Source organism: Adiantum capillus-veneris, unplaced genomic scaffold (genome assembly GCF_014529385.1).
Source record: "Adiantum capillus-veneris isolate H3 unplaced genomic scaffold, ASM1452938v2 Hic_scaffold_325, whole genome shotgun sequence".
Lineage (NCBI taxonomy): Eukaryota > Viridiplantae > Streptophyta > Polypodiopsida > Polypodiales > Pteridaceae > Adiantum > Adiantum capillus-veneris.
The window spans coordinates 5,983,309-6,045,496 of NW_028221436.1; the positions used below are offsets into that span (position 1 = coordinate 5,983,309).

Below are 62,188 nucleotides of genomic sequence, written 5' to 3' on the forward strand. Positions count from 1 at the left end.
ACATAATATCCAATTGTGTCCCATACAAATAATGCTACCATGTCTTTAAAGAAGACACTATTGCATAAAGTTCTATTTTAAAAATAGAACAATTCTGTTGAGCTAAATGAAGCTTATTGATTTTGAATGCAATTGGTCATCCCTCCTATAGAAGTATTGCCTCGATAGCATAATTATTGGCATTTGTTTCTAAAAAAAATGGATTCAATAGATCCACAATAGCTAAAATAAGAGTTGTAGCTAATGCATCCTTGAGAGCATGAAAAATTTGTTGTTGACATATACCCACTAAAATGTTTTGGCATTGGCCTTCATTTGTTCTATCATTGAAACTGCAATATGAGCATCATTTTTCATGATCCATTGATAAAAGCCTGTAAATCACAAGAAAATTTGAAGTTCTTTGAGATTTTTGGAAGAGAGCCACCTTCTAATGGCATCCATTTTTTATTGATCCATGTGTAACAAATCAGCTGGAATAACATGGACTAAATAGTGAATCTCCTCCTTCCAAAAAATCACACGTTGATTCAAGTTTGGTGTATAGCTTATGTTCTCGTGACACTTCAAACACATGCTTTAGATGTTGTAAATTCTCTTCTTCAAAGGCACTATACACAAGAATGTTATCGAGGAAAAAAATGACAAACTTGCCCAAATATGGTCTCAAGACATTGAAAGTAGTTGGGGCATTGATCAACCTGAAGGGCATAACCAGAAACTCATAGTGTCATACCATGTTTGGACTGCAATTTTGGATGATATATGCAAGCCCAATGCATACTTGATGATACCTTGATCGTAAATCAATTCTTGCATTAGGAGAAATTTGGACTCAGTTTTTGGGCCCTATAGAAAACGCCACCTCAACATAGAGAGAGGTAATTTAAAAAAATATAAAAGTAAATTTTTGGAATTTTATTTCTCATAGTTCATATGCAAAAGATTGATCGATCCCTTGAATGCATGCTTGTACGAAATGCTTTTCGAGAGCCCAACTTAATGTGCATATAAATCCATGTCCATGAATCTTAATGAGTGATGTGATGTGCGATGAGAGAAAACACATTTGAGATGTTTTCAAACTACAAAAAGAATACCACAAATGCATCCAAAACATCAAAAAACCTTAGGATAGCACTTTAAAACACTCAAATATGACGTCTCTAGCTTAAGATATAGCCTTTTAAAGTGCAGGGCCTTAGGAGGTCAGAACTAAGTGAATAGAGGCCCAAGAGACCCCTCATGGACCTCATGGTCACATATCTCATATTTTCATAATCTTGTGGTTGCTCCATATACAAAGTTTCCTCCAAGTCTCCATTCAGAAATGCATTATTTACATTTATTTGTTTCAACACTCGTTTTAACGCAACAGGCATTGCAATAAACACATGAATGATAGCCATCTTGGTTACAAGGCTGAATATCTCCCTATAATAAATCCCAAGAGTCTATGCATAACCTTTGGCCATAAGTATAGCCTTGTACCCTCTCAAAATGCCATCAGCATTATGCTTTATTTTGTAGATCCACTTACATTCATTTGCGTTCTTTTCCTTTGGTAATGACACCGATTCCCATGTTCCATTTGTATCAAGTGCAACCATCTATTCATCCATAGCTTGCCACGAGTTTTCATCCTCAAAACATGTGGGTTCTATCATAAAAAATAATATCTAATTCTCCCAAAAGATTTTCTCATGTGAAACTGATCATTTAATATGGGGAAGTACCAAGGGAGTAAAAGCTAGAATATTGGTAAGACTGCCAGACCAGTATCTGTACGGTGTCGAGAAATTTGCGGTCTTGCCAAGAAAGCACCGGGCTTATGGCTATGAGAATTTGTGAGAGAACTCAACAAAAACTAAATGAAGGAGTTAAACCATAGATGCCATGAAGACTAGGGTTTGGAAAGAAGTGCAATCAAAGAAGACTCACTCTTTCTCTCTTGCATTCACACACACAAAGAAAGAACGCAAAAGAGAATGTCAAAACAATACGAAGATGAAAACATCAAGGCTATGGTCATATCGTATCATGGGTAATATGAAAGGGTTAATAGATGAGTTAATGGCATCCAATCTTGACTGACCAAATAGGCTACGAATTGTTCTTTGGAATTGTAGTTTTGTGCTTACCATAATATATATATTTTGTCTAGTGATTGGGATTGATTGTGTGTACAAATCCTCTTGGTTCATAGCAAGATAACTACGCTTACGTCAAAAGAAAAGTTATAGTCTATGAGAGGTAGTATGATGGGATCCGGTGATAGAAGTATTTCATTAAGCCTTTCTGGGCCAAAGAGAAACACTATACGTTGTTGAAAGTGTATTTTTTGGCTAATCCATACATTAATTCTAATAGATCGTATAGAGTGAAAGCAATAGAAATGATCATCATGTGGGTTATTCATCTAGGATAGTATGTGAGAAATGTAGATATGAGAGAAGTGAAGAGATGAGAAGTTTCCCTCCCAAGCCCTATTCTTGCATGTGGGCAATAAGGATACTGCGGGGAGAGATGTACCTATAGCAAAAAGAACATAGAGAGGATGAATTAGTAAGAATGAGAGAGATAGGTTTGGTTAAGGAGATGAGATTAGATACATATATATATATGTTGGATTAGAGATGAAAATGAAAACAACAAGAAATCAAGAAAACATCAATGTAGAACACATCTTACTTGAAACCCTTCAGCACCATTATTGATGGGAGAGAGAAGAAGAGGGGAGAATTTAATGTTGATTGATACGCCAAGTACAACACCTTCTTTGATTAGAGTTGATCTTCCAAGGATAGCGTACAAGAATGGCTAGTCTTCCTCTAGGAGAAAGTGTAGGCTTGGGCTTATGTTAATGGGGCTAAGTACAATTAGGCATTACTACTCACTCCCTCAAGAATTCCTCTCATCAATGGCTTGAATGCTTGAGTTCCTTTTCAAGGAAGAAGAGGTCCCCTTTTATAGGTGAAGGGAGCCCCCAAAGGTTTACACAAGAAGAGAGGAGCCAGTGTGAATAGAAACTGGAAAAGTTGTCCCTGCAATATGTGGGAAGACCGGGTACAGTATTCTGGTCATAACTCCTCAACCGTGGCTCCAAATAAAAAAGTAAAAATATGGGCAAAAACTGCAGCTCATTATCTACGAGTTTCATTTTAAAATCGTTTTCCAATTCGGATTGGAACCTTGTGTAAAAAATTCATCAAAATAGGGTCCATTTATGGCAGCAAAAGTCTTCATGTGGTCTCCTTAGCTTAGACTTTCATTTAATTCCAAAGGACACCTCATGCCATATGAAAGCATGACATTGCTCCTTGACAAAGTTTTGTAATCATGCTTGCAATAATGCATTAAAATAAGTGTATCTTTGAAATCATGCCACCTAGTGTCCCACTAGGATTTGATTCTCTCCTTGTAGCTATTTAAAAAGAAATATAAGAAAAGTATAAAAAATACATAGAATATATATATATTGGAGTTTACCCTAGATATAGGATCTAGCTAGGGTGTGAGATGATAATGAAATAGTAGAAATAAAGATGCTTTTTGCCCCAAGTTAAAGAGGCGGAGCTATTGATGCTTTTCCCATAGTATTTTCTGATGGTAAAGTAAGGATATGTTACCCTTGAGAAAAATAATAGGATGAGATAGAAGGCTTATTATTATACTTAAATATGCATATGTACACTATAGGAAATATAATTATGTATCTAAAAAAATACAAGATAGATCTTGTAGCATGCGTTCCCACTATGTACGTGTCACAGCACGACATCCACCCCCTCTAAACCTGCACATCCTCCGGTATGTGCAACATTGTCTCTTTGTAAGATTAGACCTCTTGTACATCTTCCTTGTCTTCTTCTTCACTGGATGATTCCAGAGTTTCATGTTCACTTTGATCTTCACCTGTGTTTTTCTCTTCTTCCTCATCGATATCTTCTAGATCATTGTCTCCTCTTCTCTTAAACATTTTAATCCTTTTTCCTGCAATGGAATCTTTGCTTCTGTACCATCTAGTTCAGACAAGCTATAAGTAGCATTTTCATGCACATTCTTTACAACATACGGTCCAAACCATCTTTTTGAGAACTTACGCATGACTGTGTGCTAGTTATCAAGGCTACTATCATACACTAAAACCCAGTCACCTTTGTCAATTGCTTTGCTCCTGAGTCGATGTCGCTTATCAAAATAGTCCTTGTTTTTCAACCTTGCATTTTTGAGTCGTTCTTTTGCAGCTTCAATGTCTCCAGGTCTTCTCTCTAGCTGCCTTATACGCAGTGCAAGGAGATCTTCCCTACTAAGCCCCTCTTGCCAAGGTAGTATATTCCATGTGGGAATTGTATCCTCAATCGGCATCACTGGCTTTTGACCATGCATTAGCTCCGCAGGCATGTAGCCAGTTACTGAGCTATGTGTTGTACGATCAGCCCATAAAGCATATGGTAACAATTTTGGCCACTCACCAACTCTTCCTTCGCAAGCCTTGGCCAAAGCTTTGATGATAGGAGGATACCCTCTTTCACTCTTTCCATTGCCTTCAGGGTTGTAAGCTGTAGTAAGAGAAATCTTGATCCCTAATCTAGAAAAGAACTCCCTTGCTTCTTTGGCATCCAGCTCACCTCGATCTGTAGTGATTTTTCCCACACAACCATAACGGCAAATCACCTCATCAAGAAGGAATTTGCACATAGCTTTTGTGGTCTTATCTCTTAATGCTCTTCCTTCAACCTGGTTAGTTAGGTCCTCTCGTGCAAGAACCAAGTATCTCATCTGCCAGAGTCCTAAAGGCATCATGACTAGATCCACAACCCATTTATAGTGCATGGCTAGTGGATATGTAGGGTGCAATCCATCACGATGTCGAACATTTGAATACATTTGACAAGTTACACATGACTCTACAAACTGAGATACATCTTTATACATACCCTTCCACCAGTATTTTTCTTTCAACTTGGAGAAGGTTGCCCACACACCCCTGTGTCCAGCCCATAGACTCTCATGAAACTCTTGCATGAGCTTTACTTGAGTCTCTTTTTTACATATAACCCGTTGTGGTGTAGCACCCTTTTGTTTAGGATGCTTCCACAAGTAACCATCCCTTAAAAAGTACCCATATGATTTTCTGCGTATCCTCTTGAATTCTTGTTCAGACCAATCATCCTGTTTTGTTAGAGTACTCAAGTACCTTCCAATAGAAAGCCAATCACCTTCATAAAGATCTTTCAAGAACAATTCAAGTGAATTAGTCATGCAGACATTGTTACCTTTGACATGAGAGATAGAATAGAATTTTGTGCCTACATCATCTCCCTCATCAATCATTTGTGACACATCTTCATACCTTGCCCTTGATAGCATATCTGCCACTGTATTGTCTTTACCTGCAATGTGCTTAAACTCGGGATTTAAGGACCTAATGTAGGCAATCCACCGCAACATAGCAATGTCTGGTGTTGAGCAGCTTGTAACACTACAAGAGGTTGTGTGCTCTTGTGACGCTGTTAGTGACGAAAATACACTGGGTTTTTATAACCCCGGCGTCGCTAAAACCGTCGCTAATAGCGTCGCTACGAGAGCGTTGCTATATGCATCGCTATAACCGTCGCTATATAGAGACGCTCATAGCGAAGCTCATAGCGATGGTTATAGCGACGTTTACACAGAAGTCTATAGCGACGCTACAGAACCATAAATAGCGACGGTTATAGCGACGCTCGAGAGAAATGTTTTTTGGTGACAGGGCATTGAATGCCCTGCCACCCATCAACCATATTGTACTTGATTCACTTTTTAGAAAAAGTGCAAGGGTAGATAATAGACCCAAAATAGTCACCCACAAGACGCATTTTTTGCAAAATTGACAAGCGTAAAATTGACAATTGTACACATCATAGGCAAAATGAATTGATTGGAAAATGTAATAATGACAATTGTACAACATCATAGGCATAAAGAATTGATTGGCAAAATGAACTTCGGTGACAAATGTAATAATATACATGGTTCAAAAAGACGTATAAAATCCGTCTCATGATACATAAGCTATGAGAAACCCTAAACTAATGCTATCTAGCTACGGCTAAAATGACGTCATCTAGTCAGACGTCTCATCGCGTCCAAGCGGCGTATCTGTCGGATTCTGCAAAAAAAGACAATAAGACAGCTTTCAGTAAGTATAAACATATAACGACATTTATAAAACAATACAAAAAATAGAAAAGAGTAAACCCTAATACTAACCATGCCGCCACGAGAACTGAGAATGTCCATCGGGGCGTTTAACCCTTCCTGCCTGCGTACTCGTGCTCGTACGGTGTGGGATCACGTCCTGTCATCGACCACTGTCAAAACATACAAAGAATTCATTATGTTAGAATTAAAAAACTCATAAACCCTAAACTATCGAACATAAAGAGCAATGCGAAAACACTTACAAAATCGGCCTCAAATGATGCCCATCCACCGCTCCCCAAGTGGTGCGAGCTCCCTGCCTCTACTCGCGCTCTGGCTGCATCCTTTTGTTGCTTCCACTTGTCGGGATTCTCGCACGCTGCTTTCTTCGCATTCTTCCAATCTTCTTTGGCCAGCCAATCTGGCCTATTCCACCCATGCTTGATTGCTTTTTGCACTTCGGAACGCTTGTGTTTGCAGTATTCGCGCATTCAAATCTTCATCAGGTCTTCATTGAAGCGTTGATCCCGTGTTGGAACGGGAAACTCATCATGAAGTATGCTGATGACTCTGTTTTTTAAATCACTTGGTACTTCACTCCATTTGTTTAGTATGTAGTGTCTAAACAGCTGAGAGCAAAGACCACGCATGCGCGAGATCACCTTCTTGCCGTCATCATCCATGATGATGCCATCGCTGAAGTGGACGGAGTAAGGCAAGCCCTCTGGCCGGTGATGCGTGAACCTGGGTGTCCCGGCAGGGTTCTCTTGCGGCGTGTCGATGGGGGTACGGACGTCAGGTGTCTCCACCAGCGTCTGGGCCCCGAAGCGAGGAGTGTCGAGTGGGGTGGCTCCTGGCGGAGTAGGTAGAGGTGTGTAGCTTCTAGGAACAGTCAGCCGTGCAAAACCTGACGTAGATGGCGATGTTGTGGCTGGTGTGGGGGCGGGCAAAGAAGGGGAGGGTAAAGAGCCTCGTCGAACACGAGGCGGTGTGGAGGCATCGGTGGCGGAATCCCCACAACAACTGCCACCGCCACCACTAGAGCGCCGGTGTCTAGACAAGTGTGAAGCTCGTCTCGTCGACGCCGAAGCTTCGGAGCGCGCCGAATGCTCCGAAATAGAGGGAGATGCGGATGGAGTAGGAACGCGCGATGATGCGCCAGAGCGATGACGCTCCACGTACCACTGTCTCTGCTGCGGTGACAAAGAAGAAAGAAACTCCTCATCATCCATACCTGCATTAAACACACGAATATTTAAACTTAATATTGAATGAATAGAGTAGACAATGACGCAAAGACCATTAAATACAATGACGTAATGACGCATATAAATACAATGACGCAATGAATTGAGTGATAGAAGAGGCAAGTCGAAAACTCAGAATTTTCAATCAAAAGATGCGAGCGCGAGTAGAAAAGAGCGTTATACACCATGGACGGTACTTAGAGAGCCAGAGCTTTTACAACACGGAGCAAAATTGTTCAAATACAATATTTGTGGCTTTAAGAGATCTCTCTGTCATCCTCGCATAACTCAGCATAACTTTCTATATCTATATAGAGCTCTCCGTTTAAACACATATCCTCTGTTTCATTTTGTAGCTCCTCTGCATGCACCCCATATAGAGTAGTAGCATCTTGATGCTCGTCTGGCACCACCGCAGCGGCTTCTGATTGAGCATCTTCTCTGATCTCCTCCATTGATGCCGTTGTGATTGGCACATGGTAGCCTTTGTACGTCCTTGCACTACGAGGGGCTACCTCTATGACGTACCACCAGTTTGATGTAGACTTTGTAGGATGAAATATTACCTACCAGAGCCACATAACTTACATGAGAGCTTTCAAGCACATAACTTGTAAAAGGGGGATGTTAACTATTTACATACTTACTTGTTCACAATGCTCGGGTAGTACGAAAGTGTCTCTTAGTTCAGTCCATTTCTTAGTAGAATCCACCTCAAGAAAACCAGACTCTCCTCTACGCACAGTAGCGTTGCGACCCTCCATGATTATCTTGAACCATTGCACGTCGATCCTCAAAATCTCTTGCAGCGTGCCGAAGTAAGTGAGTTCCGCCACCACAGGATCTGCATCAGAGGAACGTCGTCGACTAGACTGTTCAAATTTTGCCATGATTCCACAATCTTGAGTAAAACGCTTTTTGTCGATTCGTTCCACCCTAAAATGTCCACCTTTACACCATGCTGCTGTGTATGACTTATACTACAACGAACAAAGATTATGAGTGGCCGTTCAAACGTTTAGAAATAAAGTCACTAGCTAGTCGTACATTGCAAACTTACCTTGGTCGCGCAACCCCAAGAGTACTCCCACTCTTCCTCAGTCACTTCGTCACCGCATTGTTGTGCGCTTTTCAATTGGTTGTGCAACCATCTTAAGCTCATGAAGGTTGGTAGGCTCTCCAGAACCGTCGGATAGTGCATCGGTGGTCGTCTTCCCTGTCTCCACTCGATTCGTGCCCTTTGTCGCTCTTGCTTTGCATCCTCATATTGTGAAATCCACTTTTGCATCACTAGATTGTGAAGCATGCAAAATCGGTTGATTTTAGCTCTAGATCTTCGTCATCTTCTTCTCGACACCGAGATTGCACATGACAATCCCAGATATGCGCTCATCATCTATGGTTCGCCATAGCGTGTCCCGGGCTTTATCAAATCCATCTAGCCACTCTCCAATGTACACTAGGGACTCTGATACCAACCAACCTTCTGCCATGCTACCCTCCGGACGTGCCTTTTGACGCACATATCCCTTAAGCGTTTTCATGAAACGTTCTAAGAAGAACATCCATCTGGAATGAACTGTGCCAGCTATTTCCACCTCATCAACTATGTGAACAAGAAGATGCACCTGAATGGTTAGCATGGTAGTAGGAAAATGTTTCTCAAACATGCACACAAGCTCCGCAGCATTTAGTTTGGCGAATGGTATGGAGTCTACGTTGATCTCCTTTTGTGAGATCCATTGCACCAGCTTTGCAAGTTTGTAGATTGTGTTACGGATGTCGAAAGACAAACATCCCTCAATGGCAACCGGTAAAATAAACTGTAAAGTATGTGCAACAATGATATTAAAGTCCACATTTTATGCAATGATATTAAAGTCCACTATGAACGTACCTGACACATTTTATGCCAATTGTGTGACTTCAAACCGGTAAGCTTTCCTTCTTTAGTAAAACACGTTCCGAGCGAGTGCATTACGCAAGTGGGGGTCCGCAAAGATCGAATGGTCTCTTTTACTTTGCGTTCTTGGGCTCCTGTGAAAATCCATGGTGCTTTAGGGAGTTTTATCGATCCATCAGACGGTGTTTGCGGCCAATATTGCTCCATACGATCCACATTTCTAAGGTCAAATCTGGCTCCCAAAGTATCTTTCTTACCGGTCAGATGGTCCCATAGTAGATTACCCACATTCTTGAATATGTGCATTGGATCGAGCAAGTGATTGATCATGAGTCGGGGCCAGTATGGTAACTCGTACCATAGAGATAGTCTCTTCATCCCTGGAGGCAATCCGTCATCGCACATCTCCTTCTGCTCTAACCATGCTTGTGCAGACATCCTTGGTGGCTCTCTTTCCAAAAAGCCGTCGCGTAACACATGATTCTTGGAAGATACGCTTGATGACCTTCGTAGATTTGCTTCTTCAGTGAGGGCGCCCTACGTGCATTCAGTCTAGGTCCACATGTGACACATGCTCTGTATCCGCTTGTTTGAAGCCCTGCATGTATACACATGATAATAGATCAACTATGGGAAAAAACAAGATTTACAGTGTCTGAGTGAGGAGTGTCAATAGATCACTTGAGCATTCTGTTAGCCCGGGATAGTCATGCATGGTCCACATTAGAATGCCTCTGATCAAAGCATTCCGTCGTCCTGTGTGTCGGCTCATATCCACCACCTCTATGCCAATCCACAATTGTTGTAGCTCTTCCAATAGTGGACGAAGATACACATCCATATTCCTCACTTTATATCGCCCTGGCACAATCAAGCTTAGCCATAGGTGCCCCTTCTTCGTAGTCAACCACGGGGGAATGTTGTAGTTGACGATGACAACGGGCCATACACTGTAAGATGTTGATCTTTGACCAAATGGATTTACGCCATCCATAGCCAAGCCTAAGCGCAAATTTCGAGCTTCCCTGGCAAAATCCGACCATGTTCCATCTATATGTTTCCAGGCTGCGCAATCTGCAGGAATTCGTAGCACACCATCCGAAGATTTATTCTCCTCATACCATGATGCTAGGGCGGCCATGGACTTACATTCGAAGAAATGCTTGATGCGAGGAATCAGAGGAAAATGTCGCAAAACCTGTTGTGGAATTTTTGTCCCGTGGAGATCTACTCGATATCTTTCGGAATCACATTTCAGACACTTCTCCATGTCTATGTATTCCCCTCTGAAAAGAATGCAGTCATTAGGACAAGCGTGGATAGAATTGTAATCCATCCCCAAGTTTCGCAAATCTTTCTTGCTTCATCTCGGGAATCTGGCATCAGCTGGTAGTATGTGCTCTTTAAGCAATCTACACAACATAAAAATACGATACAGTCGTGTAAAAATCTATCAGATCATTATACATTTAGAGTTTTATTAAAGTAAACTAATTGTAATAGATCACCTGAAAAGCGTTGTGACGCTAGTGTCACTCCATCCAAACTTTGCCTGCATGTTGAGAAGAACCAGGAGTGCTTTCAATCTAGACATACGTGCTCCATTATACAATGGCGTATCGGCTTCACTTTTCATATCATCATAGATAAGCCTTTCTGAATCCATGATCGTCTCGATCATTTCATCAATCTCGGGCTCAAACATTGCCTCGTTGGGAATGTGCTCTGCATGATCATCCCCCGAGCTGTCAGAGGCTACATCTTGTGGCCTCACATATGCTGCTTGACCAAAGCGCCTGCGAACACATCTATTGGGTTGCAAGATTGCTGCTTGTTGGCAAGCGTCAGAGTCCGACGAGTTATAATTGGCAACAACTCGATCTATAATAGATGGATCGAACTCGCCAAATTCACGAACGTGCTGCAAAGAAACATGTCTTGTCCGTCGCACAGCATGCTTGCATTGATTACAAGGACATAAGACCCTCGTTGAGAGATAGGTGTTTCGGTTGGACGGTCCCACATCCTCGTCACTACTCATAATGAGGATAAAAATCTTATAACCTGGACAACAAATTTAATATTCTATTGGCATTCTTCGTCTTATCTCTCTCTCTCTCTCTCTCTCTCTCTCTCTCTCTCTCTCTCTCTCTCTCTCTCTCTCTCTCTCTCTCTCTCTCTCTCTCTCTCTCTCTCTGTTTACCTCACATTCTCTAGTCATGTCCAATCCCCGCACACCTCGGTCTAGAGGTGCACGGAGATCAGAACCACCGGGTTATAATCTCGTCTTTATTGGTCAATACCTATATTTGTGGGTACAAGAAATCTACAGACCCACGTCTACATGATACTGCATGTAGTGGACAAAACCCCTTTGCCTCTTCTCTAGCTGTAGCACTTCACAGCATCTTAACATCTTTTCACAGTAGATCTTTTCACTGTTCGTCTAACTCTAAACCCTAAACCGTAAGTAATTCTTGCGTGGACTCGATCTAACGTAAATAAGCATAAATCTAAATAAAGGTAAATCTAACTAAAAATAAACCTAAATCTAATTTAACGTAAGTCTACATCTAACCTAATCTTTAACGTCTTTTGGGATAGTTTCCTACGACGTTAAAACTCTCTTCTTCTTGTGTGTGTGTGTGTGTGTGTGTGTGTGTGTGTGTGTGTGTGTGTGTGTGTGTGTGTGTGTGTGTGTGTGTGTGTGTGTGTGAACCTAAATAAACCTAATAAACCTAAGTTTAATCTAATATAACATAAATCTAAATCTAACGTAAATTATGTTATATTAAAAAAAAAGAACTAAACTAACAGGGATTATAAGAACCTTAAAACTGATTTAACACATAATTTTTCACATAACTCGGCAAGAGTTGGCATTCTCATCACTAAAGATGTGAGAGTTAACTTCCGGCGGTGACGCTGCCTCATCTCCATCCACATCTGACGACAGCAATTGGCCCTTTAGACCGTTCTTGCTCTTGTTACTAACTTTGAAGTTGCTGTTGAATGACTAGAGGTTGTCTAGATGGTCATTGTGTCGGGGATGTAGTGACTCTTGCCGCCCTGAAGATCCACCTTCTTCCCTATCTTCTGAAGACATTTCACCAGTACTTTTGGATCGACGGAGCCCACCATGAGTGAAGGCAACAATACCCTATATTCCATTGAGGGCTTTCTTCACCCGCTTCATGCAGGCATCGCAGTCTATGGAGACCTAAATCTAATCTAATATAACGTAAATCTAAATCTAGCGTAAATAAACATAAATCTAATTAAAAATAAACCTAAATCTAATCTAATTTAACTTAAATAAACCTAAATCTAATTTAACGTAAGTCTACATCTAACCTAATCTTTAACGTCTTTTAGGATAGTTTCCTACGATGTTATAACTCTCTTCTTCTTGTGTGTGTGCGCGTGTGTGGATGTGTGTGCCAATAAAAAGAGATAAATGGTATAACCTTTCTATCACCCATGCCAAGTATGATAGATTGGTTATGCCATTTCCCTCTTGAATAATAGGTCTTGAGTTCAACTCCTCGTCGGCTAGATCTTTAGGTCTTTTAATTTTAATTAGTTTCCTACGACGTTAAATTAGTTTCTCTCTCTTTCTCTCTCAATGTGTGTGTGTTTTTTTGTTTATGCATGTTTTCTCTCTCTTTTCCTCTCTCAATGTGTGCGTTTTTTGTTTATGCATGTTCTCTCTCTCTTTTCCTCTCTCAATGTGTGCGTTTTTTGTTTATGCATGCTCTCTCTCTCTTTTCCTCTCTCAATGTGTGTGTGAATTCTTTGTTTATGTATGTGTGTGTGCGTTTTTGTTTATGTTTGTACTCTCTCTCTCTCTCTCTCTCTCTCTCTCTCTCTCTCTCTCTCTCTCTCTCAAAAACACTATGTGTGTGTGTGTATGTGTGTGTGAGAGAGAGAGAGAGAGGGAGAGAGAAAGAGGGGAAGGGAACATGAGAGTGAGGAGAGGGAAGGAGCATACCTGGCTCTCCTTCCTCTCCTCGTGTGTGTGTGTGTGTGTGTGTGTGTGTGTGTGTGTGTGTGTGTGTGTGTGTGTGTGTGTGTGTGTGTGTGTGTGTGTGTGTGTGTGGAAGAAAGAGAGAGAGAGAGAGAGAGAGAGAGAGAGTGTTTCCTGCTCCTTGCTTGAGGGCGCCGAAAAACTCAGATCTGAGATCTGAGTTTTTGGGCGCTCTCTGTTATTTTTTTAGCCCAGTCGGCGTCGCTATGAGCGTCGCAAATTTCTTTGTAAATTTGCGACGCTCATAGCGACACCGGGAAATCACCTGCTCTAAACGTATGCAATCACCTGCTTCATGTAGAATCTCTTTTGTAAGCTTTCCCTTTTTAGCTAATTGCATGACATTTGGCCAAATTTGACCATGATGGTCACTCACCTCTTCATCACAAAAATGTTCAATTTTTACTCCATAAGTAGCTGCCTCAACTAAAGAGGTGGCATGCTTGGTTGCCATATCTTCAACTAAGGTTTGCATTCCCCCTTCCCAAAGTTAGTTCTCAAGGGTAGACCTGTCTCTCTTAAGTGGATTTTACCATCCTTAAAAAAGACAACATCTTTTGACAAAGCATCACTAAAATCATCACAATCCCTTCTTACATGGTCTGTACTATCACACCAAATACATCTACTAACAAACCCTTCTTTGGGCTGTTGTCTTTGCCTAGGAAGTGGCCCTGATGGTTGGCCTTTTTCTTCAAGCTTTGCAAGCTTCACCTTCAAGTCACGCATTCCCTTCACAAGCTCATCTAGCATGGACTCATCAAACTTAGGAGCGATAAAAGTAGGCTTTACCATTTTGTCAGGAGTTGAGGTGGAAGGACTTGTAGTGTTTAGTACCATCTTGTCCCTTCTTCTTTGTCGTTTGGCAAGCGTTGAGACAGCACCTTCAACCTCATTCCAGTCGGTCTTTAGTCCTTGCTCAACATCTTTATCTTCAAGAAGAAGCTCCAAATTTTCTTGAAACTCTTTACCTGCAGCATGTAAGAAAAGATCTGTCTTCTCTGTATCTAGTTTGGCCCTTTCAGTCCTTGTGAGTTGTGCATAGCGCCGCTCAATTTCCCTAAGTAGTTCTGTTATTGATAGTCCTTGCTTTGGCTTGACTACCCATTCTAAGAATGTCCTTTTGGTCACTCTCTCAAAGTCCTCCATGAAATATTCCTCCTTTAAAGCTACTTTGAGTTCTTCCCAATTTCTCCCATGCCCATCTTTAATTGCCCTAACATGCTCCCTAATTTATGGAGCAACAACTAGCTCAAAGCTTTGAATCATCTCACCTTCTGACATGCGATGCATCTCCATCTCCTTCACATACTCGCGTAAGTACTTGGCTACATCTTTTCCATTGAATTGATCCATTCTGTTGACGACCGCTTGTATGGCCTTCGTTGCTGAAATCTCCCTTCTTTCAGTGGCATGTTGTTGTTGCATGAACATTGCAAATGCTTGAAACATTTGCATTGTTGTTGGGTCAAAATGCATACTTTGTTGCTCAACATGATCACCCATGGTTACCCACAAACTCTCACCCTAGCAGATTCGCGTCGGGTTCACCAAAAATATGTCGAGAAATTTGCGGTCTTGCCAAGACAGCACCGGGCTTATGGCTGTGAGAGTTTGTGAGAGAACTCAACAAAAACTATATGAAGGAGTTAAACCATAGATGCCATGAAGACTAGGGTTTGGAAAGAAGTGCAATCAAAGAAGACTCACTCTTTCTCTCTTGCATTCACACACACAAAGAAAGAACGCAAAAGAGAATGTCAAAACAATACGAAGATGAAAACATCAAGGCTATGGTCATATTGTATCATGGGTAATATGAAAGGGTTAATAGATGATTTAATGGCATCCAATCTTGACTGACCAAATAGGCTACGAATTGTTCTTTGGAATTGTAGTTTTGTGCTTACCATAATATATATATTTTGTCTAGTGATTGGGATTGATTGTGTGTACAAATCCTCTTGGTTCATAGCAAGATAACTACGCTTACGTCAAAAGAAAAGTTATAGTCTATGAGAGGTAGTATGATGGGATCCGGTGATAGAAGTATTTCATTAACCCTTTCTGGGCCAAAGAGAAACACTATACGTTGTTGAAAGTGTATTTTTCGGCTAATCCATACGTTAATTCTAATAGATCGTACAGAGTGAAAGCGATAGAAATGATCATCATGTGGGTTATTCATCTAGGATAGTATGTGAGAAATGTAGATATGAGAGAAGTGAAGAGATGAGAAGTTTCCCTCCCAAGCCCTATTCTTGCACGTAGGCAATAAGGATACTGCGAGGAGAGATGTACCTGTAGCAAAGAGAACCTAGAGAGGATGAATTACTAAGAATGAGACAGATAGGTTTGGTTAAGGAGATGAGATTAGATACATATATATATGTTGGATTAGAGATGAAAATGAAAACAACAAGAAATCAAGAAAACATCAATGTAGAACACATCTTACTTGAAACCCTTCGGCACCATTATTGATGGGAGAGAGAAGAAGAGGGGAGAATTCAATGTTGATTGATACGCCAAGTACAACATCTTCTTTGATTAGAGTTGATCTTCCAAGGATAGCGTACAAGAATGGCTAGTCTTCCTCTAGGAGAAAGTGTAGGCTTGGGCTTATGTTAATGGGGCTAAGTACAATTAAGCATTACTACTCACTCCCTCAAGAATTCCTCTCATCAATGGATTGAATGCTTGAGTTCCTTTTCAAGGAATAAGAGGTCCCCGTTTATAGGTGAAGGGAGCCCCCAAAGGTTTACATAAGAAGAGAGGAGCCAGTGTGAATAGAAACTGGAAAAGTTGGAAATGAGCTGTCCGTGCATGATGTTGGCAGACTGGGGTCCAGTATTCTGATCATAACTCCTCAACCGTGGCTTCAAATAAAAAAGTAAAAATATGGGCAGAAACTTCAGCTCATTAGCTACGATTTTCATTTTAAAATCGTTTTCCAATTCAGATTGGAACCTTGTGTAAAAAATTCATCAAAATAGGGTCCATTTATGGCAGCAAAAGTCTTCATGTGGTCTCCTTAGCCTAGACTTTCATTTAATTCCAAAGGACACCTCATGCCATATGAAAGCATGACATTGCTCCTTGACAAAGTTTTGTAATCATGCTTGCAATAATGCATTAAATAAGTGTATCTTTGAAATCATGCCACCTAGTGTCCTAGTAGGATTTGATTCTCTCCTTGTAGCTATTTAAAAAGAAATATAAGAAAAGTATAAAAAATACATAGAATATATATATATTGGAGTTTACCCTAGATATAGGATCTAGCTAGGGTGTGAGATGATAATGAAATAGTAGAAATAAAGAATCAATGCTTTTTGTCCCAAGTTAAAGAGGCGGAGCTATTGATGCTTTTCCCATAGTATTTTCTGATGGTAAAGTAAGGATATGTTACCCTTGAGAAAAATAATAGGATGAGATAGAAGGCTTATTATTATACTTAAATATGCATATGTACACTATAGGAAATATAATTATGTATCTTAAAAAATACAAGATAGATCTTGTAGCATGCGTTCCCACTATGCACGTGTCACAGCACGACAACGGATCCAAAGGAGGAAAAATAGGGATCCAAAGTGGGACAATCTGCAAAAGAGCAATGTGCTTCAATGGGGCTTAAAAGACCTAAGGTTCAGCTCCATTAATACTTCCATAGGCTAAGGTTCCTAATTTTATTACAATTGTCCAAAGGCCAATGTAGGGTAAAATTGGATGGTCAAGGACAGACTAAAAAGTCTTCCCACATCCCTATCAAGGAGGGGTCAAGCCATGAGAGTAGGGGATGAGAGAGAAACACACACACACACACACACTCCAAGGCTTCCCCTTTATAGAAAGGGAATACTGGACACATGTCAAGCTCCTAGGCCAGTTGTCCCCAACCTCCCCTCAAATCCTATTGGATGGCCGTAGAGGTGGACCACTGAGAATTAGGCTAGAGTAAATTTAGTATAATCAATTTTAAAATGCTTGATAAAAGAACCAGTATAAAATAAGCTCCCTAGAAGACTATTGGACAGTCTACCAAGGGGTCCAATGAGCATCCAACAGCCCAATGGATTGCCTGATTCTTATTGGCCAAAAGACTAAGAGGACCAATGAGAGTTTAATAGATTTATTTAATTACCTAACGCTCTCACAAAAGGGGAAAGGGGGACACATGTCTCAAGGCTATTAACTATGCTGCTAATTTGTGATTGGCTAAGCTTTACAGGGATGCCAGCATGAGAAAATAGCAAGAGCGGTCGACTAAGATAAGAGGGAAGGCTGCATTTTACTCCAACACATCGCTACACACACACAACTCATGTGTGCAAGAAGAACTCCATCTCCTTCTCCAAGCTTTGAGAAGTAGAGGCCTACACCAACAACTCTTGGCTATGGAATGCAAATCCAACCAAGAGCCAAGCTTCAATGGCATGTGTTAACTAAGTGAACGTCAGTTAACAGAAGCTGCTAAAGACCGAAGACGTACGAATGCACATCGAAGATCAAAGTGAAGAAGCAGTAAAGATTGGAGCTACACATTTTCCACGCTTTCTGAAAATAGTCACGTATTGTAAAATTTTGAATTATTTCAAGCCATTGTAATATTTTAATGTGTTACGGGCTCAATGGGAGTTCCAAGTTGTAAAGAATAGGTCACTTACTGTGCCTAGGTTTCAGATTCAGTAAGTGGTGAGCCCTAAAGGCCTTGGGCAGCCGGACATGGCATATTTTTAACCTAGGTATATAAGGCAGCGTGTAAAAGAAATTAGGGTTCTCAAGTCATTTGTTGAGATCACTCTTTGGTGAGAGCTCTTGAGGTGTATGGCTATGGAGTCCTTGAGCTTCTCCTTGCTCATGAGACTTGATTAACACTAATCAATGATTCATTCTCTCTCACTATGCCTCTCTCTTACTTCTTATGATTGCCTATGATGCTTCGATTAACTAGATCTTAACTAATTAGTGGTTAATCCCTCTCTAATCTTGTGTGATTGACGTCTTTTGCTTGTGTGTGCATGTAGGTTTGATTGGAGTGTGGTGCTCGATAGATCTATGTGTGTGTGTTTGCGAGTAGTGTGTTGCATGATAGGATTAGTGTTGTGTGCGTCTTGCAATCGTAGTGTGTGTGATTGGGTTGATTAAAGGTGAAGAGAAGTGGATATGGAGATTGCCCTTCATTGTAGCTTAGCTCCTCCATAGGCCAAGAATCTCGCTTCGTAGAGTTAACCATTTGTGTTGCCATGATTAGCTCACTAACCGTGTGAGTGTTTCCATGCCCTAGCCGGGTAGCTCATCCCTCCGTATTGACAATTTTGTTGGTCATTGGAGCTATTGCATCGATGGTACCCCTAACATTTGGCGCCGTTGCCGGGACGATGGCCTACACTAGTGTAATTTTGGCATAAACGAATGCGTTCCCTCATTAATTTAACTACTAATTTCACTTGTGTGTTTATGTTTTTGTGGATTTTGAATGTGTGTGCATGAAGCATTGTGTTCATAATTCCCTAATGTGTGACCATATCTTGCCAATTGTGTGTTTACACACTCTAATTTGACACTAATCCATTGCTAATTTGACTAATTGTTGCTAACTTACTAATTTGCTATGAAGGATTGGAACATTCGACCATTCAATTGATCTTCATGAAAGGTAATTAAGGTGGTATTCTCACAACCTCCCTAGAATTTAGAAATATGTAGAATTGTGTAGAAATCCCACCATGATGCAATGTAATGTTGATGCAATGTAATGCTATGCTATGTGATGTAATGCAATGTTGATGTTATGGATGGAAGAGTTTTGCGATTTTTCATTTTCACGCCGTCGTAATGCCAAACTTTTTAAGAATTGGTGGCGCATGAATTTGATAAGTTCAATTGCTAATTGGTGATAGTGGACTGCTAATTGGATGCCTAATTGAGTTAATTGCATGCTTTAATGGTCAATTTCAAGTTTGTGTGCACTAAAATCAAGTGTGTGTGCATTCTAATTGAGTGTGTATATGTTAATTTTAGGTGTGTGTGCACTATTTTGCCTATGTTTGAGCACTTAGAAATCAATGTGTGCATTGTGATTTTTGAATTGTGATGATTGATTGGTATTGCGCTCATGCCTAACTATTGATTTGTGAAGTCACATTGCAAATTCGACAAATTTAACCCTTTTGTGTGCACACCTAAAGATTGGTAAAAACTGCCAATTTTTTAGTATGTGTGTGCCTAAAAAATGTTTAAATTTTCATAGTTAATTCAATGTTTTGATTGCATAAATGATGTGTGTAATTATGAAATGCTGTGTTTTTGTGCTCAAAACAGGGATTTACACACTCTAATTGCATCAATTTTTGACCTATTCTTGTCGATAATTTTACCGGTTTAATTGCATAGTCTTGATTTTATTCGATAGAATTGTTGGCAATTGAATTGATGTGATTTGTGTAATTTTATTTGGTTGCACCATTTCCCAATGTGTGGAGAATTTGTAAAAAAAAATTGGATAATTTTTGGTAATTTTTTGTTAATTTTTGCATTAATTTTTGGATAATTCCATAAAAATATTGATTTTGCGATCTTTACGAGCTATTTTGTGTATGCGTATTTAGGCATCATTTTGTTCGCATTTGTGCCCTTCGTGGTCGAGTTTTGAGCGTTTTGCTATTTCCGAGGGCCGGGTTGATTTTGTGTCGTAAATCGCGTTTTCGATAAAAATTTGCTATTTTCGGTGTGTTTTTGCATGTTGGAAATGCTCTGTTGTAAATGATGATAATTTCCTAAGATTCCTATAACTTTTCGGGAATTTTTTGGACTTCTCTAGCAAATTTTGGGATTATTTCGTGATTTTTGGAGTTTTCGGCCTATTTTTGGCATTTCGGCATTTTTTGGATATTTGAAAATACAAAATTTAATAAAAAGCAAGTTTCGGGCTTTGGTACCGTTGGTGCAACCAAAGTTGGTCTACATTGGGAAGTGTGCTATGCAGTGCAAAGCGTGCTACCATGCGCATGGCAAAGAGCTAAAGCAGGTATGAAAACCCTAGGCAGGAGAGTGGCAACGGAAATGTATGCTTAAAGTGGGTTTTTAGGCCGGAGGGGCCTCCAAAGTGAGATAATGATGACAGAAAGTCAAGGTGTTCAAATGCGGGAAATGTTTCCCCACATGTGGTATTCAAGATGCTCTAGAAGCTTGTCCAGACAGCTCGTCAAACGGGGCTTCGGTGTGAAAGATATGCCAGTCCGAAGATGGAAGGCTTTGCAGGACCCGATGGGCAGAGCAGGTACAAACAGGTGGCCAAAACTGGGATAAGTGGATACACATGTAAAGCTCAAGTTCTGGAGCATGCCGGTCTAGTCGGTTCGCCATTCGGAGCTCAAACGAGAAAGTTACGGACAGTTGAAAGTTTTCCGGGGGCCGAGTGTGTGCAAGGTTGTCCGCATTAAAAGACGTGCCGCCGGGTGTTTTCCTTGCCTCGACCAGGTTTGGCAAGGTTGCATGCATTGAGTGGGGTTAGTTGAGATCGACGGCTTGGAAATCGAAATCATGGGCAAGTGGACATGCCAAGGAGAATGTAAGGCAGTCACAAGCATTTTTTCGGTCCTTTAGCGGTTTCAATTGGCGAGCTCGAGAAATTTGGAGTGCAGGAAAATTTTTGTATGGCTTTGAGCGAGTAGGACGGGGTTCGAGTGCATTGGTGTGGTGGATATTTAGCGCCCTGGGGGAGCGGAGCAGGGATTGTGTGGGAAATGAGGGCTTAAAAACCCTTTGGTTGTGGGTTGTAAATGCAAAGGGAAAGGTGGCAGGAATGGGAAAAGAAAAAAGAAGGCTAACCTCATAAGTTAAGCAAAACTCACAAAGAAAAGACAAAAGGCAGTAGCGCCGGGCTCAGTTGCCAAAAAAAAAGAAGTTTTTCCTTTGCTTTTGAAAAGGGGAAACAAAGAAAGAAGGGAGGGAGAACTTCCTCGACGGGGTTTTTTGGATCTTGGGTTGCTCGTTCGTTGGGAGCCACAAGGAGCTCGCGAGGAGTACAAGCCATGGAGTCCCTGAAGCCGGGCTTGAGCGGGGCTCGCCCTTTGTGCTTTTTTCGGTGTGCGTTGGTTGCGGCAACGGTGTTGTACCTATTTTTGGTGTGAATAAAGAAGAGAAGCCCCCCATTGCAGTTGATTTTAGCGTCGTCTTTCCCCCCTTTCCCCCTTTCTTTGTTGCTCGTCTCCAAGGTGTGTGGTGCCGGTGTGTGTGAGCGTGTGAGCCCCTCGGGCCCCTTGCGTGTATGAGAGAGAAAGAGAGAGAGGTGTTGAGTTGTCGAAGGGCTGGAAGCGGGCAAGATCGGTGTGATTGTTGTCTGACAACTGTGCAGGTTGTGTGTGCATTGGGCAAAGTCCTGCTAGTGTGAATCGTCTTTTTTGAAGGAGCTTTCAAGAGGACAGAGGTGCTGTGAATACCCTGAGCTATATAGGGGCAGTTGTTTGTGTGTCGGGTGTGTTCCCCATTCCCCCTCTCCATCTTCTGGTGCCCCCACGGAGGAGCACACTGATGCTCCTGTTTGAAGACAATGCGATGATTTTGGTGATGCCAAAGGTGCGGCCTTTGAAGAGCAGGTGCTGCTAGAGAAGTAATGGCTTGGACGAGATTTCCCATTTTCACTGGGGTAGAAGATGCAGGAACCTGGCTCCAAGATTATTGGTTGTTTGTGTTGGAAAGTGGTTTGTCGACAGAAGAAGGTGCTGTACAGGTGTTTTCTCTCCTGGTGCGTGGTAAAGCGAGTCTATGGTTCGATGGCCTGCCTAATGAGAAAAAGGTGGATCATGAAGCATTGGAAGCGGCTTTTCGAAGCATATATGTAGCAGATGCGCAATTGGATGAAGTAAAGAGAAGGCTGGACAATTTGAAGCAAGGCTTGGAAGCGGATTTTCAAGCGTTCCTATGGGAGTTTGAGGTCCTTTGGAAAAAGCTGATAAAGGTAACTGCTGCTGAGAATGTTGGGTTTTTAAAACTGAGCAAGTTTTTGGATTGCCTGCATGAAGAAGTAAGAGACAAGGTGGAGATGGATGGCGCGGTGTCATACGAAGAAGCGGTGGCTCTAGCAAAAGGGCGGACCAAGAAGATTCTCAAGAAGCGTGAAGCTAGACAAGGTTTGCTACGTGTTGTGATGCCAAAGCCGGTTGATGCGGTGGTAGCCGGGCCAAGGATTGTGCAAACAGAAGTGCATGTGCAAGAGGAGCCGAGGGTTCTGTGGTTGCAGAGAGATAGGGTGGTTCCTATGCCGAGGATGCCAGCTAGAGCGGCTTCGATTATGGAATATATATAGGTGGTTCCCGATCAGGCAAAGGATATGCTGCCAAGTTCAAGTGTGGTTGTAGAAACTCCATGGAAGTGTGGTAAAGGTCAAAGGGTGCGGTTTGTAGATGAGATTGAAGCGGTGAAGAAGCTAGAGGAGCTTCCCGAGCTTGAAAAAGAGGACGAGGTTGAGCCAAGTGAAAGTAGCTCTTTGGATGTTGACACAAGTTGGGAGACCGAGTCGTCTCAGTCCAGGTATGATGAGTTTGATCTCTTGCAAGTGGATGGAGATACAATGAATGTGTGCGAGGAGCAAGGATCAGTGCATACCGTTATGCTCGGTGGAGACGAAGAGGGAGATCTTGATGATGTTGGAGTTGAGTACATGGCAACTGTGAAGGCGAGGGTGAAGCCAAAGATAGAGGTGCTTCCTATGATGCTCATAAGTGCAGCTGTGAAGTGGGCTGTTGAGCAGGTACAGGATCTGCTAGACGAGGATCTAGCTTTACATGGATGGGAAGGTGGGTCATATATGTTAGGTCTATTTGGTACGAGTGATGATACAAGTATTCCGAGAGTGTTGGTTGAGAACGATAGTGCTCTATTTGATGTGTTTGTAAGTGCTTTGTTGCGAGTGGGCAGTATGCCGTTGAGTGCTTGGAGTGGTAGAAGCATGTGGATGGCAGTTTGGTTATGCAGTTGGGTGTGTGCCCTGGTGTGGTACTATACGAGATTGTTGCAGGTGGATGGAAAGGAACAATCCAAGGTGTTTGACCCTGGTGGGTGAATAGAGGTAAAGCAGGGGGTTGGGCAACCCGCAGGAGCAAATGTGGGGGATGACAGATGCCAGGTTTTGTACATATGTTAGGTGGTTTTGTGATGTTCAGAGAGGTTGTTTTGGTGTGGCAGTTTTTAAGTGCAATGAGCTTGTTTGTGGTTGAACATGAATGTTCAACAAGGGGCTGGGCAATGATGGTGCAATCAAAGTTGGTATGCATTGGGAAGTGTGCTATGCAGTGCAAAGCGTGCTAGCATGCGCATGGCAAAGAGCTAAAGCAGGTATGAAGGCCTTGGGCAGGAGAGTGGCAGCGGAAATATATGCTTAAAGTGGGTTTTTAGGCCGGGGGGGCCTCCAAAGTGAGATAATGATGACGAAAAGTCAAGGTGTTCAAAATGCGAGAAATGTGTCCCCACATGTGGTATTCAAGATGCTCTAGAAGCTCGTCCAGACGGCTCGTCAAACGGGGCTTCGGTGTGAAAGATATGCCAGTCCGAAGATGGAAGGCTTCGCAGGTCCCAACGGGCAGAGCAGGTACAGATAGGTGGCCAAAACTGGGATAAGTGGATACACATGTAAAGCTCAAGTTGTGGAGCATGCCGGTCTTTTCGGTTCGCCATTCGGAGCTCAAACGAGAAAGTTATGAACAGTTGAAAGTTTTCCGGGGGCCAAGTGTGTGCAAGGTTGTCCGCATTAAAAGACGTTCCGCCGGGTGTTTTCCTTGCCTCGACTAGGTTTGGCAAGGTAGCATGCATTGAGTGGGGTCAGTTGAAATCGACGGCTTGGAAATCGAAATCATGGGCGACTGGACATGCCAAGGAGAATGTAAGGCAGTCACACGCATTTTTTCCATCCTTTAGCAATTTCAATTGGCGAGCTCGAGAAATTTGCAGTGCAGGAAAAAAATTTTATGGCTTTGAGCTAGCAGGACGGGGTTCGAGTGCATTTGTGTGGTGGATATTTAGCGCCATGGGGGAGCACCGACTGTGTGGGAAATGAGGGCTTAAAAACCCTTTGGTTGTGGGTTGTAAATGCAAAGGGAAAGGTGGCTGGAATGGGAAGAGAAAAAAAAAAAGGCTAACCTCATAAGTTAAGCAAAACTCACAAAGAAAAGACAAAAGGCAGTAGCGCCGGGCTCAGTTGCCAAAAAAAGAATGTTTTCCTTTGCTTTTGAAAAGGGGAAACAAAGAAAGAAGGGAGGGGAGAACTTCCTCGACGGGGTTTTTTTGGATCTTGGGTTGCTCGTTCGTTGGGAGCCACAGGGAGCTCACGAGGAGTGCAAGCCATGGAGTCCTTGAAGCCGGGCTTGAGCGAAGCTCGTCCTTTGTGCTTTTTTTGGTGTACGCCGGTTGTGGCAACGGTGTTGTGCCTATTTCTGGTGTGAAATAAAGAAGAGAAGCCCCCCATTGCAGTTGATTTTGGCGTCATCTTTCTCCCCTTCCCCCCTTTCTTCTTTGCTCGTCTCCAAGGTGTGTGGTGCCGGTGTGTGTGAGTGTGTGAGCCCCCCGGGCCCCCTGCGTGTGTGACAGAGAAAGAGAGAGAGGTGTTGAGTTGTCGAAGGCATGGAAGCGGGCAAGATCGGTGTGATCGCTGTCTGGCGACTGTGCAGGTTGTGTGTGCATTGGGCGAAGTGCAGGCGAGGCCCTGCTAGTGTATATAATCTTTTTTGAAGGTGTTTTCGAGAGGACAGGGGTGCTGTGAATACCCTGAGCTATATAGGGGCAGTTGAGTGTGTGTCTGGTGTGTTCCCCATTCCCCCTCTCCACCGTGCCTTGCGGCGCATAAAATATTTCTCTTCTTCTTCTCCCCGTTCTACCTGAACTCACCTTCTCTCCTTATCTCTCTAGCGTGTCCGCTCCTCCTCTATCTTGTCTCTGTCCGAGAGTGTTGATGCAGCCAATGTTGGTCCGCGCTATAAAGTGTGCTATGCAGTGCAAAGGGTGCTAACAGGTGCATGGTAGAGGGCTAAAGCCAATGTGAGAGACCTCAGCAGGACAGTGGCAACGGAAATGCGTGCTTAATGGGGTTTTTTAGGCCAGGGGGACCTCCGAAGTGAGATAATGATGACGGCAAGTCAAGGTGTTCAAAATGCGGAAAATGTATCCTGAAATGTTGTGTTCAAGATGCTCTAGAAGCTCGTCCAGACGGCTCGTCAAACGGGGCTTCGGTGTAAAAGATATGCTAGTCCAAAGTTAGAAGGCTTCGCAAGTCCTGACGGGTAGGGCAGGTACAAACAGGTGGCAAAAAATGGGATCAATGGATACACGTGTAAAGCTCAAGCTGTCGATCATGACGATCTTTTCGGTTCGCCATTCGGAGCTTAGAGGAGCAAGTTATGGCCTGTGGAATATTTGCCGGGGATCGGGTATGTGCTCACCGGGCCATGATGGTAAGCGCGCTGACAGGGATTTTCTTGAGCTCGGCAAGATCTCAAAAAATTGCATGCGATATGGGGAGTCGGCCAAAAAGTGGCGGCTTGCTAATCGGAGTCATGGACATTAAGATAGGCCCAATTCAAATTGATAGACAAGCATGGCGAAAAGGGATCGGGTGGTCTTTCCTATTATCGGACGTGTTTTTGGACGCCATGGTACAGAACAGTAGAGAAGTGTGAGGATTTTGGGGCCGGTAAATGGATCTCCCATGCAGCATAGCTGGAAAATTTGTATGGCAAGCCCCGGTTGTGTTGTAAGCAGTGAGCACCGACAGTGTGGAAACCATGCCTAAAAATCCCCTTGGCTATAAGTTCAAAAAGGAAAAAGGGTGACCCCTTAACTTTGGTGGAATCTATATACTATATTAAAAAGACAAGGGTTGGGTTACACGTGGCTGCAAAAGCCTGTGCCTGCAATTTTGAGGCCTTTGACCTTCTCCTGCAATCCGCTCGCTCCCCTGGAATATTTCGGTTGACGCTCCACTTGACAGGCGGGCGAGCGCGGATTTAACGCTCAGCAAGGGCAGCCAGCGCAGAGTCGGGAGCAGTGATATGGGGAGTGCTTGCCCATAGTGAGGAGCAGTGCCATGGCGAGTGCTACCTGGTGAGTGCTTGCCCGCAAATAGAGAGAGAGAGAGAGAGAGAGAGAGAGAGAGAGAGAGAGATTGCTGTCCTTGAAGTTAGGGAGAGCACTACGTCGAGCGGCCCTGGCCACTTGCATGAGGTGTGCCTGCTCCCTCCGCCTATTACTAACCTTTTCCCTTTGCTTCATGTAGCTAGCACGGGCCTATCTGCTGCATCCACCCTGTTGTAGCGATCACTAGCTGCAACTCCCACACTTGGACTGCACCACTTGCGCCCTCAAAAGACCTTCCCTTCCTGCTCTCGCATTCAGCAATGCCTCCCTTTCTTGCAAGTTTTGCCACCATCTCCGTTTGTGGCACTGCTGGCTCTTCACACAACCACACTCTCAAGTCTCAAGTCTCACCTTGCAGTTGCCACCTCCACAACCTTGCTGATATGTAGGAAATCTTCATCAACGAAAAACTCTTGATAACAGCACCATAATGCCTGTATTGATGCTCTCCTCGTACATATGGATGCTACAGTACTTGCTCAGGTGTACTACATGAGCTATGCCATCTCTCTCTCTCTCTCTCTCTCTCTCTCTCTCTCTCTCTCTCTCTCTCTCTCTCTCTCTCTCTCTCTCTCTCTCTCTCTCTCTCTCTCTCTCATTAGCCAGCAGGCAGTCCCAAGCCTCACAACCATTGGATGATGCTTGACGGAAGGTTAGAAACAAAGGCGAAGATGCTCCATTTCACACCAAGCGATGCTAGAGGCTAGTTGACGTGAGCTACTGATATGTTGAGTCCGCTGAACTGGGCCGGAATGTCTTTGTTATTTGACCATCAAGGAGCTGCATCTTGGACATATCACATATCGATTTCGGCAATGTCGTCTTTTTTATCAAGCATGCATTGGCAATATTTTATCTGTAGCCCAAAGTCACTCCATCCGTGCTTACAACGCTCTCCCCCCGTGAGTACATTGGAGCTTTTCAATGGAGAGAGCTTCCACTCTTGCACCACGAAGTATAAAACTAAAGAGTTTGATGGTGAAGTGCCCTTCAAATCATTCTCTGTTTGTCCATGGTCTCTCTTCTTAAGCGAAGAGCAGCAGGCCCTGGCAGTACGTCTTCGACAAAGAGGACAACTCTTCTATGATTATGTTGTGAAGGAGCACTTTCGATTCATGCATTTCCGGGGGTCGCTTGGGGTTCTATGAAAGAGATTTTAAGGGATGCTTTCATTTAAGAAGGGTAAGTGTAGATGGGCGAAAAATGGTAGATCTGGTAAGCTTGGCAAAGGAGAATCATGATTAGCCATTTGGAAATGCACAACCACTCTCAGAGTTGTTGAGAGGCATTCCGGAAAAGGAGGTAGAAGTAACTAAGAAGAAAAATCAACCCGCCAAAGAGCAGCTTCTGATTGCTCCTACCACTGTGTATGGGTTATCCTTCAGCCTAAAGAAATGGGACTGCTTTGAGGTTGGGGGTCTCAAGGAGAGTTGGTCATGAAGAGCGCCAGAGAGAGAGAGAGAGAGAGAGAGAGAGAGAGAGAGAGAGGCCGAAGGCCGCCAGCCACACTAGTTTGCTCAAAAGCAAAAGGACTAGAATCCACAAAGAAAAGCCCAAGAGGCACTGGCGCTAGGTGATACTGCCCAAAAAAAGAAACTTTTTTTCTTTTCTTTGAAAAAAGAAGAGGAAGAAAAAACAAAGGCAGCGTTTTCGAGATTTTTGTGGCTTGGCTTTTTCTTGGTGCTTAAGAGGAAGAAAAAGAAAAGAGAAGGGAGCGTTTTTCGAGCTGTGTTGGATTTTTGGGTTTGGGCTTTGAGTTTGGGGAAGAAGGAGGCTCTTCGCGAGAGCAGTGTGATCGAAGCCAACACCCAAGGGAGAAGGATCATTGGGAAGAGGCTCAGAAGAGCAAACACTGGGTAGAGGAAAGGGCCAATGCAGGCTACCAAGAGGAAGCTTTGCGCGCAGAGTGGTCGGAGCCGACAGGGGTGGTCCTTCAAGCGACCCGAGAGCACGAGGGCTTGGAAGAAGAGGGAGCCAGCGAGGGTTTCCACAAGGAGGAGCTACTATGCAAGCGAAGACATCGGTGGATTTTCTGTCGAGTTGTGTGCCGACAGAGTCCAGCTTCGAGGCCTAGAGCAGACAGTGCGGATCTTGTACAGGGTGTTTTTCATTGAAGGAAAGCTATCCTTGCCAGTTTTGGTGTCGTCTCTCCCCCCTTCCCCCCTTTCTTCTTTGCTCGTCTCTAAGGTGTGCGGTGCCGGTGTGTGTGAGCGTGTGCGCCCCCCCGGGCCCCTTGTGTGTGAGAGAGAGAAAGAGAGAGAGGTGTTGAGTTGTGGAAGAGCTGGAAGTAGGCAAGATTGGGGTGATCAATGTTTGGTGAGCATGCAAAGCGTGTGTGCGTTGGGCTAATAAGTGGAGGCGAGGCCCTGCTAGTGTGAGTTGCTTGTTTTGAAGGTGTTTTTGAGAGGACAGGGATGCTGTGAATACCCTGAGCTATATAGGGGCAGCTGATTGTGTGTCAGGTGTGTTCCCCATTCCCCCTCTCCATCTTCTGGTGCCCCCACTGAGGAGCGCACTGATGCTCCTGTTTGAAGGCAAAGCGATGATTTTGGTGATGCCAAAGGTGAGGCCTTTGAAGAGCAGGTGCTGCTAGAGAAGTAATGGCTTGGACGGGATTTCCCATTTTCACTGGGGTCGAAGATGCAGGAACCTGGCTCCAAGACTATGGGTTGATCGTGCTGGAAAGCGGTTTGTCGAGGGAAGAAGGTGCGATACAGGTGTGTCCGCTGCTGGTTCGTGGTAAAGCGAGGCTATGGTTCGATGGCCTGCCTAATGAGAAAAAGATGGATCATGAAGCACTGGAAGCGGATTTTCGAAGAAAATATGTAGCAGATGTGCAGTTGGATGAAGTAAAGAGAAGGCTGGGCAATTTGAAGTAAGGCTTGGAAGGGGATTTTAAAGCGTTCCTATGGGAGTTTGAGGTGCTTTGGAGAAATCTGATAAAGGTAGTTGCTGCTGAGAATGTTGGGGTTTTAAAGTTGAGAAAATTCATAGATTGCCTGCATGAGGAAGTGCGCGACAAGGTTGAGATAAACGGCCCGGTGTCATATGAAGAAGCGGTGGCTCTACCTAAAGGGAGAACCAAGAAGATTCTCAAGAAGCGTGGAGCTAGACCGGGTTTTGATGCCAAAGTTATGATGCCAAAGCAGGTTGATGCAGTGGTAGCGGAGCCAAGGATGGTGCAAAGAGAAGTGCATATGCGAGAGGAACCGAGGGTTATGTGGCTACAGAAAGACAGGATGGTTCCAATGCCGAGAATTTCAGTTAGGGCGGCTCCAATTGTGGAGGAGGTGCAGGTGGTTCCAAAATGGACAAAGGAGGTACTTCCAAGTCAAGGTGCGGCTGTAGAAGCTCCATTGAAGTGTGATAAGGGCCAAAGAGTGCGGTTTGCAGACGAGGTTGAAGCGGTGAAGCTAGAAGAGCTTCTCGAGCTTGAGATAGAGGACGAGGTTGAGCCAAGTGAAAGTAGCTCTTTGGATGTTGACACAAGTTGGGAGACCGAGTCCTCTCGGTCAAGGTATGATGAGTTCGATCTCTTGCATGTGAGTTGCGAAAAGCAGGGTGAAATGCAAACCGATATGTTCAGCGGACACGAAGTTGAGAAGCCCGAGCCTACAGGTGATGATATGCAGGTGAAGGTGATGTGCGGTGCCATGTTAATGGCCATGCTAATGAAAGTGGTTGTGGAGTATGCTATGGTGGTGCATCAGGTACAGGGTTTTGCCAAGAATGACGAGATGGCCTTGTTTATGGATGAAGATCAAGATGAGGATAATGCGATAGAGAATGAGTTTCTCTCTTCCTTGATGGATCATGATGCAGCAGTAGAAGAGATGCTTGAAGAGCAGGTGATGGAAGCCAACAAGTGAGTGGTGCTTATCGACCTTGAAGGGCCGATTGATGAGGGAGATCTTGATGATGTTGGAGTTGAGTGCATGGCACATGTGAAGGGGAGTGTGGAGTCAAAGATAGAGGTGCTTCCTATGCAGCAAGAGCACTCTGTGGGTGGCAGGTGATGCGGATTCCCAGATTGTGTCTAAGATTTCCAAGGAGCTTTGTGAATGGTGGTTGAAAGGTATTCTCATAGGTGCAGCTGTGAAGTGGGTTGTTGAGTAGGTACAGGATCTGCTAGGCGGGGATCTAGCTTTACATGGATGGGTGGGTATGTCAGGTATGTCAGGTATGTTCGATGCAAGCAATGGTGCAGGTATGTCTTTGGATGGTGAGCACGATGGTGCTCTATTTGGTGTTCTTGGAGGTGCTTTGTTGCAAGCCGGCAGTATGCCATGGGGTGCATGGAATAATAGAAGTATGTTGTTGGCTGTTTGGGTATGCAGTTGGCTATGTGCCATGGTATTGCAGTATGCAAGGGTGTTACAGGTGGATGGAAGAGACCAATTCATGGTGTTTGACGCAAGCGGTTGATGACAGGTAAAGCAAGGGGTTGGGCAACCCGCATGAACAAAGGCAGCGGGTAGCAAAAGCCACGTTTTGTACATATGTTAGGTGGTTTTGTGACGTGCAGAGAGTTTGTTTTGGTGTGGCAACTTTTATTGCAATAAGGCTGTTTGTGGTTGAACATGAATGTTCAACAGGGGGGTGGGCAATGATGGTGCAGCGAAAGTTGGTCCACGCTATAAAGTGTGCTATGCAGTGCAAAGGGTGCTAACAGGTGCATGGTAGAGGGCTAAAGCCAGTGTGAGAGACCTCAGTAGGACAGTGGCAACGGAAATGCGTGCTTAAAGGGGTTTTTAAGGCCAAGGGAGCCTCTGAAGTGAGATAATGATGACGGCAAGTCAAGGTGTTCAAAATGCAAAAAATGTGGCCCGAACTGTGGTGTTCAAGATGCTCTAGAAGCTCATCCAGACGGCTCGTCAAATGGGGCTTCGGTGTGAAAGATATGCCAGTCCGAAGTTAGAAGGCTTCGCAAGTCCCGACGAGCAGGGCAGGTACAGGCAGGTGACGAAAAATGGGATCAATGGATACACGTGTAAAGCTCAAGCTGTCGATCATGCCGATCTTTTCGGTTCGCCCTTCGGAGCTCAGAGGAGCAAGTTATGTCCTGTGGAATATTTGTCGGGGGTTGGGTATGTGCTCACTGGGCCATGATGGTAAGCGCTCTAACAGGGGTTTTCTTGAGCTCGCCAAGATCTCAAAAAATTGCATGCGATATGGGGAGTCAGCTAAAATTGGCGGCCTGCTAATCGGAGTCATGGACATCAAGATAGGCCCAATTCAAATTGATAGACAAGCATGGCAAAAAGGGATCGGGTGGTCTTCCCTATCCTTGGATGTGTTTTCGAATGCCATGGTACGGAACGGTAGGGAAGCGCGAGGATTTTGGGGCCGGTAAATGGATCTCCCATGCAACATAGCGGAAAAATTTGTATGGCAAGCCCCGGGTTGTGTTGTAAGCAGTGAGCTCCGACAGTGTGGAAACCATGCTTAAAAAACCCCTTGGCTATAACTTCAAAAAGGAACAAGGGTAACGCCTTAACTTTGGTGGAATTTGCTCAAAAGCAAAAGGACTAGAATCCACAAAGAAAAGCCCAAGAGGCAGTAGTGGTCGCCAGGTGCTACTGCCCAAAAAAAAAAAGAAACTTTTTTTCTTTGCTTTGAAAAAAGAAGAGGAAGAAAAAACAAAGGCAGCGTTTTCCAGATTTCTGTGGCTTGGCTTTTTCTTGGGGCTTAAGAGGAACTAAAAGAAAAGAGAAGGGAGCGTTTTTTGAGCTGTGTTGGATTTTTGAGTTTGGGCTTTTAGTTTGGGGAAGAAGGAGGCACTTTGCGAGTGTGATAGAAGCCAACACCCAAGGGAGAAGGATCGTCAGGAAGCGGCTCGGAAGAGCGAACACTGGGTAGAGGAAAGGGCCAACAAAGGATACCAAGAGGAAGCTTCGTGTGCAGAGTGGTGGGAGCCAACAGGGGTGGTCCTTGAAGCGACCCGAGAGCACAAGGGCTTGGAAGAAGAGGGAGCCAGCGAGGGTTTCCACAATGAGGAGCTACTATGCAAGCGAAGACATCGGTGGATTTTCTGTCGAGTTGTGTGCCAACAGAGTCGAGCTTCGAGGCCTAGAGCAGACAGTGCGGATCTTGTACAAGGTGTTTTTCATTGAAGGAAAGCTATCCTTGCCGGTTTTGGTGTCGTCTCTCCCCCCTTCCCCCCTTTCTTCTTTGCTCGTCTCCAAGGTGTGCGGTGTCGATGTGTGTGAGCATGTGCGTCCCCCTGGGCCCCTTGTGTGTGTGAGAGAGAAAGAGAGAGAGGTGTTGAGTTGTGGAAGCGTTGGAAGTAGGTAAGATTGGGGTGATCAATATTTGATGAACATGCAAAGCGTGTGTGCATTGGGCTAAGTGCAGGCGAGGCCCTGCTAGTGTGAGTTGCTTGTTTTGAAGGTGTTTTGGAGAGGACAGGGGTGCTCGTTCGTGGTAAAGCGAGGCTATGGTTCGATGGCCTGCCTAATGAGGAAAAGGTGGATCATGAAGCACCGGAAGCGGCTTTTCGAAGCAAATATGTAGCAGATGCGCAGTTGGATGAAGTAAAGAGAAGGCTGGGCTATTTGAAGCAAGGCTTGGAAGCGGATTTTCAAGCGTTCCTATGGGAGTTTGAGGTTTTTTGGGGAAAGTTGATAAAGGTAACTGCTGCTGAGAATGTTGGATTTTTAAAGTTGAGAAAATTCATGGATTGCCTGCATGAGGAAGTGCGCGACAAGGTTGAGATAGACGGCCAGGTGTCATATGAAGAAGTGGTGGCTCTAGCAAAAGGGCAAACCAAGAAGATTCTCAAGAAGCGTGAAGCTAGACAGGGTTTGCCAAGTGTTGTGATGCCAAAGCAGGTTGATGCAGTCGTAGCCGAGCCAATGATGGTGCAAAGAGAAGTGCATGTGCGAGAGGAACCGAGGGTTATGTGGCTACAGAAAGACAGGATGGTTCCAATGCCGAGAATGCCAGTTAGGGCAGCTCCAATTGTGCAGGAGGTGCAGGTGGTTCCAAAATAGACAAAGGAGGTACTTCCAAGTCAAAGTGCGGCTGTAGAAGCTCCATTGAAGTGTGATAAGGGCCAAAAAGTGCGGTTTGCAGACGAGGTTGAAGCGGTGAAGCTAGAGGAGCTTCCCGAGCTTGAGATAGAGGACGAGGTTGAACCAAGTGAAAGTAGCTCTTTGGATGTTGACACAAGTTGGGAGGCCAGGTCGTCTCGGTCAAGGTATGATGAGTTCAATCTCTTGCATGTGAGTAGAGATATGAGGGATGTGTGTGAAGAGCAGGGTAAAATGCAAACTGATATGTTCAGTGGAGACCAAGTGGAGGAGCCCGAGCCTACAGGTGATGATATGCAGGTGAAGGTGATGTGCGGTGCCATGTTAATGGCCATGCTGATGAAAGTCGCTATGGAGTATGCTGTGGTGGTGCATTAGGTACAGGGTTTTGCCAAGAATGACGAGGTGGCCTTGTTTATGGATGAAGATCAAGATGAGGATAATGCGATAGAGAATGAGTTTCTCTCTTCCTTGATGGAGCATGATGCAGTAGTAGAAGAGATGCTTGAAGAGTAGATGATGGAAGCCGACAAGCGAGTGGTGCTTATCGACCTTGAAGGGCCGATTGATGAGGGAGATCTTGATGATGTTGGAGTTGAGTGCATGGCAGGTGTGAAGGCAAGTGTGGAGCCAAAGATAGAGGTGCTTCCTATGCAGCAAGAGCACTCTGTGGCAGGTGATGCGGATTCCGAGATTGTGTCTAGGCTTTCCAAGGAGCGTTGTGAATGGTGGTTGAAAGGTATGCTCATAAGTGCAACTGTGAAGTGGGCTGTTGAGCAGGTACAGGATTTGCTAGACGAGGATCTAGCTTTACATGGATGGGAGGGTATGTCAGGTATGTTCGGTGCAAGCGATGGTGCAGGTATGTCTTTGGATGGTGAGCACGATGGTGCTCTATTTGGTGTTCTTGGAGGTGCTTTGTTGCAAGCCAGTAGTATGCCATGGGGTGCATGGAATAATAGAAGTATGTTGTTGGCTGTTTGGGTATGCAGTTGGCTATGTGCCCTGGTATGGCACTATGCAAGGGTGTTACAAGTGGATGGAAGAGACCAATACATGGTGTTTGACCCAGGCGGTGGATGACAGGTAAAGCAAGGGGTTGGGCAACCCGCATGAGCAAAGGCAGCGGGTAGCAAACGCCAGGTTTTGTACATATGTTAGGTGGTTTTGTGACGTGCAGAGAGTTTGTTTTGGTGTGGCAACTTTTATTGCAATAAGGCTGTTTGTTGTTGAACATGAATGTTCAACAGGGGGGTGGGCAATGATGGTGCATCCAAAGTTGGTTCGTGCTATAAAGTGTGCTATGCAGTGCAAAGGGTTCTAACAGGTGCATGGTAGAGGGCTAAAGCTAGTGTGAGAGACCTCAGCAGCACAGTGGCAACGGAAATGCGTGCTTAAAGGGCTTTTTTAGGCTAGGGGGCCTCCGAAGTGAGATAATGATGATAGCAAGTCAAGGTGTTCAAAATGCAGAAAATGTGTCCCGAAATGTGGTGTTCAAGATGCTCTAGAAGCTTGTCCAGACGGCTCGTCAAACGGGGCTTCAGTGTGAAAGATATGCCAGTCCGAAGTTAGAAGGCTTCGCAAGTCCCGACGGGCAGGGCGGGTACAAACAGGTGGTGAAAAATGGGATCAATGGATACACGTGTAAAGCTCAAGCTGTCGCTTATGCCGATCTTTTCGGTTCGCCATTCGGAGCTCAGAGGAGCAAGTTATGGCCTGTGGAATATTTGTCGGGGGTCGGGTATGTGCTCACCGGGCCATGATGGTAAGCGCGCTGACAGGGATTTTCTTGAGCTCGCCAAGATCGCAAAAAATTGCATGCGATATGGGGAGTCAGCCAAAATTGGCGGCCTACTAATCGGAGTCATGGACATCAAGATATGCCCAATTCAAATTGATAGACAAGCATGGCGAAAAGGGATTGGGTGGTCTTCCCTATTATCGGACGTGTTTTCGGATGCCATGGTACGGAATGGTAGGGAAGCGCGAGGATTTTGGGGCCGGTAAATGGATCTCCCATGCAGCATAGCCGAAAAATTTGTATGGCAAGCCCCGGTTGTGTTGTAAGCAGTAAGCACCGGCAGTGTGAAAACCATGCCTAAAGACCCCCTTGGCTATAAGTTCAAAAACGAAAAAAGGTGATCCCTTTACTGTGGTGGAATTTGCTCAAATGCAAAAGGACTAGACTCCGCAAAGAAAAGCCCAAGAGGCTGTGGCGCCAGGCGCTTCTGCCCAACAAAAGAAACTTTTTTTCTTTGCTTTGAAAAAAGAAGAGGAAGAAAAAACAAAGGAAGCGTTTTCGAGATTTTTGTGGCTTGGCTTTTTCTTGGGGCTTAAGAGCGCTCCCCCATAGGGTAGAGGAGCCAGTAAAAAACAGGGTGCCTTTTTAAGGACCAATCCCCCCGCTTTTGTTTAAGAATAGTAGGCTCCAATGTAGGTGCACAAGCAACCCAAGGCGGGACGGTTTAGAGCAGATGTGGGTGAATCTTATTCGTGCAGGTGACGGTTCAATCCTTGCTGGCGTTCGTACCTCTAATTACCCCCCAAAACCGTCTTCTATTTTGCCCCCCTTTTTGTTACAAAGGATTTCGAAATCCCTGTCGCGTTTGAGCTGTGGAGTAGCGATTGTGCTGCCGTCTTTTGCTACAGATGCGCAAGGTCACGACGCATCAGACGCACCCTCCCCCGCCTAGATTGCCTCTGTATAGCTGGAGCTAGAGGCGCCAAGATTTCAACGCCTCTAAACTCGCTCCTCTACCCTAGCTCCAATGTGGAGGCACCATTGGCAGGCGTCCTGTTTTTCATTGAAGGGCCCTCCAATTGAAAACGGCACCCCATAAAGTGCGCCTAACTCCAGAATCCGCCATTCATTTCTTTTATGATTGCCCGCCAACCTAAGGCATGATCGTAACTGCATTCAGGGTTCATCGATGCTATGGCGATCCTAGTACAAACCCTCCAGTGCTCTGGCACGTGTGCCTGTCTGCAGCCAGCATTGCTACATTTTGCCACTCTCTCTCTCTCTCTCTCTCTCTCTCTCTCTCACACACACACACACACACACACACACAGACACACACACACACACACACATGCGCATGCTGAAGCTACTCTCTGTCATCTCCTGCACTCAAAACGCCTCTCGACTCCGTTACATGCAGAAACTGGAGTCTCTTCTCTCTCTCTCTCTCTCTCTCTCTCTCTCAGATCACTCTCGCTCGTCCCCAGCTCAGTGCCATACTTCCTATTTGTTTCAATATATCCACTCTTTCAGGCTCGTCTTCACCATAGCGATTGTGCACGCAGAGAAAGGCCCCCCACTCCATTTGTGGTGTTCCATTCTGAAATATGGACACCTTGCATGAAGTTCTTGGCGGCGCGATAATGGCAATTTCTTTGGCTCTTCACTTCTGGGTGTCAAGCATCGGCACACAGGTTCTTCCCCCAATCGATAGCTGCTCCAATCTTTGCGATGACGACGATCCGGTCATTGAAGCTGCAATTTCAACAATCATTGCATCATCGCCTTTGCGGTATCTTACCGGCAACGAAAGAGTTTTGTTGTCGGTGTATGGTACGTCAAACCTCGAAGCCGCCAACAATCATTGCATCATCGCCTTTGCAGTATCTTACCGGCAACGAAAGAGTTCTGCTGTCGGTGTATGGTACGTCAAACCTCGAAGCCGCCATTTCTGGCATACTTTCTTCGACTACACAGAGGGTGACGACATTCGCTTCGAGGAAAACTTGTGAATTCCACAAAACTGCTTCAACTTCGTTTGCGCTTTGGTGCAAGGCGACCTTCAACAAAAACAAATTCCTCGACAGATAGTAGCTGCGGTGCCCACAAGGGTGCTTACGGTGCGAGGAAGGTTGCTTTGTCTCTACACATGCTCGGCATTGGAGGGCAGGTCCATAACATTGCTAATGTGTATGGACTTGGTTGATCCACTGTTAGTAGAGTTTTTAGGCAGTTCATTGATGCCATGATGCGACATAGGAGCACATTCACTCGTTGGCCAACCACACCACAAGAAAAGCAATTGGTGAAAGAGGGATTCGAAGCAAAGCAAGGCTTCCCCAATTGTTGTGGTGCAATAGATGCAACGCACATTGGTTCGATAGGAACCGTAATTACTCTATGATATTGCATGCGGTGGTCGACAGCAACTTGCGTTTCCTTGATGTCATGTGTGGTATGCCCGGTGTCTGCAATGACATCCGTGTGCTACGGAATTCATCATTGTATAGGAAAGAACAAACCAATGTGATTCTAGATGGCCCATCAATTACGGTGGAGCGGCATCGAATTCGAGAATACATTCTAGGAGATGGTGGTTACCTTAACCTGCCATGGCTTGTCATACCGTTTCCTGCTGCCGAGCGCGATGATATCTTGCAACAGCTCAACTACAAACTATCAAGTACACGAATTGTTGTGGAGCGAGCATTTGGTAGGTTGAAAAAAAATGTGGGGTTATCTACAACAATGGGTGAGACAACCTGACGTGGAGATCTTGCCAAAAGTGATTGCCACCTGCTGCATTCTACACAACATATGGGTGGACTTTGGTGTACCATTCGATGATGATACCATTGTCGACGTGGAGCAAGCTCAACAACCTTTAGGAGTTGCAGTGAGGGGATTGACTACCAGAGACGTCCTGCTCGCTTACATACGAGATGGTCACATGGATTAGTTTGTACCACTATGTAATGGACATTGTTTTTCAGTCTATACATTGCTTTCCTGTCTGTAATTTGATCTATACATTGTTGATTATTTTATAATCCGAATGCGTCATTGAGTTGGGGGGGAGGGGAGGGCTTAGTGCTCTGAATGCGTCATTGAGTCAAATTGTTAGAGAGAGAGAGAGAGAGAGAGAGAGAGAGAGGGGGGGGGGACAATGCCAGGTTTATAATGTGTATCCATATTTGTACACGCTGCACCTTCTTCTTGGTAAGAGAGAGAGAGAGAGAGAGAGAGAGAGAGAGAGAGAGAGAGAGCGGGCCCATAGTAAAAAATGCTTCAATAATTTGTGTGTTGAGAGAGAGGGGGGTGGGGGAGGGGGAGGGGGAGAGATATTGGCACAATGCACAATGCACAATGTGCGAAAAAATGGTACCCACAAAAAGTTTGGCCTGTGGCAGTGACACAAAATATCAGTAGGCTTGTTAATTTAAGAACACTTCAAAAACACACTATGAAGCATTTCAATAGCTTAGCCAAATAAAAAACTAAAAGCTCCCACTGCTTCATTAATTTTTTTTGGGGGGGAAGGGGGGGTGGAGGGGTGGGGAGACAGAGATTGAGAGAGGGCCCACAGTAAAAAAGATGCTTCATTAAGTTGTGTGTTGTTTTTGGGGGGGGTGGGGCTGGTGTGGGGGTGGGGAGAGGGATTGGCACAATGCACAGTGTGTGTAAAAATGGTTTACACACAAAAAGTTTGGCCTTTGGCAGTCACAGAAAAATATCAGTAGGCTTGTTATTTCAATAACACACTTTGAAGCATTTACATAACTCAACCAAGTAACCAACTAAAAACTCCCAATGCTTCATTACTTTTTTTTTTTTTTTCTGTTTTTTGTTGGTTTTGGGGGGGGGGGGGGGGGGGGCAGGCAGAGATAGTGAGGGTTAATGAGGGCAAGCACCTTCAATTTATTACTGCCAATAAAGTGTTTGCAAGTTTAAAATCAATGCATCTACATATTAAATAGTGCTCCCTATCCTTTTGTAAAAGAAAGAAAGGGGGGAAGAGAGAGAGAGAGAGAGAGAATGCAAGGTGCACAGTGTGTGGGAATCAAGTTACACACAACAAAAACTTTGGCATTTGGAAGTCTCACAAAAAGTTCATCTGAGAATGGTTTATGAACCAAAAACACACTACTAAAATCTTTCCTGCCCTAAAGCTTTACTATCCAATTGAAATAGTATCTCAACAGTGAATATCACATCCAACGTCATGCAAAACCATAGATGTTTACCAAAAACATAGTAGGTGCCGAAAACGACTTTTTTAGGGAAAGCCATTAATTAGTTTACGGGGGAAGAAAGGAAAAGAGAAGGGTGGGAAAAAAAAAAGGGAAAGGAGAAGAAGGGGGGGGGGGGGGGGGGGGGGGGGGGGGGGGGGCGGCGTTGTATAATGCTTAAAGGGAACCCAAAGGGTAGCGTAGGCATATAGCATAGTGGTTAAGGTTGAGGTTTATACATCTCTATGTGACGAGGTCAAATTCTACCCATTGGGATTCATTTTAAATCGTGAGCTGCAAGGAGATGCTAATTGGAGATGCTAAAGCATCTTGGGAAGATTCTATGTAATGAAAATTCAAAGTAGAGTAAGTAAGTCTCACAAACTTTTTCTTCAAGGAGATGTTAATTGGAGATGCTAAAGCATCTTGGAAAGATTCTATGTAATGAAAATTCAAAGTAGAGCAAGTAAGTCTCACAAACTTTTTCTTCGTTACTTTTTATAAGAATCACACAAGATGCTTCTATAAAAGTTTGGTTGAAAGGTAAACTTAGTGAAAAGGAGGGGCGGCAAAATGGGGGGGGGTGGGGGTGGCAAGTTTTCTCCGAGGACACCAGTGTTCGGGAAAAATGTGACTTAGCTTAATATCGTGTCGTTTTCAATTTTAAAAACGCCGATCGAGGGCAAGGGAGAAAGGAGAAATTATGTCCCAAAATAGAGGAATTGAGTATAAAAGCCCAAATTCCTTTCCTCTGTCTTCAAAGGAAAAGCGGTAAATATTCTCTGAGGGCACTAGTGTTTTGAAAATGTGTCTCAGCTTAATTAACAACCACTCAATGCAGACAATGATTAATAAACAAACACCTAGGAATGCAACCCACAAGTATTACTCTCTCTGTATCGCCAGGGAGGCAATGGAGTTGGCCACTCGGTTTAAGGAGACACAAATTGCATTTGCACTGTCACGAGTGGTTTCGTTTCTCGCCTCCTCGATTTCTAGCAATCTCTTTTCCCTAGCGTCTTCACGTGCGTCCTTACGATCCTCTGAACTTTGCAACACCATCGCCAAGTTCTTCATCGAGTCCACGAGCTCCTTGATGTTGTTGCCATTGACCTGCGAGCGCCGCTTTCGCTTGATCCCTCCTGAGCTTCCTTCTGCTGATGTGTCACTGGGTCCACCACCATCGTTCGTGGCAATAGGCGGTGTTTGTTGCTCGCCTGTGCTGTCACTATCAGCAGGCATGGTATGGTTGTGTTCTTCGTCGCCTACATGTGAAGAAGTAAAGAAATTAGGGTGAAAGCAACAAATAAAAACAGTAGTGAAAATAAATTTATGGACCGAATTCCAATGGCACTTGTATACCTAGTGGCGTCGTGTCATCCTCCATAGAGTCAACCAACAACCCCCCGATGTCGGCATCGCGGTCCCCGCCAAAAAGCATTTGCATTTTGTTGTACAATTCGAATGGAAAGTCTTCTACAGGTAGTCCTTTCGTGCGCCGGTCGGTTTGAGTCATTTGCCAGTAGCTAGACCACCCTGAGGGAATCTTCCTCTTATAGTCATTGAGCCTATTGAACAGGGAGTGTACAGTCTCCCACTTAGTTTTGCATTGTGCCTTATTACGCATGACGCCTCGTGCCTGACAGGTTTCAGCTACCATTTGCCAGCGTTCGCGACGAGTACGCTCGTAAACCCCTCCTTCACTTTGTCGTACCTGTATTTCTTTCTTGGCCTCGACCAAAGTGATGATCTCGTGGAGCCTCCAATTAGTTCGTCCAGACGTTTGTGGCGTTTGGGTCAATGAAGGCACCGGTGCTCCCTCAACTGAGGTGTTGCTATCACTAGGGATAGCGATCCGAGCTAACCTGCTGTGTGGCGGTAGGCCCTGATGGGGGGAATGTTTGATTGGGGCTGGCAGAGCCGATGCTGGACGTGTAGACAGTGGCAGTGACATTGTGGTCGGCAGTGGACGCCGTATTGAAAGCAAGGATGGCCTCATTGGAGCTGGCCGCACCCGAGGTAAGATGATTGGTGGATCAGGGCGTAGTCCAATGTCTACGAAGGCCCTTCGGGGCGGTGTTATTGAAGGCCCCCAAGCACATGAGCCGCCAAGGCCTCTGATTGATGATCCAGCTTGTCGTGGATGCAAGCTAGACCCCATTACCAAGGTGTTTTGTTGAGGTGATCCCTTCTGTGGCGCCATTGGACGGATTGCCACAGCCAACTCTTCGATCGTCGGCATCACTTCATCGAGTAGGGACTCTGTGGGCAGGATAGAGGAAGGCACCTCCTTGCCATTGTCGCTCCATTCGCTGTTGAGATCCATCAGCAAATTCTCTCGAGACAACATGGCTACAGAAAAAACCGAGCGATACATTACAAAAAAAATGTAGTGGATCTTTATAAGTATCTTCAAGGCAGCAAACCGAAAAGAGTTGCAATTAGGTTGATTTCTTTATCCAATTCATGGAAATAAGTAACCACTTAGCATAGCTAAATAGTTGCAGCAAAGCAGAACCTCTAATTTGATTACATTTACAAAATCACTTAAATGAGTACTCACTCAGCAAAGCCAAATAATGGTTACATTTACGAAATCACTTTAATTATTTCTCACTCAGCAAAGCCAAATCATGGACCTAGTGTCTCCTTTACAAATTAAATTCTTTTGGGAGACTATAGACTATTCCCTTAAACTGTACCTGCCATGATTGCCCTCACACAATTGGAGCCTATTTGTTTGTGTTGGCAGTAATCATAAACGGACATCCTCCAATGAGGAATCAATAATTAGCCTCCAACACAAATCAATAATAAAAAGCACCCACATCCAGGTTATATAAAAATCTCATATCGTCATGCAGCAGAGAAAGGGAGGGTGTCACTTTTCATTAGATGAAGTTGACACATCTACGCACAGAGAGAGAGAGTTCTTCAGTCTGCTGTGTCGGAATTTGGTGAATGGTGAGATGCTGATGAGTTGAATATGTTTGGCTTTGTCTAACTCTATCTTTGGTGTGTGTGACATGTTGTCAACACCTAAGTTCTGTGTGTGTTGATGAACCCAACACTTTGGCGATCCTGCTGTTGTGAATCTGTAGAGAATCATGTATGCCACAACAAGAGAGGAGAGTAGGCAGAGTTTATTATACTAGGGCACGGGCACGAGCAGGAAACCTTGATATTCATCCTTTTCATTATGATGTTGCCTCTAATGGAGAGGAGGAGTTCGGTGACAGTGAACAGGAGTTATTGAACCAAGGGGCTGAGGGCTCTGTGAGAGCATATGGGAGGCATGTGAGGCAATTTGTTGGAGCACTTTGCTCGACAAGAAGACCTGCAGGGACAAGAAGAAGGCTTCAGTTTGACCCACTACAGGGGGCTACTAGGCAAAGAGCTAGGAGACCACCCAGGAATCCTCCCATGGCCCATCCAAACCCTATGGTGAAAGCAGCAAAATTTAGAGGAAAGTTGAAAGAAGATGGAGACTGTCATGCTGCCCAGTTTGAAACAAAGTGGCAGGCTAGTGGTTATTAGGCCTTGCATAATGACCAAACAAAGATGGAGCAATTTGCAGCTACATTAGAAGGCAAAGCCATGAGTTGGTTTAGCCAATATGGTATAGCCCATTTTTCTACCTATATTGCTTTGAGAGCAGCCTTTTTATAGAGATTCAGAAAGGAGAAGACTCCTACAGACATTTTGAAGAAACTCAGGGTGATCAGACAAAAGGATATGGTGGTTGAAGATTTTGCTCAAAAGTTCAGAGTTTTGGTTGAGCGACTTCAGGGCAATGAGAGGCCCACTGATGAGATGTTGGCAGGACATTTTCTGACAGGTTTGAGGAAATATTTAAAGAATGTTGTGGCAAGTGTAGATATAGGTCTAGGTTTTGCTGCACTTATTGATGCAGCAGTCAGAGTGGAGAAAAGACTTGGCAGACCCAAAATGAAGAGCAGGTCCAAAGAAGATGATGATTCTGATGATCAGTCAGACTCCAATGATGCCCATGAATCAGATGAAGATGTTGATTCAGATGATGATACTGAGTCTGTTGGAATTAGGGTTGCAGAGAAACACACACAGCTTGGAGAAGACGAAGGAAGCTCAAGGCACACAATAGAGAGTATGTTACTTAGTGTGCAATGGAAAGATAGATAGCCCTAGAGTGATGGGCGTATATACAATGCACGGGGAAAAAAACCTCCTAAAGAGGAAAAAAATGCCCCGGCGGTCCTACTGTGTTCACACATGCCTTGCATGGCACAATTACGGCGGTCTTGCATGGCCTTGCATGCGTGTGATCTTACACCTTAACTCCATCCGTGAATTCCATCATATGATCGTGTCGATTGTACTCCATGCCGTGAATGGCCACTATCGAATGCAGCCTCTCACTGGCACGTGCATGATGAATCTCGGAAGCTCATCTTCCATGGATCTCAGAGCTTGGGGAAACAAGTGTCGAGATGTTGAGGGGTGTGTGCCCGGGGTGGGCATGCCCCCTTACTTAGGTTTTAGTTCAAAAAACGCAAGGTTGGGTTGGGCGCCCCCGTATGAACAAACAATGAAAAAAAACAAACAAACTTGCCTTGAGCCATGGCGGGCCGCCTTCGTGCTGCCACAGAAACCGCGAGCCAGGACACACTGTGAGGATCCACAGATGCCAAGCCTGAACAATTGAAGTTCAAGGCCAAAATGTTTCAGTGGGTATATCTCAACAACAAATTTTTCATGCTCTCAAGGATGCATTAGCTACAAATCCTATTTTAGCTATTGTGGATCTGTTCAATCAATGTTTTAGAAACGGATGCCAACAATCATGCTATTGAAGCAATACTTCTACATGAGGGATGGCCAATTGCAGTCAAAAGAAAGAAGCATGATTTAGCCCAACAGAATCATTTTGCTTTTAAAAGAGAACTTTATTCAATAGTGTCTGCTTTAAAGACATTATACAATTATTTATATGCGACACAATTTGAGCTTGTGTTTGACCATGAAAGCATAAAATAATCTACACAAGAATCAATATTTGAAGGGTTGAAAGGCAGGTGGCTGAGATTCTTCAAGGCTATGATGCAAATCTTGAAGTATCATGGAAGGATGATATAATGTGTGGTAGCTAATACTCTTAGTCAAATGCTACAATGTACTCTCTTCTCTTTATTGAGATACAAAGTGCAAGGGCCTCCTCCTAGTAGATCTTTCTTTTTACTATCTCATCTAAACTTTAGACTTTAAAAAGAAAAGAAAAACATATTGTTTTAGTAAATTCGGATTCAATTCAAGCATCAAAGTATACTCACGACCCACTTTCGACTTACGACATGGGAATAGAGAAGATATGAGATAAGAAAAAGATAAATAAGGAGAAGATAAGGATAAGGATAAGGTGAGTAAGTAGCTTGTTGAATAAGTTATGAGAAGCAAGATAAGTTAAAAGGACCTTATCGATAAGGAAGATAACATATCATGATAAGTAAATGCACTTATCATAAATATGCATAAAAATAGGGCTTCTATTCTCATTTTACACTTCTCTCCTTCATTTTTGCAAGGTGAAAACTTGAGAGTAAGCTTGAGGAAGACATAGCCAAGCCTCTTTCACACACACCTCCTCCACAGATACCCCTCTCCAAGAGAAACCATAGCCAAAACCCTAATCAAGTTTTTCAAAACGTGATCTTCTTCTCTTGCCATTCTCTCATTCCAAGTGGCCTCATGGGTGGTATTCAAGCAAAAAAAAGAGAGAAAGACCCGACTCACTTCTTCAATAACTTCAATCTTTACTTCTTCTTTGTATTGATCCTCGATGCGCATTCATATGTCTTCGGTCTTTAGCAGCTTTTGTTAACTGATGTCGACGGAGTTAACAACTGACGTAGACTTAGTTAAAATTAGATTAGGTTCATTTGAGTTATAATCACTAAGTTCCTATTGCCTTTAAATTTCTACCCAAACAAGAACTTAAGAAATACAACGAGTCTCTAGGGAGTTTAAGGTTTTGTCTCAATGTGAGTTTCAAGGTAACCCGGTCTTGGCCAATTCCCATTTCTTTTCTTTGCACCATTTTTCATACATGTTGAAGCAATGGGAGTTTTATGTTGAAGCAACACGGTCATCACTTCCACGAAGCTTTCAACGAAAGAGGGAACGGAGGGAATGACCTTATTTGGAATGGGAATCTTCTTTATGAAAGAAAACTTCTTTGGTTATGATAAACTTACCCTTCAAAACTCAGTTTCCTTTTGAAAATTAGATATTAACTTAGTATGTCCCTAAAACTTTTACACACATAATCTACAAAGAATCAAGAGAATCATTTTGGAAAAAATATAATTCCTCTCCTTACAAAATAAGGTTAGTTCCAAAAATAACTCCATTACCTAGTTGCCTTTAATTTGTCGTATTTACCTTTATAAGAATAGTGTAGGTAATAGAATGAAAGTAGCTTAAGAGATAATCAAGGATATTAGTCACCAATTCATTATGCATACTATTTAGGTAATTATGATCTCCTATCACCTATGGTTAAAGAGAGTGCTTTCTACTCTCTCTATGCCTTTTAGTTTGGTAATCTAAGAAACTTGAAGTAACGAAACTTGTAATATCTAGATAGTTATGACCTCTTGTCACCTATGGTTATAGACAATGCTTTCTACTCTCTCTATGCCATATTAGTCTAGTAGTTGAAAAAACTTCAAATAACAAAACTTGAAATAACATCGTGGTTAGTTGTTAGCAACATGGTTAGTTATGATTAGTAATGAACCGTAATTGGAGGGAAACAACAAAATTAAGAATTTATTTCTTCTTCCAAGCAAAAAGACTTGCTTATGAATATGTGAGAGTTTAAGCATGAATTTTAGTAAGTATTATAGTAAATCAGTTTCAAGAAAGTGTACTAGCATAAAGAGAAAAGAAAACATTACCTTAGTGTGTGTGTGTGGTAGAGCCTTCTCTTTGCTTTCATGTTTTTCCAAAATGGTCACGTATTGTCGATTTCCAATTTATTTCAAGCTATTGTAATATCTTTAATGTGTTCAGGCTCAATGGAGTTCCAAGCTATAAAGAACAGGTCAACTAGTGTGACTAGGTAGCCAGATTTAGTAAGTGGTGGAGCCCTAAAGGCCTTGGGATCCCGGACATTGCATACTTTTATTTTAGGTACATAAGGCAGTGTGTAAGGGTTCTCAAGCTCATTGGTGGAGGGTACTCTTTGGTGAGAGCACTTGAGGTGTGTGGTTGTGGAGTCCTTGAGCTTCTCCTTGCTCATGTGACTTGGTTAGCACTAATAAATGCTTAATTGTCTTTCACTATTCCTCTTCATGCTTTCTTGTGATGTCTACTTGATGCTTTAATTAGCTAGATCGTAACTAATTAGTGGTTAATCCCTCTCTACTCTTGTGTGCTTTTCCTCTTTTTCTTGTGTGTGCATGTAGGTTTGATTGGAGTGTGGGGCTCGATGGAATCTATGTGTGTGTGTGCTGTAATGACTGTGTTGCGTGATAGGATTAGTGTTGTGTGTGTCTTACAATCGTTAGTGTGTGTGATTGGGTTGATTAGAGGTGAGAGAAGTGGATGTGGAGATTGCCCATCGTTGTAGCTTAGCTCTCCATAGGCAAGAAGCTCACTAAAGAGTTTTCCTTTTGAGGGGAAGATGATTGCTCACTTTTTGGGTGTGATGCCTGGCAGGAATTCACTTTGGACATCAAACCAGAGATGGAATCAAAGATGTCCTTATATATTTACAGAACGTAGGTGTTCATATTCTCGACTAACTCAGACCGCTCGTCTCCTATCTGAAGCTTGTGACTCGGTATTTGATGCAGCAGTAGTGGGAAAGGAGTTCCCGATGGTGGGTACGAAGAATCAAGTAACTGATTTAATAGTATCAGCTGCATTGAAATCTCAATGCCATTATGTAACGAGAAATGGTTAGCTGGTACGTTAACGAATTGGGTCACTACAGAGACACGTCTCCGCAGGTTTCAACACTTACAAACTGGGGGGCGATTTGGGAGAATTCGACGACTTCCGAAACGGGAGGCCGCGATTTTGAAGGGTAATTGGTTTAGATTAAAAAGTGTCTAGGTGGAATTCAATATATGTCAGATTCACCCGATATTGCGATAATTACCGATCAACACGAATAATCTATTGCCTCAAAGAATGCAGTATTCCGGGTATTCCCACAATCTGTATCGTTGATACAGATTGTGACCCAGATCTTGTAGATGTTCCAATTCCTGGTAATGATGATGCTAGATCCTCGATCCGATGGATATTGGATAAACCTGCATTAGCTATTAGCGAGGGTCGTTCAAACATAAAGGTAACTTAATGGGCGAAGGCGGTTAACTATACACCGACCTTGTTGATTTGCAACGAAATACCCAAAGGCATTATTATTATTTGGGAAAATGGATTGATTTGATAAATCGTATAGTTTGATGGAAAAGGAACTTGCCTCTTCCTACTCAGAACATTTATGTAATGAAAAATAGTTTAGATAATTTTGCTCCTCATTGTGAGGGGGGGGGGGTATTATGCAAATTGAACAATTGCAAATTAATGAAATTGATAATCCGCATCAAGTATCAAGTGTAGAAGTAGGGTTAACATCTCTATTGGCAAATAGGAAACTTTCAAGTTCATGCACAAGTTCTTATAACTTCTTGGGTTGTCGTCGCCATATTGGTAGCTTTACCCGCTACAACTACCGGCAATTTGCAATCGATACCAACTGGTACACAAAATTTTATCGAGTATGTTCTTGAATCTATTCGAGATTCAACCAGGACCCAGATGGGGGAAGAGGGATATCGACCCTGGGTCCCATTTATTGGAACAATGTTTCCATTTATTTTTGCTTCTAACTGGTCAGGTGCTTTGCTACCCTGGCGAGTCATTCAGTTACCTCATGGGGAGTTGGCTGCACCTACGAACGATATTAACACCACCGTCGCATTAGCCTTGCTTACATCAGTAGCACATTTTTACGCGGGTTTGTACAAGAGAGGGTTTAGCTATTCCGGCAAATACATACAGCCAACTCCGATACTCCTACCTATCAATATTTTGGAAGACTCCACCAAACCCCTATCGCTTAGTTTCCGATTGTTTGGAAACATTTTGGCTGACGAGTTGGTAGTAGCTGTTCCCGTCTCCCTAGTACCCCTAATTGTCCCTGTACCTACGATGCTTTTGGGATTGTTTACAAGTGGTATCCAAGCTTTAATCTTTGCCACTTTAGCTGCAGCTTATATCGGGGAATCTATGGAAGGTCATCATTAGTGGGATGAGGAAACGTAACTCTAATTTAGTTGCGGGAAATCTCTTTTCCTTTTGGGTACAATTACAATCTGGCGGGTCACTATAGCGAGAAAAAAGGTTTATGTGGTATCATAAAACTACATTATAAAATTATACCCGCGTTTTTCCCTTCTTCTCTTTCGTCACTTTTAGTATCCCCAAAAAAAAAGGGGATGGTTCTCTCCCTCACACATATCCACCGCCTACATACAGATTAAATCAAATTGTTTTAAGTATTCAATGAATAAATAAGTAAATAAAAAAGAGGTAATGAGTTTCGTGTGCGGTCGCAAATGTTTTGCGAGAATTTTGAGCGCGGGGGGGGGGGGGGGGGAAATATACATTGTTTTTCCATTTCTCGTTCAAGCCGTTAATGCTAAATCCTAATTGTGTTTATCCCATGATATATTTTATCAGGTAAAGCTATTCCATTTTACTGTCGTTGGGTATAGGGGAGACGTGCTTTGACAAGTGATTGTTATTAATACCGAATATCCAAAAATATTTTTTCCAGCTTTTACCTAAATTTAAAAGTCAAATTAGTCGAGAAATGTTCCCGATCGACGTCTAGGTAGAAGTGAAGTAGATATTTTCTTTCCTAAAACCGTTGCTTCCAGTTAACATAGACTAAATATGCGGAAACTGGAGTACATTATTGGTCCCAACTATATTTACGTGGAATTAATTTACTAATTTTTTTTTTTTAACCTTTACCAAATTCATTTTCTTCATATTCGACGGAATAAGCAAAATCGACTAAAGTTCCTAGATTAAATAGGAGGAGACTAATATGAATCCATTGATTTCTGCCGCTTCCGTCATCGCCGCTGGGGTAGCTGTAGGCCTTGCTTCAATCGGACCCGGTGTTGGTCAAGGCACTGCCGCGGGTCAGGCGGTCGAGGGTATAGCAAGACAGCCAGAAGCAGAAGGTAAAATACGAGGCACTTTATTGTTAAGTTCGGCTTTCATGGAAGCTTTGACAATTTATGGATCAGTTGTAGCTCCAGCCCGTCATTTGCAAATCCGCCTGTCTAAACCATCTCGACGAATAAGAAATAATTATAAAAAAAAATCAATTGGATATATTGTCTGCCCTCCCCTCGGGGGGGGGGCAAATTGTCTCTTCATTTATTTGACCAAGCTTTTGACTCGCCTTTTTATCTCCCGCCTCCTACAAATAAAAAATTTTCAGTAAATTTTGTTAGACAGACACGAGTCATTTCCAAAATGTATGATTTGAAAAGAAAATCCGCTTCTTCCGTGATTGTCTCCCTTCGCTCCCCAATTAATAATTAATGTGTCAATTCTTGCTAGGCTGGATCAGAAATTGCCCAAAACGTAAAACCTTCGAGGAGGGAAAAGAATACGAGAAGTCTAAGTGAGATCATCGCTCCCTCGAGTTATTGGACCCTCGCTGGAACTATTGGGCTAAATACTAATATATTTGAGATAAACCTAATTAACTTAATCCTGGTACTAGGTATATTATTTTATTACGGAAAGGGGGTGTGTGCGAGTCGTCTATCTAAGTAAAAGAACTGATTTCCCCAGTTGCACCTGAATTGATAATTTATATTAGAGGAGGTGCAAAACTCCAACGAATTACCTGCAAGTGAATGTTATGCAGGAACCAGAGCATTCCGCACAATCGGTGAAACCGCATTCTCACTGATCAATTTCCAGAAATTCGTTAATATGGTTAAAGTGGAATGTCTTGAAGTCTTGGCAAATCCGGGTTTTCTTTTCCCTGTCGCGTAACTCAAGTCGCGGGAGAGAATGCACAATTAATCTCGTTACATAACGCCCGTATCGGGAATGCTTCAACTTATCCTTTTCCCTTATCGGAGACATTATAGGTGGATATGGGAGTTGATTTATTCCAATCTTGCTTAATTTGCCGAAGAGACAACCATATGAAACAAAAAATACTTAGAGGAAACGGCTTCCAAAAAAGAAATTAAATAAATTTTGGAGAGCTACCAATTTACAACTTCTCGAAGAAATCTCAGTTATTCTATCCGAACTCATTTGGTGTGAATCCTGATAGTCGAGACGGAAAGGCGGAAGCAGGCCCGGGTAGGATGATCACCTTTTAGATTTCCTAACTTAACTCGTCATGATAAGCGGGCACGAAAGCCGAATGGATTGAAAGATCCATGTTCGGTTTGGGAAGAGATCGTGAATCTTTGAGAATTGAAGATTTATAATCTACTTTCATTGATCAATTTATTAGAAAATCGTGAAAGGACAATTTTGAACACGATTCAAGATGCGGAAGAGCGCCACAAAGAAGCGACTGAAAAACTTCAGAGAGCTCGTCTTCGATTGCAACAAGCGGAAATGAAAGCGGACGAGATTCGCATTATTGGACTTACGAAAATGGATAGGGAACGGCGAGATCTCGTTGATGCAGCTGACAATGATTTAAGGGAACTTGAAGAGAGTAAAAATTATGCAATTCGTTTTGAGAAGCAACGAGCAATTGAGCAGGTTCGACAGCAAGTTTCTCGACTAGCCTCCGAAAGGGCTTTCGAAAGCTTGAACGGTCGTCTAACTAATGAATTTCAGCTACGAATGATTGATTACCACATCGGCTTGCTCAGAGCCATGGCTAACAAATCCACGTAATCACAGCTTTCAGCCTCCATCTTATCATGAAAAAGGTTTCATTTTTACCTCTCCTTTTCGCAGTAATACTTTTTGGCAAAAATGGTAATAAACATTCAACCTGACGAGATTGGCAGCATCATTCGCAAGCAAATCAAAGGGTATGTTCCGGAAATGAAAGTTGTTAACATCGGTACTGTGCTTCAAGTGGGAGACGGAATCGCCCGTATTCACGGACTTGATGAAGTAATGGCTGGCGAATTGGTGGAATCCGAAGACGGTACAGTTGGCATTGCTTCGAATCCGGAATCTGATAATGTTGGGGCTGTGCTGACGGGTGATGGTCTAACTATACGAGAAGGGGGGTTCAGTACGGGCAACGGGTAAGATTGCTCAAATACCAGTCAGTGACTCGTTTTTAGGCCGCGTTGTAAATGCATTGGCGCAACCTATCGATGGAAAAGGACAAATCCCAGCTTCTGAGTTCAGATCGATAGAATCTTCCGCTCCGGGGATTATTTCAAGACGCTCCGTGTACGAACCCCTACAAACAGGTCTGATTGCTATTGATTCTATGATTCCCATCGGTCGTGGCCAGCGAGAGTTAATTATTGGGGATAGACAGACTGGCAAAACGGCAGTAGCTACAGATACGATTCCAAATCAGAAAGGTCAAAATGTCATATGTGTTTATGTAGCTATTGGCCAAAAGGCTTCATCTGTGGCTCAAGTAGTTGACACCTTTCGGGAACGTGGCGCCCTGGAATACACCATCGTAGTCTCGGAAACTGCAAACTCTCCAGCCACTTTGCAATACCTCGCGCCTTACACAGGGGCAGCTCTAGCCGAATACTTCATGTATCGCAAACAGCATACTTTGATTATCTACGACGATCTCTCTAAACAAGCTCAAGCTTATCGACAGATGTCTTTATTATTGAAACGCCCCCCGGGCGAGAAGCGTATCCGGGAGATGTTTTTCACTTACATTCCCGCCTCTTGGAGAGGGCCGCTAAATTGAGTACCCAATTAGGGGAGGGCAGTATGACAGCTTTACCCATCGTTGAGACACAGGCAGGAGATGTCTCGGCTTACATTCCTACCAATGTTATTTCTATTACCGATGGATAAACATTTCTATCAGCAGATTTATTTAACGCCGGGATTCGACCGGCAATTAATGTGGGTATCTCTGTATCTAGGGTAGGCTCTGCAGCTCAAATTAAAGCAATGAAACAAGTAGCCGGTAAATTGAAATTGGAATTGGCACAATCTGCAGAATTGGAGGCTTTCGCGCAATTTGCTTCCGATCTCGATAAAACTACTCAAAATCAATTAGCTAGAGGACAACGCTTGCGCGAGCTTCTCAAACAATCTCAGTCAGCCCCATTAGCGGTGGAAGAACAAGTAGCTACCATTTACACCGGAGTTAACGGATATTTAGATGTTTTAGATGTTGAACAAGTAAACGGTTCCTGGTTCAGCTACGGGAATATGTAGCAACGAGTAACCTAGTTTTGGGGAAATTATTCGTTCTACAAAGGTGTTTACGGAAAAAGCGGAAGCCCTTTTGAAAGAAGCAATTAAGGAATCAACGGAATTTTTTTACTGCAAGAGAGATGAGTATGACTGATTAAGCCCCACATAGCATAGCACAGAATCAGTTCGACACATCAGCCGAACACTCCCTCCTGCATTAGGGTTATTATCACGAAATTACGTCCAATAGGATTTGAACCTATACCCAAGGTTTAGAAGACCTCTGCCCTATCCATTAGACGATGGACGTATCCCCCCCCCCTTCTTTCGTTCCCCCCTTTCCGATTTTCAATGTTGGTTTGACACATTCACGTATAGGGTACGCCCAGTCGGGAAGGGGCTTAACTTCTGTTTGCTCAAGATTCAGTTGTCAGGTGGAATATAAGGTTTGGCTCGAATGAACCGGGGATGGGATGCACTAGTAAATAGGAGAAGTGGTGTTGTGGCATAATTAGCAGCGGGTAGCGGGAATCGAACCCGCATCAGTAGCTTGGAAGGCTAAAGGTTATAGTCGACACTAACAAATAGTTGTGTTGCCGCTAATTCAAAACCGAACTTGGACGTTTCGGTCCATTCGGCTCCTTCATGGGAAAAATCTGGTTCAAGATTAGCATGGATTTGCCTAAAACGTTTAATTGATCGTACGAGCCTACGCTGCGAAAAACGGAAGGTAGCTGCCCCCTTCCGTCATTTCACTTGACGAGGACAAGTAACTTGGATTGGCTACCCCAATCTTGAGGAAGACACGACCTTCCCAGACTCCACGTTTTTTATAAGAACTCTTTCTCTTTTATCCCATCGCTAAAGGAATAAAACTAGATGCCTTTTAAGGCGCCAAATACATTTCTAGCATAGCACCTACGTCGGTTTCGGATGCATCCCGTCCCGGTCGTATGTGCAGACCAGGGGGTATACTTACTAACTTCTCAGATGATCCTTTGGAAAAAAAAAAAGATTGTGTTACTGATTTTTTCTTTTATTTCGTTCTTTATTTTTTTTTTTTTCAGGAAAAAACCCTTAGGGAAATATATCTCACCGAGTTGTTGAAACGAGGGATCCCGTTCAACCAAATAGATGTTCAATAATCTTGACAAACCCGGATTTATTTATTCCAACTTTCTTTCCCAGATTTATTCTCTGAGGTTTAGTGACGATGAGTCAGCTATCTTAGACGTCTACCCATAGATTTTTTTCTTTATTTATCTCCCGGAAGTAGAAATTAAACCAAGTATTTCTTGGGGTACCAAAACAATTCTGCTTCGTCACTATCTTCCCTAGTTCTTGAAATGAATGAGTGACGAGATTGATTAATCTACCTCTAATTTTGGAGAAATAATAAGAAAACACATATTTTCTGCGAAGATAAAGTTTTTTCTTTCAGTTAATTTAGCCGAGATACGATCCCTCAACTATCAAAATCACTGCGAGACGAGTCACACTTTTACCACTAAACTATACCCGCTACGATACAAACTTATTGTAATATATAAATAGATAGATGTAAATAGAGAGATTAATTGCACAATGTTTGTTGAGACTTGCACAAATCAACATATCTGCATTGGTATAGAGGGGCCCCCCCCCCCCCCCCCCTTTCCCATTTCTTATGAATTGAATGAATCCCTGTAAAATACAAAATTAATTGCGGAACAATCTCATAAATTACCTTTACGGATAGCCAATAGTGCAATTACTAACGGTCCCGATGCAGCTACAAGTGTGAGTACGACGAGTTGTGTGATTATTTCTAGATTCATTACTTCTCCTTAATTTAATAGATAGATATTTTTTCTCTATCTTATCTATCTATTTTGACAAATATATTTAAGTTAAGTGTCGAAAAGATTCTCTGCCTGTTTTTGAAATGGTATGGTATATATAAATAGCTCTCGTTTCAATCAATTGATGTGAAACTATTTGTCAAAATCAGCATCAGATAGTACGTATTTAGCGACGATCGCTGAATGTAAGTTCCTACAAACTGAAGCGAGGCTGGTAATCAATCAAATCTATTTATTTATCCTTTATTTATCTATCCTTACTGAGTGAAGAAGGGAACAGAGAAAGAAAAAAAAAAAGTATGATATCAACTCCATGTGACAAGGTAGCTATTCAACCACTCCCAAAGTCTACCGTATCTCAGTTAAAATATTTAGAAATAATTATTGCTATTCAATTCAATTTGATTTGGAAAAAGGAGAAGTGGCTTAGACAACTCAAATCCGGTTGGGATGGGAAACATTGATTTCCAGCAAAAATCCCTATTTGGGAAGATATTCTCAAAAATCTACTTTTTATTACCACTTTTACGTTGCATCCGTAAATAGATAAGCAAGAGGGGGGTCCGACATCTTTTCACAACTTTGTTGTGAAAGAAAAGTTTTTTTTCTTCTCTTCTTTCAAAGATTGTACAAAATTTGACTCCGATGTTTAATTAAGTTTATATTCCTACATTAATACTTTGTTATTATAGACTTACACACTAAATTAGTGTTAAAATTGAGTGAGGCCGCAGGCACCCTAAGTATTTAGGAGAGATGGCCGAGGGGTTTAAAGTGTCGGATTGCTAATCCGTTGTACAATTTTTATGTACCGAGGGTTCGAATCCCTCTCTCTCCCTTATTACTCAATTGGCTAAATTGATGTAGTATCTAATTTTTGCCATCGATAAAAATGAAGTGAAACACTACTTCTCCTTCAATCTTTACGACCGGGGTTTCGTCCGGGATCATTTGATAAAAATCCAAATACAAAAAGCGAGACAAAAAATATGACCACTGCATAGACAAATAGTTTGAGGGTAAGCATGATGTAACTCCATGTCTACAACTAAAGGTGATAAAATAAAAGGAAAGAAAAATTTTTACTCGCTCAAAATCTACATTTTCTTTCTTTTCATGCATCTCTATATGCATTAATCTTCTATGTGAAATCCAAACCCCTCTTCCCCACACTTTCTTCTTTCCAACCTATACCCCGTTTGTGAGAGCTATTGGAGAAGTGTTGAGAATCAACAGAATCTGGATTCAACCGATCTTTTGGGTATTATCGAAAACTAACTGCGGCTTGCCAAACAAAAGCTAGGAGGAGAAAGAACACCGGGATTACGGCATTACGTCTACAATTGGATCGAAAATGGCATAAGCTTCGGGTAACTTGGCCAAAAGGGCATCGCCAAAGTGAAGAGAATTTTCTAGATAAATACTGTACGAGACTGTCATGTCTACTCTCCAGTTATGGAACATGTGATTTTCTATTAACATGTCTATGTTTTTATACTTTATTGTTTGATTGGGCAACTTGTCGGACATCTAGATTTTTTTGTTCACGTACATAAATAGGATTACGTATTATCATAGATTTCTGCATCTGAATGAGGTAAGTATCAGGAGATTCAATTCTTAGTTAAACCAAATCTCTCCTAAATAGGCTTCCAATTAGTTTTCTTTCGCCAAATACCGGCAATTCCTATCAAATTCAATTCACCTATTCAGTTGCTTTTTCCTAGGAGGTTGAGTCGTTAAGTTGGGGGAAGCGGTTGACAGTAAAGCCGATGTGTGAGATATTGGTTGCAATAATCATTTGTGGGGCGTGGCCAAGCGGTAAGGCAGCGGGTTTTGGTCCCGTCACTCGGAGGTTCGAATCCTTCCGTCCCAGTTTTGAGAAGAAGAAGAGGGTGTTGAATTGCGCTTCCACGTACCGAGAAGTAACGAAATGAAAAGTAACTCCTTTGATTAATCTTCCAGTTCATATTATGATGATAAGCCACATGTAGCAATAGATTTTTTTGGGATACGAAGCAACGAAATAGTGAAAGTAAACTATGAAATTAGCTCATCGGATGTACGCGGGACCCGCTCACATCGGTACCCTACGGGTAGCCAGTTCCTTCAGAAACGTACATGCTATAATGCATGCCCCTTTAGGAGATGATTACTTTAACGTAATGCGTTCCATGCGGAAAGGGAAAGAGATTTTACCCCAGTAACTGCTAGTGTAGTGGATCGCCACGTGTTAGCACGTGGATCCCGGGATAAGGTTGTAAGTAATATAAGCCGAAAAGGTGAGGAATAACGCCCTGACTTAATTGTATTGACACCTACGTGTACCTCTAGTATCCTACAAGAAGATTTACAAAATTTTGTGGATAGAGCTTCCCTGTATTCTGAGTCCGACGTAATTCTCGCCGATGTCAATCACTACCGAGTTAACGAGCTTCAAGCTTCGGATAAAACTTTGGAACAAATAGTTCGATATTATTTAGATAGGGCCCGCAAGGAAGGTATTTTTAACCGGTCCCTGACAGATGTTCCTTCAGCCAATATTATAGGAATTCTCACCCTAGGTTTTCACAATCAACATGACTGTCGCGAGTTGAAACGTCTACCTGGAGAATCGGGGGTTTCAATTAATCAAATAATCCCAGAGGAGAGTTTCTTAATAATCTCAAGGATTTGCCAAGAGCTTGGTTTAATATAGTCCCTTACCGGGAGATAGGTTTGATGGCAGCAAGTTTCTTGGAGAAAGAATATGGAATGCCTTATATATCAACAACTCCGATAGGTATTTCAAATACAGCCGACTTCGTAATGCAGGTGGAAAAACTTATGAATTTCTGGCTACTGTATTACTGGGAAAGAAACTTCATTACGATCAATATGTTGAAAATCAAACTAAATTTGTTTTCAAGCAGCTTGGTTTTCCAAATCTATCGATTGCCAAAATTTAGCTGGAAAAGAAGCAGTGGTTTCCGGCGATGCAACTCACGCCGCCTCGATTACCAAGATACTCTCCGGAGAGATGGGAATTCGTGTAAGTTGTTCAGGCACGTATTGCAAGCATGACGGGGACGGTTTAATGAGCAGGTTCAGGGTTTGTGTGATGAAGTAATAATTACAGAAGATCATACTGAAGTTGGGGATACGATAGCTCGTATTGAGCCCTCTGCTATATTTGGAACTCAAATGGAGCGTCATATCGGCAAACGTATTGACATCCCGTGTGGGGTTATTTCTTCACCAGTTCATATTCAGAATTTTCCTTCAGGATATCGACCCTTTATGGGTTACGAGGGAACGAATCAAATATCAGATCTAATATAAATTCATTCAATCTGGGTATGGAAGATCACTCATCAGACGTGTTTGGAGGACACGACACCAAGGGGATAAGCACCAAGTCCCTATCTACAGGTGGAAAATCTATTGATTGGACCCCCGAAGCTGAGTCGGAACCAAAGAGAATCCCTGGTTTTGTGAGGGGAAAAGTAAAAAAAAATACCGAGGTTTTTTGCAAGACAAAACAATATTTTGAAAATTACAGTTGATGTAATGTATGCGGCTAAAGAAAGAAGATCGATTGAGTCCTTAGCTTAGTTCGAGGAACTAGTCCGCTAATTACTCGAGATAGTTTTAGTCCATTTAACTCAATCCCATTTTGAGAATGCACTGAACGGGTGGCATCATAAATTGATGATGCCAATCGGGAGGTATTTAACAATGAGAATTGTCGGTCTTAGATTAGATCTTATGGTGAAATTACGCCCGAAGCAATGTGGTAGGAAGCAACGGGTGACTCGAGTACCAGAATTGCTTTTGCGGAATTCAGTAACCGCCGGTTCTTTCTGAAGGACGAAACGTTTCTACTTCGACATTTATTAAGACTAATTACTCAATGAAACTTGAGGCATACACATTTATTCCGGTGTATTTGTACATACATCTTGGGAGAAGCGGTTATCTATGTTTATCCTTACAAAATACAGCAGTAAACTCCTATCAGGCTACCACCTTTTTGTTTGAAACAAAAAAAAAAATATCTTCCACGTCGGATGTTACAAGTGATAAGTTTTTGGATCCCAATTGTTTTCTTTTCCCTTTCCTGGGGGTAAAGATAGTAATCCACTCAATCCGAGTTACAATTCAAGCCGCGCGAACTTAAACTTTCATGTGCGGTTTTGCGGGGGGTTCATGCCAATGCACCTATCTTGATAAACGACTTACCGAATAGTTGCAATTGAATCCCAATCCCGGCAAGAAGGGAAAGTAATTAAGAGGTTGAGTTTTATAACCCTCGGAGGGAGGAAACCCAGCTAGATATTTTGGCTATCACTACCTTGTGCGGAAGCGGCGTCAAATTAACAGAAACTGTTTGGCATATTTTCAGACGGGCAACTTTTAAAATTACTTGAACGCAGTAAAGACAAATTTCCGAAATAAGAGTTAAAATTTGAAACGCTCTGATAATTGGGGAGAATCTAACGGATTTAGTTTGCAGATATTTTCAGATGTTTTTGTATTATCCCTCTCTTTTTCCTGTACTATACCTTTATGTGGTATCGTTATCCCGTCGAGAAGCAGAATATTTAGGACAAATTATTGGTTTTTCCTCAAAACCTATTTAAATGGAAACTTCCTTGGGAATTTTTCGGAATGCAGTGGAAGGGTGGAACGGGGAAGGCAAAAGTGGAAGATAATTAATCCCGTCGATTGAAAAATTAATCTAGAAACAAATTCTCTCTCTCTCTTTCCTTTCCGTAACTAAAATTGGATTTGGGAATTTGCAAATATATTCCTATTTAATTATTAATAAGTGCGCCTGTTTTAGGCAAGGAATCTGTTTGACAATTTGTCAAACAAAAAAAAAAAAAAAATCCTTCCTAAATTGAATTTCAACAGATGTTTTCCTAGCCAGATTAGTAAGTATGCCCCATATTAAAAGATACTTACTAATTTCACCTCTCATCTTGCGTATATACCAATTTTACTTTTGGTAAAAATGATACTAACAAATACAAGTAACTTGAATTGTAGGAAATTCCGACTACAATGATTTGTAGATATTATAGACGGAATTGCTTTCTTTCTTTTTTTTTTTTTTGAGGAATTTTTGCATCAGACATACCAATGCTTGGGAGTTATCGCGACGAAAGTCAATTACGGATCTCCTGCTAAATCTGGTCCTTTACATAAGAACGGGGAGTTTTATATTAACAGAATTGTTTTTTACACCCACTTCTTTTTTTGTCTGAGGAGAATTTTTATTTGACAGATGGAAACGCCGATCACATGGTGCAGACGCCCAACTTGGTTTTTGGGCCTGGAGTACGGTGGCAGTCAAACGTTTAATTGGTAGCGTACGTTGACCCTAATCTAAATTTTTTGAAAATTTACGATTCAGTGTCTGTTCGAAACTTAACCGACGGATTAGACGTGGATTTGTATCTTCACCCCGTTTGAAAATGACATATTCATATTAGGCATAGCCCTTTTTCCTAAAATCAGAGCTGAAACAAGTAGTAAGTCAAAGATGTTGCAGTCTATTCATTCGATGTTTTTATTTCTGGAAGATAGATTTTCAAAATCTAATCATATTTTAGAAGCGGATTCACATAATCTTCATCTAGAAACTTCAATTCGATTGTTCCGACGACAAATTAAAGATGTTTCATTTCTGCATCTGCTAAGATAGTTTTTCGTAAAAGAAAAATATTTTGCGGAAAAACTTTTTATTCCCCTGGGGGGGGGCAAGACGGAAGTGTTGACATCAGTTTCGAAATTTCTACATCTTCGAGATCGATTCACTTCTACTGATCCCTGGAAACAGGTATATAAATTCCGAGTCAATTATTTATCCCCTATAGATAGTTGTAATATCATTCGGAAGAGATATATGCTTCTGCATATAAATTCAAATGGAACAAAGCGAGTATTGATTACTCCTTTAGCCGAAGTTTGTGGATTCATTACGGAAGATGGAGAAACAAATTTCTTATAGCCTCCGAGGGAACTCACTATTTTGTGAAAAAAAAATTGCTTTACTATCTTTGGATACTTCTAAAATATCATTTTCACTATCGGATCAAAACTAATGAAACCCTGGATAAGAAAATTATTACCCACTAGCTGCGTCTCATCCCGGGTTATACATACTAGCGCAACTGGTATCAAAAAATGTTCGTATTGAAACCGTGACAGATTTGTATATCAGTATTTTGGGTGGAAAAAATTTTATCCTAAATTCCAAATTCAATAATAATTACTAACCTTGGCAAAACAAAGATTTTGTGACTTCACTGGACGTCCGATGGTAAATCGGCCTGGGTTACTTTACAGATGATAAAATAATTGATGGATATGTCCAACTTTGGCAAGTTTTTTCCTTGTATTATGGTGCCTCGATGAATCAGTATAGATTGCGCAGATTGATATTTCTATTGCAGATGTCATGTGATAGTACGTTAGCTGGTAAACATAGAAGTACAATACGTCTCTTGAGATGTAAATCTATGTAGAGGCGCTCAATCAAATTCTGGCATCTAGAAAGTTTGAATGTCTAGTAGTCGGAGGGTTTGGCGTTCATCTTCGATACGGTCTGTCTTAGTACAATTCACCGTATTAGATATCGGGCTCTGAGAGATTTAGGAATTGCTACTTGTTGCAAATTTTTAAAATTGCTGCCAAATAAATTCATTAGTTAGAAATTTTTATTCCATTGCTTTCGTTTCTACGAATGAGTACGTAGATATGTAAGTATCCAACTTGTTTTTAATTACTTCCCAAGAGAAAAAGATGGGGAAGGAAAGAGAAAAAAAATCCAACGTCAAATATTACTTCGATTTTTATCACGAATGATATAATTTACTTTTTTTAGCAAAATTAACTTTACCTCCGCAAATTGACAATTTTACCAGAAATTATCTTGATTCTAGGCTTAGCGCAGCAGTAGTTGTAATTGACTTATTGAGTAAAGGAAAAAACACATTTTTGCTTTACAAAATCTCCATGGTAACCCTTTTAGCTAGTGCAGTTATCTTGTTATGGCAGTGGGGGATTTTTACCGCTTATGAACGTTCTCACGCCAGAGATTTTGGGAATATTTTCAGATTTTTTTTACTCATTTGCTCGTCATTATCTATTTCTTCGTCGGTTGATTATATACTTTGTTCAAAAATGTCTTTAGCTGAAATTTTATTGTTTAAATTAGCTGCAGGTTTGGGGGGTATGGTTCTCAGTTGTGCAAATGATTTGGTAACTATTTACGTGTCCCTGGAATTCATTAGCCTTATCTTCCTGCTTTTTATTGGATATACCAAACGGGACATGAGATCGAATGAAGCAACTACGAAATCCTGTCGATGAGTGGAGCGAGTTCCTCCCCCCTATTATATGGTTTCTCTTCGTTATATGGACCTTCCGGCGGACAGCTTCAGCTTGACAAAATAGTTGAC

The 62,188-nt window shown here is 42.8% G+C and overlaps 1 protein-coding gene and 1 pseudogene across 1 annotated transcript; one reads left to right on the top strand and one right to left on the bottom strand.

Moving 5' to 3' along the window:
* The first annotated feature begins 27,309 nt into the window (after nucleotides 1-27,309).
* Nucleotides 27,310-27,934, top strand: LOC147417190 (uncharacterized; annotated as a pseudogene).
* Nucleotides 27,935-40,380: 12,446 nt separating this feature from the next.
* LOC147417191 (uncharacterized) lies at nucleotides 40,381-41,845 on the bottom strand. The gene is made up of 2 exons (XM_086507803.1): nucleotides 40,858-41,845; nucleotides 40,381-40,760 (listed from the first exon to the last, which is right to left on the bottom strand). The coding sequence occupies exons 1-2, from the start codon at nucleotides 41,843-41,845 to the stop codon at nucleotides 40,381-40,383; spliced, it is 1,368 nt and encodes a 455-aa protein (XP_086363929.1).
* Between the last annotated feature and the right edge of the window lie 20,343 nt (nucleotides 41,846-62,188).

What these genes read in the sequence shown, in the direction of transcription:
- LOC147417191 (XM_086507803.1), bottom strand. Translation starts at nt 41,845, where the DNA reads ATGTTGTCTCGAGAGAATTTGCTGATGGATCTCAACAGCGAATGGAGC. An exon ending in GGATGACACGACGCCACTAG is followed by an intron (nt 40,761 to 40,857) that starts GTATACAAGTGC and finishes CTTCACATGTAG; the next exon opens with GCGACGAAGAACACAACCAT.